Source organism: Procambarus clarkii, chromosome 9, assembly GCF_040958095.1.
Source record: "Procambarus clarkii isolate CNS0578487 chromosome 9, FALCON_Pclarkii_2.0, whole genome shotgun sequence".
NCBI classification, from domain to species: domain Eukaryota; kingdom Metazoa; phylum Arthropoda; class Malacostraca; order Decapoda; family Cambaridae; genus Procambarus; species Procambarus clarkii.
This window is the reverse complement of record NC_091158.1, coordinates 20632184-20697742: the sequence shown is the minus strand read 5'-3', so window position 1 is coordinate 20697742 and position 65559 is coordinate 20632184. Positions and strand designations below refer to the sequence as shown.

The 65559-nt window shown below is 46.6% G+C and overlaps 1 protein-coding gene across 1 annotated transcript; it reads left to right on the top strand.

Moving 5' to 3' along the window:
* Positions 1-4827: 4827 nt before the first annotated feature.
* On the top strand, positions 4828-45415 carry LOC123766284 (uncharacterized). Its single transcript, XM_069321272.1, has 4 exons — positions 4828-7323; positions 32330-32444; positions 36439-36563; positions 43451-45415. The coding sequence occupies exons 1-4, from the start codon at positions 7032-7034 to the stop codon at positions 44509-44511; spliced, it is 1593 nt and encodes a 530-aa protein (XP_069177373.1). The 5' UTR covers positions 4828-7031; the 3' UTR covers positions 44512-45415.
* The last annotated feature ends 20144 nt before the right edge of the window (positions 45416-65559 follow it).

The following is a 65559-nucleotide window of genomic DNA, read 5'->3' as shown; positions in this document are numbered from 1 at the left end:
ATGGACTCTGCATTATTTATTCACTGATTATTTCTTGTAATTACTATAATGTAAAACATTACACACTGATGTCCGCAAAATGTTAATTTGTTTAAGTATTATATGTTTGCAATAGCACGTAATGTGTTTTCATTACGGCATACTCCCCCCCCCCTCACCACTCACTCACCCACACATCTGCTGCCTCATGTCACTGACTCATCCACACACCTGCTGCCTCATGCCCTTCACTCATCCACACACCTGCTGCCTCATGCCCCTCACTCATCAACACACCTGCTGCCTCATGCCACACATTCATCCACACACCTGCTGCCTCATGCCACACATTCATCCACACACCTGCTGCCTCATGCCACTGACTCATCCACACACCTGCTGCCTCATACCCCTCACTCATCATCACACCTGCTGTATCATGCCCCTCACTCATCAACACACCTGCTGTATCATGCCCCTCACTCATCCACACACCTGCTGCCTCATACCCCTCACTCATCAACACACCTGCTGTATCATGCCCCTCACTCATCCACACACCTGCTGCCTCATGCCATTCGCTCATCAACACACCTGCTGTATCATGCCCTTCACTCATCCACACACCTGCTGCCTCATGCCCCTCACTCATCCACACACCTGCTGTATCATGCCCTTCACTCATCAACACACCTGCTGTATCATGCCCTTCACTCATCCACACACCTGCCACAATACCGGGAACATATCTACGTGTCAGACAGACTAGACACAGAGCGAGAAAAAAAGACCAAGAAAGAGAAAAACTGAGAAAGTTAAACAGATAAAGACACAGAAACTAACAGACTTAAGTCCACCTGGATCAAATCTTCCACCCCCTCTCCCCCCCAAGTATCCCCCCTCCCCCCCCCTCTCTCCCCCTCCCCCATCACCCTCCCTCAAGCAGGATATAACGACCCCCCCTGGTCGTAAACACCCCCCCCACCCCCCAGGAATATCATTGTCGCAGCATTACCATAACTGCACACAAAGTCTTAAAGTCTCACAAGTTCACCTTCCAAAATTCAGGAGGAAAGAAGGAAAAAAAATGGACAATTTCTTGAGACAGAAAACTGTCTATAAGCTGGATATAATACTAGGAGATATAATACTCGCGAATATAATACTCCCGAATATAATACTAGGAGATATAATAAGAGGAGATATAATACTCGCGAATATAATACTAGGAGATATATTAAGAGGAGATATAATAATAGAAGATATATTACTCGCGAATATAATGCTAGGAGATATAATAAGAGGAGATATAATACTCGCGAATATAATACTAGGAGATATAATAAGAGGAGACATAATAATAGGAGATATAATACTCGCGAATATAATACTATGAGATATAATACTCAGAAATATAATACTCGTGAATGGATATAATTTTACCAAACCCAGCCTAACCTGAGACAGTAAATCACGTTATTACATTAATAATGCTAGCCAAAAAAATATATTGCAACGAAATATTTGAAAACAAAACAAAACTCGCTCTGTTAAAAAAAGGGTAGTCATATATTTACGAGGCCAAGTAGTGCGCTTCTGGCTATTAGACACGACATATACTTGTACATAACATGTGCTCAATGGTATGCAACCAACACCAAGGTTCTGCAACAATATATTCAACGGGTAGAGATCATGCAATATGTTGTGTTTCATTTTGAAAGTCGTCACGTTCACACGTGTTTTAATAATCAGTAAGTTAAATGATAATAATAATGTTGATTGACAGGATGGACTGATAGTGAGGGTGTGTGTGTGTGTGTGTGTGTGTGTGTGTGTGTGTGTGTGTGTGTGTGTGTGTGTGTGTGTGTGTGTGTGTGTGTGTGTGTGTGCCCAACCGTATCAGGTGTTGTGAGCGTCGGGAAGCTGCTACCAGCACCGAGCTGCTAATCGGGTCCACTGCCATTTTCACACACACTATTTTCTCCAAAATTGATGGCATTGTGGATTTCTGAAGTCGGGGGTAATTTTGTCTCAATTCGAATTCATATGCTGCGGGGCAGCCTCACGCACATATACTCGTAACAACATAATTAAACTACAGAAAGCCCTTTGCACATACGTGGCATCTTCTATGCATAGCCACCTAAACTCATACATATATATACATGTCTAGCCTACGCTGGAAACAATCAAGTGATTTCACATCTACATAGGAGAAATAGGAGCTGCATCGTATGAGCTAATAGGCCTTCTGCAGTAAACTTCATTCTTATGTTCTTATCTACTGTTACCCAGTAATCTGTTCCAGTCTTACCCAATATAATTTGTTCAGCGCCCTCTCTCTCTCTCTCTCTCTCTCTCTCTCTCTCTCTCTCTCTCTCTCACGTTGTCTCCGCCACTCTGCCTCTCCACGGCACAGAGAGCACCAAGAGAATGCTATTTACCGCTCCACAAAACATGTGCCAGCATCGCCCTGTCTGTAAGATGCTTCAAGCCATCTCTCGTGGAGGTAATACACCATTATGACTAGAACTGAAACTCAGCGCAAGGGGAGGATATTACAGCGTATAACACTGGATGAATATCAGAGAGGCAGAGGCGTATCACTTATCAAAACATAATTCGTACATTCCAACCTAAGCCATACATGTTTTTTTTATATATAAAGGATCAATATCACACACCACACAAAAGAATAATTCTCACCATCAAGTCCTGAACAGTATGGTGATATGCAAATAAAATAATGTCACGGCAGAGGTTGAACATTGCCTCAGACTTCGAGGTCATGATAAGGATAATACTAGGAACACGTCGATGGGATAAAAAGAATAATATCATTTCTGTAAGCTACAGCATGCGTGGGACGCCGTTGTAGAGGGGACGCCGTTGTAGGGAGGGACGGAGTGTTTATTTGACCAAAGGAGATGACGCTTGTGGATAATGTCGGCACCTTAGGTGTGTGTGTGTGTGTGTGTGTGTGTGTGTGTGTGTGTGTGTGTGTGTGTGTGTGTGTGTGTGTGTGTGTGTGTGTGTGTGTATTCACCTACTTGCGCTTGCGGGGGTTGAGCTCTGTTCTTTCGACCCGCCTCTCAACTGTCAATCAATCAACTGTTACTACTAATTTTCTTCCACCCACTCACACCCCCAGGAAGCAGCCCGTAACAGCTGTCTAACTCCCAGGTACCTATTTACTCCTAGGTAACAGGGACATCAGGGGTAAAAGAACCTGTCCATTTATTTCCGCCATCGCCTGGGATCGATCCCCGGGCCCATAGGATTACGAGTCCCAAGCGCTGTCCACTCAGCTACCAGCCCCCCCCCCCCCTGGTAGTGTACTCACCTAGTTGTACTCACCTAGTTATGATCCCCGAGTGTGTGTGTGTGCGTGTGTAGGTCTGCATGAACGTGTACCCATTTCCCTATCACATGTGACGAGCCAATAAATCAGTAACGTTGTTCTGTTAGAGGTCAGTGACCAGTCACAGAGCAATTCCCTCTCGTTACCGGCGCCCCCTTGATGATGGACACAATGGGAGGGTTGCTCGCTGTGGCTGAGCAGCTTCCCAGAATAGCTGCAATTATATTGTTTGATATCAATTCACTAAGGAAGCTTCAGCTTGGCAATTATCTTATCACAGCTACACTAAAGCGCATTGAATATAAGTGCAATTGCCTAATGCATTCCATCCGGTAACTACTCTGACTGTGTGTGTGTGTGTGTGTGTGTGTGTGTGTGTGTGTGTGTGTATGTGTGTGTGTGTGTGTGTGTGTGTGTGTATGTGTGTGTGTGTGTGTGTGTGTGTGTGTGTGTGTGTGTGTGTGTGTGTGTGTGTATGTGTGTGTATGTGTGTGTGTGTATGTGTGTGTGTGTGTGTGTGTGTGTGTGTGTGTGTGTGTGTGTGTGTGTGTGTGTGTGTGTGTGTATGTGTGTGTGTGTGTGTGTGTGTGTGTGTGTGTGTGTGTGTGTGTGTGTGTGTCAAGACCTTTGCTTATTCAACTTTTTGACTTAGTTGACATACAAGTGAGGTCAGAGACCGGGCCTCGGGGAAGCTGATGCCCGGAACCAACAACAGGTACATAACAAAGATATAGTTAAACTCACACCCCCCCCCTCCCCCATCCCGCACAGTTAACTACTTAACTACACGACACTAACCACGCCATTCTCTTTATCTTCCTCCAGGTGCCCGTCACAGCTGACAGCCGTCACTCCCCCGTCACAGCTGACAGCCGTCACTCCCCCGTCACTACTGACAGCCGTCAATGCCCCATCACAGCTGACAGCCGTCAATGCCCCGTCACAGCTGACAGCCGTCAATGCCCCATCACAGCTAACAGCCGTCAATGCCCCGTCACTACTGACAGCCGTCAATGCCCCATCACAGCTGACAGCCGTCAATGCCCCATCACAGCTGACAGCCGTCAATGCCCCATCACAGCTGACAGCCGTCAATGCCCCATCACAGCTGACAGCCGTCAATGCCCCATCACAGCTGACAGCCGTCAATGCCCCATCACAGCTGACAGCCGTCAATGCCCCATCACAGCTGACAGCCGTCACTCCCCCGTCACCTGGACAGCCAAGCTGGTGATTTACAACCATTGGAAAAAAAATATATATATATAAATTTGATTACATTCAAAGAGAGGAAAAAAATTTAATCAATTGGGTTCGCAGAAATATAATTTAACCTATAAATATTAATCCGCTTAATTTACATGCCAGCCATTAGTCAAACTGGCCGTTTGAATGAGCTGGTAATTCGCTATTGAAAAGTGTACCGACAAAATCTCCAGTTCGTGACCAAAAAAAAAGGGGGGGAGGGGGGGGGGAGGAAAATTGAAAATCGCGATATTGGTCGAGCGGAAAAATCATCAGCATTTAGTGAGCTAATTGTGATTGTTTTTCAATATATATTTTTGTTCGAATAATTAAGTTATTGAATGTCATTTTTTTTACTGACAAGTTGACACCATCGTGAGAGTACATCAATGAGTTGACACCGTCGAGTACATCAGTGAGATGACACCGTAGAGTACATGAATGAGATGACACCGTAGAGTACATGAATGAGATGACACCGTAGAGTACATCAATTAGATGACACCCTCGAGTACATCAATGAGATGACACCCTCGAGTACATCAATGAGCTGACACCACCGTGAAAATGCATCAATGAGATACCCCATAGATGGAGAACATCAACAAGAACTGAACGGCATAGTTCAAGAACATCAACGGGAATAACATACTCCTTCACGAGAGCATCAATAGGCTCACTTAAATTTTGACGAGGCAAGATAATGCACAAAATATCAGTGGATAAATAGCCAGGGATAAATAGCCAGTATTGTCTCAATAGCTTCGACACGCTAGGAGGAACGGACAGTGCCGGTCCACGGGTTGTACATACTAAGGCGGTCTACAGTTCTAGGGATGCTTCCCAGACTTCCACAGCCTCAGAGAACCTGCGAGAGTGTGAGCTCCCTGAGGGAAGGTGGGGAAGATACCTGGAGATAGCGACCAGGAGCAGTAACTATGGAAGTGAACTGATGTGAACTTTGATAAATGACCTGAAAGTGACTTAGAGAAGCCACATGTAAAAATGACTGAGACAGGCGAACTGGAAAAGCAAATAGCTCGAACTCAGACACATCACCCGGAGAAGCTATCCGGATAACTCAGAAATATCACCCGGAGAAGCTATCCGGATAACTCACAAATATCACCCGGAGAAGCTATCCGGATAACTCAGACAATATCACCCGGATAAACTATCCGGATAACTCAGAAATATCACCCGGAGAACTATCCGGATAACTCAGACACATCACCCGGAGAAACTATCCGGATAACTCAGACACATCACCCGGAGAAGCTATCCGGATAACTCAGACACATCACCCGGAGAAGCTATCCGGATAACTCAGACACATCACCCGGAGAAGCTATCCGGATAACTCAGAAATATCACCCGGAGAAGCTATCCGGATAACTCAGAAATATCACCCGGAGAAACTATCCGGATAACTCAGACAATATCACCCGGATAAACTATCCGGATAACTCAGAAATATCACCCGGAGAACTATCCGGATAACTCAGACACATCACCCGGAGAAACTATCCGGATAACTCAGACACATCACCCGGAGAAGCTATCCGGATAACTCAGACACATCACCCGGAGAAGCTATCCGGATAACTCAGACACATCACCCGGAGAAGCTATCCGGATAACTCAGAAATATCACCCGGAGAAGCTATCCGGATAACTCAGAAATATCACCCGGAGAAACTATCCGGATAACTCAGAAATATCACCCGGAGAAACTATCCGGATAACTCAGACACATCACCCGGAGAAACTATCCGGATAACTCAGACACATCACCCGGAGAAACTATCCGGATAACCGCTTGAACCGACCTGCAGAAGCAGCTTGACGAAACAGCCTTAAGAAATGAACACGACATAAACTTGAAAACTTCCTACTTATTCCCTATAGACGAAGTCTTCCAGGTCAGGGACCTGATATTGTGGCGTGAAAAAACTTAATTTGTAAAATAAATCTTTAAGACGTCGCCAGGTGACCCTGAGATAAGTGGAGAGATGTGACGATGAAACTCCAGATATGACACGGAGACGCCCCAATTAAGTCTCTTAGAAAGACAGCTACCAACTAATAATTATAGACGAGGGAAACAGCAAACTGACCTGGACCTTCGGGCAAGATGGTAGAAGCATCACGGAGACGCTTTCTGGAGAGATGACAAGGTAAAGTGACCAGGAGAACTCACCCGAACAACCCGTTAACGGCCTTGTCAAGTGATCTGGGAAAACCACCCGGACCCGTAATCGAGAGGAACGACCCAGAAAGGTGAGCGCGGAAAGGAGGGAGGGAATTGTCAGGAGAAAACACCAAGCCATTAGCTTTGGCGGGAAAGGAGTTGTGGAAGACAATTGACGTGGAAGCCGTCGACCTGGAGAAGCGAGCCTATGGCAGCCCTGTTCTAACCCCGCCCATCCCACAGTGGTCCATCATGCAGGGGGAGACAGTGAGTGGGCGTGTGGCCACCTGGGTGGCGGGTGTTGTGGGCGTGTGGGCGGGGCTGGCAGCGCTAGGGGCCCTGGTGGCGGCCCTAATGTCCCCTCACTGGGCCCTGGTGAGGGAACCCATGGTCCTGGCGGAGAGTCCGAGCCGGGAGGTGCAGGAAGCTTGGCTCAGGGGTGCCGAGAGACAGGAGACCTTTCAGCCTGTCGTTACTACCGTCACTTTCCGTCTAGGCCTCTGGACGGCCTGTCCACACATCAACACCTCACACCTCCACTTCCGTAAGTACCTTCTCCATGGCTCCGTCGTCTCACCGCCCTTGGAATAGTTACAGCTTGTCTGCTTCTAGTTTTAAATTAGTTTTGAGTGCTTGAGAATCCTTTCATCTGTACTTCTTAGCTTTGTCTTGTCAACGTATATATAAAACTTATCTCCTTCCTCAGTGTCATTGAGGAAGGAGTCTTCCTCAGTCTTCCTCATGTCAAACTTATCTGCCTTCCTCAGAATGGCCCCTCAGAAGGGGCCATTCTAATTTGTTGTATTCTACCTAGTCACTGCATAAGAAAGCCTACATCTTTATTTTTATTTTGATCTTCAGTTGAAATAAATCAGTTAATGCAAAGCATTAATATTTATTTATTATTTTAAAACCTCAAACGACAATGCAAAAAAATTACTTGAGAGTTGCCAATTAATATTTTTTTCTAAACATAAATATATAATCAGACTAACTGAATCAGTGGAAAATATATACAGAGTTATTTATTTCAGAAGTAATACTCTTGATGATTTTTGTTGCGACATTTTAAGCAGGAAAATTGATATATATCAAAATATCCTTTAAGCACTTAAACTTAAACCATTATATTAATTTCCACTTAAACTTAAACCATTATATTAATTTCCACTTAAACTTAAACCATTATATTAATTTCCATTATATTTTAATCAAATCTTTACACAATACGCAGAGGATTTGTCTAGATTCAAATATATTTTTAGGCATTTCATATTATTTTTTTAATTTCTAATTTAAATCATTTGTTGACAAATTATTTAGAAAGATATTAAAATTCAATCTTCAACAATTAAAAAAGTGTGTTTATATTTTCAAATCATATCCAAAAAAATGACTTTGTAATAATATTCGTTAAAGTAATTACCTTTACAATTTAAAAAATCATATATATATATATATATATATATATATATATATATATATATATATATATATATATATATATATATATATATATATATATATATATATATATTGGTTCCAAGTAGTGTTGTTGGTGGCGTCGGCGTCTCGCTGGCGCCAGTGTTACATACAGTTGGTTGGGCTCTGCTATCATGACCTGCTATCACCAGAGATAATGGTCTTACAGCAGGACGACCGGATCGACCCTATGTTCAAAGTCCGTAGGGTCGATCCTGTATCGTAATGCTGTAGATCTATCACACTATTGTGAATTCAGCGTCTATTGGAGCCATTTGTTTAGTTTCACGCACCCTTCTCTACTGTTTATAATTAGATTCTCTCATGTTTACATGGAACCTATTAGCGTTGGGATGTATTAATCCTGCCTCATTGCTCCAGATTTTTTTCATCTTAAGTGCCACCACTTCAACACTTCTCTGACATATGTAATTCTCTCCTCACACTGATAATACCTGGAGAACACCACATCTGAAATTATTATGCCCAGGAGTTTTGTTTCTACCATTGCTATTATATCAGCGTTCGGTTGCACCACTTCTTTCTCTTAGTTACAATACTTTGCTGGTGAATCTACGTCTGTTTTTCCAGGTTCTTATCGTCTTTCTGTTTTCTTGTCTATTGTCTATTACTCTGTGTCTATCTTGTCTATTACTCTGTGTCTATCTTGTCTATTATTCTGTGTCTCTTTTTCTAGGCGGTGATTATTTCATCCATCTTTGACCCTGTTCCTTTTCCTTTCACCTGTTCCTGAACCATGTTTCCATTATGTTCATCCGTTCCCACATCCTGTGTCCCCTTACCTGTTATGATCCGTTTAATTATGCTAATTTAATGGGTTGTATTTCCATCCCCCCAAAATCAATGTCGCCTCCCCCCACCCCCACCACACACAAACCCGCACACACACACGCGCGCGCACACACACACACACACACACACACACACACACACACACACACACACACACACACACACACACACACACACACACACACACACCTGCTGCTAGGCAGGTAATAATTACCGAGCGACGGTGAGGTAGAATTTCAGGACGGTGGAGTCGGGGGGGTGGGGGGGGGTTGTGGACAGAGAGCTGATGTCACAGTTACGGTGAAGAGACGGAGAAAGGGAAGGGAGACGGAAATGGACTTTACACTTTAACACACATTAACCTCTCCCATACGCAATCGTAGGCCTAATTTAGACATATATATGTATTTGATTAGTGGATATTTTTCCCAGCCTCAGTCCACTCTATGTAAATATATCCGACCTTCGCTATATGTACAATCATGTGTGGATGACAGAGTGAGGCAGAGCCCGGCGCCAAGCTGGTGCCAGTAAACCTGGAATGACCCCCAGTATGGTTTATTGTTGTTCTTATAGATTCAGCTACTCGGAACGAGTTCCAAGCAGCACGGGCTATGGTGAGCCCGTAACTTACCTGGCACAGGAGCGGGGCAAGTAGCACGGGCTATGGTGAGCCCGTAGTGGACTTACCTTACACAGGAGTAGTGGTCTGGGGGGTCGTCTATATAGCGTCTGGGATAATCTCGGACGTAGGTTCGAATCCTCCTCACGGCCCTTGTGGATTTGTTCATTTGACCCCCCCAGTGTTAGGGGGAAATGTATTGACATTCAGGTTTCAGACGTATAGGTGTTACACTATATTTTACATCTGTACAGCTGTGTTCCTTCACCGCCAGGTGCAGTGAATGACGTCTGTGTTTCACAGACAAGGGGGGGGGGGGAAGGTCACCCCTTGGCTACTCCATGCTTTTAACAAATCTTTTTTATTTGTCTTTCCAATTCCTGCGATTAGTTCCGAAAACTAAGCAGCAGAGTTGACAAATTTCGAGAGGAGAATTAAATAAAGCTGTTCAGCTTTACTTAGCCTGCTCTATCCCACCACTCCCCCATTCTCCCCTGTTCCATTTCTCAACCTGGTCTCTCTCCCGCCTGTTCCAACCTCTCACTTATGCCATCTACTCTCCCTTCCCACCCTCCTCACCCTAATAAAAGCCCCCACAAGGGGTACGTGAGGAGGTAAACATAGCACATGTCCCAGAAATGTTAAGCTCTTCGGGGAATTGTTTTTCTCAAGGCTCCTTATCACCAAGAGATTTGGGTTGGTTTATGCACGCTACCGCCGTGTGCGTGCGTGTGTGCGTGTGTGTGTGTGTGTGTGTGTGTGTGTGTGTGTGTGTGTGTGTGTGTGTGTGTGTGTGTGTGTGTGTGTGTGTACTCACCTAGTTGTACTCACCTAGTTGTGTTTGCGGGGGTTGAGCTCTGGCTCTTTGGTCCCGCCTCTCAACCGTCAATCAACAGGTGTACAGGTTCCTGAGCCTATTGGGCTCTATCATATCTACACTTGAAACTGTGTATGGAGTCAGCCTCCACCACATTACTTCCTAATGTGTGTGTGTGTGTGTGTGTGTGTGTGTGTGTGTGTGTGTGTGTGTGTGTGTGTGTGTGTGTGTGTGTGTGTGTGTGGAGGCCGAGCTTTGTGTTAAGTGTGGATTAAGACCGATCGAAAAGGCAAGATGCTCATTCATTTCAATGTTACTCATGTTATTGCTACTGACACAGTAGTTACTCATGGTGTTACTGATACTGTAGTTACTTATGATCCAGTTACTAATACTTATATATTACTGCTACAAAAATAGAATGAATGTAAGCGAATCGGCTGTATTTCAGCGAGGCGTTGACTGGGATACAGCTGTATCTAAGCGATGAACCGGTTGAGATACAGATGCATTTCCTCGAGGGCTACAGCAACTCTGTATTCCGTGAAGGGTGGAGTTACAGCCTCATGATTGCCATCCGTATGAACTACAAAAACTGTTATTCTACCATGGCGACCATAAGCGTGTCCTCGGCTACCATGGGTGCTAGAGAGAACAATAGAGACAAGATGATAATCGAGAGAGAGAGAGAGAGAGAGAGAGAGAGAGAGAGAGAGAGAGAGAGAGAGAGAGAGAGAGAGAGAGAGAGAGAGAGAGACAGAGAGAGAGAGAGAGACAGAGAGACAGAGAGAGACAGAGAGAGACAGAGAGAGAGACAGAGAGAGACAGAGAGAGAGAGAGAGAGAGACAGAGAGAGAGAGAGAGAGAGAGAGAGAGAGAGAGAGAGAGAGAGAGAGAGAGAGAGAGAGAGAGAGAGAGAGAGAGAGACAGAGAGAGAGAGAGAGACAGAGAGAGACAGAGAGAGACAGAGAGAGAGACAGAGAGAGACAGAGAGAGACAGAGAGAGAGAGAGAGAGAGAGAGAGAGAGAGAGAGAGAGAGAGAGAGAGAGAGAGAGAGAGAGAGAGAGAGAGAGAGAGAGAGACAGACAGACAGAGAGAGAGAGAGAGAGAGACAGAGAGAGAGAGAGAGAGAGACAGAGAGAGAGAGAGAGAGAGACAGAGAGAGAGAGAGAGAGAGAGAGAGAGAGAGAGAGAGAGAGAGAGAGAGAGAGAGAGAGAGAGAGAGAGAGAGAGAGAGAGAGAGAGAGAGAGAGAGAGGATAACAGCAGAAACATAACAAAACTCATTACTAAGGCCAAAGGTCCAGAGCCTCATGCAGGTTCCAGAGTATGTAATTACGCAACTGAATACACAAACTCCTTTATGTCAATGTTTGAGGGTGATGGAAAGCCAATTAGAACAAAAATTTAGAACAAGCTATGAATGTAGAATGCTCCGGGAGAACACCGCCTCACAAGGTAATGTAATTATGAGGACGAACTGCTAAGCTACTACAAGGGAAGGAAATAATGAAAGTCAGTACACTGGCTTGTGTTGATTGTCACTAATGTTCGAGCTTTTCACGAGAAATAAGGAACTATAATATCTTGGATATAAGGACAGAGTAAAGGAACGCTGTCCGACCACCTGAACCACTGGGGGATCGAACCTGTCGGTGTAGACAGGTTCAATCTCTGCTTGAACCAGTCCAAGTCGAGGTGCCTTCGTGTTCGAGATGGGGAAAAAGACTTGGGAGCAATCATGACGGAAGACTTTACTTTTGAAGAAAACAATAAAGATGCTGTGATAACTACAAGAAAAATGAGAGGTTGACTAATAAGAACCTGTCAAATGAAAGATTCTATACAGATGATGGCATATTTTAAGACACTGGTGCTCTCTAGGATAGAACATTGTTGCACACTAACAGCACCATTCAAAGCTGGAGAAATTGCTGACCTAGAGAGCGTGCAAAGATCTTTTACCGTTAGAATCTACTCAATAAACCATGTAAATAATTGAGACCGCCTAAAATATTTAAATCTGTATTTCCCTAGAGAGTAGGCGGGAGAAATACAAAATAATTTAAGCTTGGAAAATACTAGGAGTGGTTCCAAACCTGCACACGGAAATAACACCAAATGAGACCAGGAGGCATGGCAGGATGTGCAGAATACCCCCGTTGAAAAGCAGAGGTGCATTAGGTACGCTGAGAGAGAACTCTATGAAGATCAGAGGCTGTCTGATGGTCAGACATTGAACACTCTCCCGCTACACATAAGGCCCGACCTCTCACACTGTTCAGAGGAGAAATTGATAAACACATACAAAGGATACCTGATCAACTAGGCTGTGATTCATACATCAGGCTGCGAACAGCCGCGTCACACAGCCTGGTCGGCCAGACCACCAACCAGGAGGCCAGGTCTGAGAGACCGGGCCGCGGGGACGTTGATCACTCGGAATCACCGACAGGTAAGATCACCGACAGGTAAGATCACCGACAGGTAAGATCACCGACAGGTAAGATCACCGACAGGTAAGATCACCAAAGACACACAGAATATAATCACACCATCAGTGCATATTACAACTAGTCTTCAAGAACCTGTCAAAATAGGGCTTTCAGGACACAGTACATCATCTCCAGGAGACAAGTGCTAGAGCAGCCGACGTCTACAAGGAGCCCTCCTCACTTTACATACCCGAAAGACAAACATCTGGTACATTGAGACTTCCCAAAAGACTTCAGTCGCACTTTAGAGGAGAATGAGAGATTCAAGGACAGTGAGGGAACGGACCCCCTCATAAACCTTGAATAAAGGAGAACCAGAGGATATGATCGAGACGTTCTTGAACAGAGCGAACACACACACACACACATACACACACACACACACACACACACACACACACACACACACACACACACACATACAGAGTAGTTGACAAATGGAATGCATTAGGAAGTAATGTGGTGGAGGCTGACTCCATACACAGTTTCAAGTGTAGATATGATAGAGCCCAATAGGCTCAGGAACCTGTACACCAGTTAATTGACAGTTGAGAGGCGGGACCAAAGAGCCAGAGCTCAACCCCCGCAAGCACAACTAGGTGAGTACACACACACACACACACACACATTTCCTCTGAGCTGGATGTGGCTTCCATCTCTTTAACCCGGTTAACTCCATCTAGGTCTCATCTCACTCCTCTCCCTCACTAGTTTCTCCTACCATCCTACATTTCTCCTCTCGTCTCACATTCTCGTTTACTCCCAACCCTATAACTGAATAATGTCGAAACCTTAATTACAAAATTCCCGTCATATTTACAAGGAGGAGGAGGAGGAGGAGGCTACGGGTTGGGAAGGAGGAAGAAGCGAGAGGGAGGAGGGAGCGGTAGGAGGAAGGAGTGAGGGAGGGGGGGGGGTGGAAGAAGGGAGGAGAGAGGGGAAAGGAGGGAAGAGCAATTCCTTCTTTGGTACTTTCATCAAGTTCTCTTCCCCTGTTCTCCTTTTGGGTGGACATCAATCTATCTTTCCCCGGCTCTTATTGTGTCTTTTTGTCCAATTTCTCTCTCTCTCTCTCTCTCTCTCTCTCTCTCTCTCTCTCTCTCTCTCTCTCTCTCTCTCTCTCTCTCTCTCTCTCTAACAAGAAGCGGCTGTTTGCATCTCATTATTGGGGAGTTGCCACGTGTTGTTTTTCTAACCACCTGTTTACCCTGTTGGAATATTTGATCAGTGTCTCTCCCTCATCCCGTGCTGTATTTCTCTGTCCTTGGCTTGTTATCGGGTCTTCTCTTCCTCCTGGCCATCATTCACCTCCAGTTCTAATTTCCTTATCTTCGTCAGCGCCGCCGCTGGCCGAAGTAAGTGCCTTGGAAATTCCAATTTAGAATCTCCTGTGATATTTTTTGTTGATGCCGAATTTCTTGAGGATTTTATTTGTTTAAAGTTTAGATGCTTATCGTTCGTTATAATAAGGGGAAAGGTGATGCTACTAATGCTCTTAGTGCAAATATTAGTACTACTACTATTAGTATTATTAATGATAATACCGATTGTAAAGATATTAATACTTAATAGTGTGAATACTCACAGAGAATTCACACTAAGGTGAATGAGAAAATGAGAATCAATATCAGTGATGTCAATGAGATATCAATGAGAAAATCCACTGGGACTGTAAGGCGGGTGCGAACCCTGGACGCCTAGGCACTACCAAGCCACACGCATACTCTACCACTGCGCCAGCGATGAGTTTGTTGAACTACGAGTCAATGTTGGTGGTACAGCGGTTGAGTGTGCGGCTTGGAAACGCCATGCTCGCGGGTTCGCATCCCCCTCACAGCCCCGGTGCATGTTCTCAAAACTATTAATAGTAATAACATTAATACAACTATTATTAGGCCAAGTGTTACTAGTGGGAGGGCAGGACACAGGTAACGTGACACAGGGACACAGGTAACGTGACACGAGGACACAGGTAACGTGACACGAGGACACAGGAAACATGACAGGAAACATGACAGGACACAGGTGACAGTCTGGACGGGGGGAGGGGGGGGAACACAAGTTGCCCAGTTCACCGCAGGAGAGAACATAGGGGCCCCCTGCCTGCAAGGCTGATTATACAAGCCATTCATATTCTAACGATCCATTGGTAAAGGAAACCAAACAAAGATACATTTTACGGTTGGCTGATCAAATATAATGGACTGACCCCCCCCCCCCCCGTCCCTCTCCCTCCCTCCCTCCCTCCCTCTCCTTCTCTCTCTCTCTCTCTCTCTCTCTCTCTCTCTCTCTCTCTCTCTCTCTCTCTCTCTCTCTCTCTCTCTCTCTCTCTCTCACATCACTGGATGGGAGGGAAATTGCATGGGGGTTGGGTCGCCTCTCAGCGCGTCAGAGCTATTGGGCCTATTGGCTTTGTCATATCCACATTTAAAGCAGTGAATGCACTTTGTCTTCACTGTGTGTATGCCAAAGTGTTTGTGTGTGTGTGTGTATGTATACTCGCCTATTTGTGCCTGCAGGGTTGAGCGTTAGCTCTTGGACCGCTTTTCCATCCGCCGATTTGTCTAATGCAGTGGTTTCCAAACTCTATGTGACCATTACGCCCTTTTTCATACATGTCCTTGTTAGTGGTCCCAACATTCAGTGAAAGGCCCCCTTTGCAATCCTCTGGTATCATCACACACACACACACACACACACACACACACACACACACACACACACACACACACACACACACACACACACACACACACACACACAAACACACACAGACTCCCCTCACTCACAGATACCAACAAGGGTACGAAATTGAACTGATGGCTTATCAGGGTAGTTTAGTAGCCAGTATGTTTATGTCACGACAGTGGGAGGGGCTGGCACTCGTGTGGACAGTTAGAAGCATAGAAAGCTATATATATATATATATATATATAGAGAGAGAGAGAGAGAGAGAGAGAGAGAGAGAGAGAGAGAGAGAGAGAGAGAGAGAGAGAGAGAGAGAGAGAGAGAGAGAGAGAGAGAGAGAGAAGGGAGTACCACCTCTGGCTGGAAGAAGGGGGACCCATAGCCTCGGAGGAAACCACACATAACGCATTGGAGGGAATGTAGGTCCCCTCCAATACAGTTTCTGTGTGCTTTTCTCCTACCACCCCCTTCCCTTATATATATATATATATATATATATATATATATATATATATATATATATATATATATATATATCTTTATCTTTACCCATGATAAACAGACCATTCCCAAACACAAAGACCTTACACCACTTACAATGCAAGACTTACATCATCTAAAATTCAACATTTGCAAGACCTACAATGCCAGACATATACCACCTTTAATGCCAGACATATACCACCTTTAATGCCAGACATATACCACCTTTAATGCCAGACATATACCACGTACAATGGCAAGCCTATAACCCCTCCCTGTGGCCGCCACAACTACAACAAGTGCCCTAGACCCCCGCAGGTAGAGTTACAACTCCCCAAGACCCACACGGCAACAAAGGTAGAGCCAGGAGGGACTAGGGAGGCAGACCAAGGCCTGGCCGTCAGCGGCTGAGGAAGAGAAGCAACTTTAAAATGGTTTGGGAGCGGTGGCGCTCAACTGGCCTAACTCGGACAAGGGAAATGCCTTTTGCCCGCCTTCCTGGATGCTTCCTTTCTCTGAGAGAGAGAGAGAGAGAGAGAGAGAGAGAGAGAGAGAGAGAGAGAGAGAGAGAGAGAGAGAGAGAGAGAGAGAGAGAGAGAGAGAGAGAGGGAGGGAGAGGGAGAGGGAGAGGGAAAGAGAAAGAGAAAGAGAAAGAGAAAGAGAAAGAGAAAGAGAGAGAGAGAGAGGGAGAGAGAGAGAGAGAGAGAGAGAGAGAGAGAGAGAGAGAGAGAGAGAGAGAGAGAGAGAGAGAGAGAGAGAGAGAGAGAGAGAGAGAGAGAGAGAGAGAGAATCTTTGATGAGTGAAAATCAGCAGCGTTTTCACTGGAGATTGCATGTGCGTTGGACCGGTAATTGTAATCAAACACTTATCTAAGATTTCATTCTACAGCTAATATGGTACTACTTTCAAGCTCGGACTCTAAGGGTAGTCCTTGATTGATATCCACTTAATTAGTGCCAGTATATGGACGAGTGGCATAACCTGAGTGATGAAGATATATGACATCCTGGGGATGGACTTGAGACTTCTGAGTGCCTCTCAAGAGCCACGAGCTGAGACTAGCGAAGAAGGGTAGCGAAGAACAGCACTTTAGGAGCATCTCGTTCCAACATACGGCTCCTAAACGTTATACGAAGCTGACATTCGCTTGCCAAGAGGCAAAATAATCAATAGATGCATCAGATGTAAGGAAACTATATCACCTGTAGGCCTCCTCTTTTCCACCTGATGGATCTACTCAACTCCGTTACTGGCACTTAAGACCCTGCCACCACCCAGGGCTTACAATGTAGTTAAATTATTAACTCCACTACTAATAACACCTAACTATCATCACCATCAACTAATAACAAGGCATTTGGACAACGCCATTAATAACTGTCATATTTATTAAGCATTAGCAACTTTACATTTACATATATAAAAAATATAAAAGAAATTATCACCATGCAGTTCTCATTACTACTATCCCCTACACCTGACTTCCCTCCTCAGCTCTCTCTTGCCTATTTATTGCCTGTCCCTACCTCCTCATCACAATCGACTTGAGAATGGTCCAGGACGGACCGAAACGTCGTCGTCCCTTCAAATTCTAGTGTGTGGTCTGGTCAACATAAAACAAATCAGATACCCAGGAACTCTAGTCGCTGAAAGGACCCAAACACTGCATGACTGACCTTGATCTCTTCACATTTTAAAACATCTCGCACACACAAACACTCGCGCCAGAACCTCACAAAGGTCTTTGGAGGGGCAGTCGCCATGTACACGCCGTCAGCCCGACCTCACACTGTGGAGCTGCAAGGCTGGTCTGGGTAGGACCAAGAGTTCTCAGTCCTCAACTCTGTCAATGTTTATGTTCTATCCCGAATGTCCCATATCCCAGACTAGTCCCCCCTCTCAGCGGACTAGTGGCTCCTATCAGGGGACTAGTGGCTCCTCTCAGGGGACTAGTGGCTCCTCTCAGGGGACTAGTGGCTCCTCTCAGGGAACTAGTGGCTCCTCTCAAGGGACTAGCGGCTCCTCTCAGGGGGCTAGTGGCTCCTCTCAGGGGACTAGTGGCTCCTCTCAAGGGACTAGTGGCTCCTCTCAGGGGGACTAGTGGCTCCTCTCAGGGGGCTAGTGGCTCCTCTCAAGGGACTAGCGGCTCCTCTCAGGGGACTAGTGGCTCCTCTCAGGGGGACTAGCGGCTCCTCTCAGGGGACTAGCGGCTCCTCTCAGGGGGCTAGTGGCTCCTCTCAGGGGACTAGTGGCTCCTCTCAGGGGAACTAGCGGCTCCTCTCAGGGGGCTAGTGGCTCCTCTCAGGGGACTAGTGACTCCTCTCAGGGGGACTAGCGGCTCCTCTCAGGGGACTAGCGGCTCCTCTCAGGGGGCTAGTGGCTCCTCTCAGGGGACTATAGTGGCTCCTCTCAAGGGACTAGTGGCTCCTCTCAGGGGGCTAGTGGCTCCTCTCAAGGGACTAGCGGCTCCTCTCAGGGGGCTAGTGGCTCCTCTCAAGGGACTAGCGGCTCCTCTCAGGGGGCTAGTGGCTCCTCTCAAGGGACTAGTGGCTCCTCTCAGGGGGCTAGTGGCTCCTCTCAAGGGACTAGCGGCTCCTCTCAGGGGGCTAGTGGCTCCTCTCAAGGGACTAGCGGCTCCTCTCAGGGGACTAGTGGCTCCTCTCAAGGGACTAGCGGCTCCTCTCAGGGGGCTAGTGGCTCCTCTCAGGGGGCTAGTGGCTCCTCTCAAGGGACTAGCGGCTCCTCTCAGGGGACTAGTGGCTCCTCTCAAGGGACTAGCGGCTCCTCTCAGGGGGCTAGCGGCTCCTCTCAGAGGACTAGTGGCTCCTCTCAGGGGGCTAGTGGCTCCTCTCAAGGGACTAGCGGCTCCTTTCAGGGGGCTAGTGGCTCCTCTCAAGGGACTAGCGGCTCCTCTCAGGGGGCTAGTGGCTCCTCTCAAGGGACTAGCGGCTCCTCTCAGGGGGCTAGTGGCTCCTCTCAGGGGGACTAGCGGCTCCTCTCAGGGGGACTAGCGGCTCCTCTCAGGGGGACTAGTGGCTCCTCTCAAGGGACTAGCGGCTCCTCTCAGGGGGCTAGTGGCTCCTCTCAAGGGACTAGCGGCTCCTCTCAGGGGACTAGTGGCTCCTCTCAAGGGACTAGCGGCTCCTCTCAAGGGACTAGCGGCTCCTCTCAGGGGGCTAGTGGCTCCTCTCAGGGGGCTAGTGGCTCCTCTCAAGGGACTAGCGGCTCCTCTCAGGGGACTAGCGGCTCCTCTCAGGGGGCTAGTGGCTCCTCTCAGGGGGACTAGCGGCTCCTCTCAGGGGGACTAGTGGCTCCTCTCAAGGGACTAGCGGCTCCTCTCAGGGGACTAGCGGCTCCTCTCAGGGGGACTAGCGGCTCCTCTCAGGGGGCTAGTGGCTTCTCTCAGGGGACTAGCGGCTCCTCTCAGGGGGACTAGTGGCTCCTCTATAAGGTGAGGGGACTCAGGGGACTACAGCGGTTCCTCCCACTCATAGCCCTGGGGCTACCACGTATTCAGGCCCAAATGGAGTGGTGGTAGTTTAGAGGATGAGAAAGCAAGGCCAATCACATGCCAGGACGAGGCTCACTGACCTCAGGGTCAGAGAGGTCTGACCTCAGGGTCACAGAGGCCTGACCTCAGGGTCAGAGAGGTCTGACCTCAGGGTCACAGAGGCCTGACCTCAGGGCCACAGAGGCCTGACCTCAGGGTCACAGAGGCCTGACCTCAGGGTCAGAGAGGTCTGACCTCAGGGTCACAGAGGCCTGACCTCAGGGTCAGAGAGGCCTGACCTGGCATGACCTCGTTAACTGTTAACGAGGGACATCGTGACGCCTGGCAGTGTCTCACCGAATCTCCTTAGATGTATATTTATACACGAACCACACATGGCGTTAAACACTCACGGCTCCAGGAAACACCTGAGAGTGTTGCAAACAGCTCAGAGAGCCGTAAACAGCTCAGAGTGTCATAATTACCTAGGGGGGGGGTGCTGTAAACAGCTCAGCTCGCTACCAACAAGTGGAAGTACCATTAACAACTCGAAACGCTGAAAATATCTGGCCGGGCCATAAACATAGAGCTGTAAACACCTCGGAGTGTAGCTGGCAAGGTCTGCCAGTCAGGTGAGCTGGCCAAGTCTGCCAGTCAGGTGAGCTGGCCAAGTCTGCCAGTCAGGTGAGAAACCCAAGGAACCCAAGCAACCCACTTAATCTATCGAGGCCAGTGCATAGAAAACGTTAATATTACTATACTCTAAGAATTACTTTAATACTTCATGTTGTTAACAGATTATAGTTGATTCAGTAAACAATTGTGACGCAAGGCCAAGAGCAGTGCACGTCCAACCGTCCAAGAGCTAAGTGTAGCCAAGGCCAGGAGCAATGCACGTCCAACCGTCCAAGAGTTGGGTGTAGCCAAGGCCAAGAGCAGTGCACGTCCAACCGTTCAAGACCTGGATGTAGCCAAGGCCAGGAGTAGTGCACGTCCAACCGTCCAAGAGCTGGGTGTAGCCAAGGCCAAGAGCAGAGCACGTCCAACCGTCCAAGAGCTAGACGGTTGGACGTGCCGCCACACGTGTGGACAAAGTATAGCCTCCCGGGTCCCATATACAAGACATGGGAGCGCCGTTCATGAATATGCAAACTTAACACGCATGAATAATGAAAAGATAAAAAAAAACTTTGAAATGGTGAAAGTGTATAGTTGACGGCGTGTTGGTGAGCCCAGAGGCTTAGTTACGTTGTTGTTAATATAGATACAGCAACTTGGAACAAGTTCCAAGTAGCACGGGCTATGGTGAGCCCGTAGTGGACTTACCTGGCGCAGGAGCGGGGCTTAGGTACGTGTGTTGGGTATAAGGACTATAATCTCAACTAGCGCGTCTCATTGTGTACGTTTCGGTCTCCAACGTACGAAATAAGGGGTACTGGGGAAAAAAAGAGAGGCTCACAAAGATCGACGTTTTTCGACGCAGCGGTTTGGTCAGGTTAGGTGATTAGCTGGGGTACATTTCTGTTAGGTCACGACGTCGTATTATGAACGTTGTGGCAGATGAGGAGAATGGGTTGGGAGGAAGTAGAAATGAGGAGCAGTTAAGAAGCTGTATGACCAAGCAGTAGAACCAACTCAATCTACCACTTTAAAAGCCGTGTTTGACAGTAGACACCACTGTCGGGAGCCCCTTAATGTATATAGACCCACAGAGGTAGAAAGGCGAGGCCCATGGGCTCGAGTTCAACCCTGCAGGCACAAACAGATAAGCACACAGAAACACTATTAATACCACCACACACAATTATAAAAAAAACACCACTTTCTGTTCAACAAATATTACTGGCAGAAAAACAGGGACCTACATGTAGGGGGGGGGAGGGGGGAGGGAGTGCCAGTGTATGATATGTTTGGCACTGCGAGAGGGGGGGGAGGGGGGAGGGAGTGCCAGTGTATATGTTTGGCACTGCGAGAGGAGGGGGAAGGGGGGAGGGAGTGCCAGTGTATGATATGTTTGGCACTGCGAGAGGGGGGGGAAGGGGGGAGGGGGGTGCCAGTGTATGATATGTTTGGCACTGCGAGAGGGGGGAAGGGGGGAGGGAGTGCCAGTGTATGATATGTTTGGCACTGCGTCGGTGACACTCTGAATAATAAAAATAATGTTGAAAGCTGTACAATGGCCCTGACTGACACTGTGTCATTATACTGACAAGATTTTTTAAATAAAATAATTACGGTGTTGCATGTTTTCTCTGGACATAGCTAAATATATCAGGATATTGCTACATAAGTTCCTCAATAAGGACCATATTGCCTCCTAAACATCTGCATACATCATCTACCAACCAGTCCCAGGAAGCAGTAACACACTTTAGCAAACACATAACAATTTCGTTAAGTAAAAGTTATTGTACGTAAACGAGTAAATGAAATGTAAATTATTGCATGTAAATCATGCTCAAGTCTTTAGTCGTCTTTGTTAACAGTATTAGTTCTCTACCCTAGACGCCCGCTCACACATGTGTGTTAACACACATGTGTGTTAACACTACCCTAGACGCCCGCTCACACATGTGTGTTAACACACATGTGTGTTAACACTACCCTAGACGCCCGCTCACACATGTGTGTTAACACACACCTGTTGCTGGGAGGACTGGGAGCCGCAGGTGTTTAATACCCCCCCCCCCACACACACACCCCTAGCTCCCCACCCCCGCCTCCCTGATTCACGCCCCATTATTTTGTTCTTATCTGCTCTCACATTCTGCCAGCTCAGGTGATATTGGTGAGGAGTGTCTCCCAACAGAACCACTTTGGTACATAGCTTCATCACCCCCCCCACACACACACACACACCCATCCCCTCCCCTCGCCCCCCATACCCCTCGACACCCCTCCCCCTCCCCCTCCCCCCTCTCGTCTACTTATTATTGCACATGCTGCGTGACCTACACCCCATGTAGTTAAGAACATAAGAACAAAGGCAACTGCAAAAGGCCTGTTGGCCCATACGAGGCAGCTCCTATTTATAACCACCCAATCCCACTCATATACATGTCCAACCCGCGCTTGAAACAATCGAGGGACCCCACCTCCACAATGTTACGCGGCAATTGGTTCCACAAATCAACAACCCTGTTACTGAACCAGTATTTACCCAAGTCTTTCCTAAATCTAAACTTATCCAATTTATACCCATTGGTTTGGAGTGGTTTGCTCCCAACCAACTGGTCCTGGGTTCGATTCCCGGATAGGGCAAGACATTTAGGCACTTTTCCCTTATCCCCCCGATGCCTTTGTTCGCCTAGCAGTAAATAGGACACCGGGATTAGTCTACTGTTGTGGGTCGCATCCTAGAGAAGGACAGTCGTGGGCTTAGCTTCCACAAAAGACGTAGAGGCCACATACAATTTTCAGGGGAAAGCACCAGGCCATTATGACTATCTTCTTATCTTGAGGTTATCTTGAGATGATTTCGGGGCTTTTAGTGTCCCCGCGGCCCGGTCTTCGACCAGGCCTCCACCCCCAGGAAGCAGCCCGTGACAGCTGACTAACACCCAGGTACCTATTTTACTGCTAGGTAACAGGGGCATAGGGTGAAAGAAACTCTGCCCATTGTTTCTCGCCGGCGCCTGGGATCGAACCCAGGACCACAGGATCACAAGTCCAGCGTGCTGTCCGCTCGGCCGACCGGCTCCAGTCTACTGTCGACTATATAGCATTTGTAAGGGATCGGGATAAGGACTTGGGATGGGACGGGAGGGAATGGTGCCCAAGCACTTCGACGGTTTGGGATTGAACGCCGACCTGGGCCGATATCGCCTGGCCTATGACACTCCCCAACCCAACCTCATTCATCTTTAAAAGTTGGGTGAGACTTGCCCCAAGCGGCTGGCTACCAACCTCGGACACTATTTAACAGAGATAACTGATGGCTTGGTCATGCATGGTTCTGCCTCTGAGAGCCGCAGGCCATATAGTTGTACACACGTCCTGAGGTTCCGGGTTCGATTCCCGGTGGAGGTGGAAACAAATGAGCAGAGTTTCTTTCACCCCGATGCCACTGTTACCTACCAGTAAATAGGTACCTGGGAGATAGACAGCTGCTATACGGGCTGCTTCCTGGGGATGTGTAACAAAAAGAAGGCCAGGTCGAGGACAGGGCCGCGAGGACGCTAAGCCCCGAAATCATCTCAAGATAAGGTACAAAACAGGAATAACAACAGGTGCTTCCTGGGCCCCTCATGCTTCCATTCACCCTTCACAACCTCCTGGAAACACAAACCGTAACTGTCTTTATTTCCCGCTCGTTACAACTTGTAATAAAGTTGTTACATCTTGGCTTAACGTGTTTATGACGTAATAGAACACCGTTATAACTTGCTATATTGGTTGTTATAACTGGTTAGGAGGTGTTAAAACTTGTTCGAACGTCGTACCAACGTCGTAGTTTCGGTGTGTGTTTGGCGGAAGCTCCACACCTTCCTCCCCCAACTCCTCCCCTGCCCTTCACTTTCCAATACCAACTCCCAGGTCGAGGACCCGGCGCGGGGAATATCCCGGAAAAACAAAAATTATGCTTATTATTATACTCCCCTCTTTCCCCTCCCCTTCTACACCTCCCCATTCCCCTCCCCCTCACTCCCCTCTTTCCCAACAGCGTCACTTGTCTCTGTTGAAAATACCGGAATATCCACCCATTACACCTTTAATGCCTGCTAGTGGAGCAGGTTCTTCACCACCCCCTACCCCCATTATCACCCTCTACCCCCCTTCATACCTGACTTCCGTACTCCTCACACCAGACTACACAACACTTGACTCTGCAATACCACCGGATATTGCCCCATCACTACACCTACACCATCCTTATCACACCCCCTCACTACACCTTCACTATCCCTGTCTTCCCCCTCACTACAGCCCTTGCCATTTCTCCACCTTTTGCAGCACCGAGAGAGAGAGAGAGAGAGAGAGAGAGAGAGAGAGAGAGAGAGAGAGAGAGAGAGAGAGAGAGAGAGAGAGAGAGAGAGAGAGAGAGAGAGAGAGACAGAGAGAGAGAGACAGACAGAGAGAGAGAATGACGAACGTATACACAGCTCAAATGACAAACAAACCCGACAGAAAGAAACAGGCTGAACAAAGACAAGTTCAACTAGACAATAAGGAAGAATAAAGACAAGCTAGAGACCACTAAGAGAGATATAAAACAAAACAAAACAAAAACAACAAAAAAACAGCAAAGAAAATCCAGAAGGAAATTTATAACTCCTGATATTGGCCTCAAGAGTCAATAGTGAATTACACAAGTTCAGCCGACAGTGTCGCTGTGGTGACTCTTAGAAAAAAGGCAGGTGTGTTACTGGTGTGTTGCAGGTGTGCTGCCGGTGTGTTGCAGATGTGCTGCCGCTTTCTGAGATAAAGGTAGCAGACGCGAGGGGAAGAGAGAGGTAAAGCTGGATTTAGGAAAGCGAAGTATGAAGGAGAGAGGAACAGAGGGAGAGAGGGGAGAAGATAGGAGGCGAGGCAAGAGAGGAGGAAAAGCAAGGAAACAGGAACAAAACAAGAGGTTAAGGTGTGTGTGTGTGTGTGTGCGTGTGTGTGTGTGTGTGTGTGTGTGTGTGTGTGTGTGTGTGTGTGTGTGTGTGTGTGTGTGTGTGTGTGTGTGTGTGTGTGTGTCTCCCCCAATGAGGTTATAGCCTTTCACAGCTCTCTCACACACCTGGAGTCTCCTTGTATTCCCAACATCTTAACTACTCTGTTTTCTTTCTTAAAACAAATCACATTTCCTGGAACTCCTATCCTTCACCTGGGTCAACAGTTCACACCCAAGCTCAAGAATGAATAAGTTAATTAGTTGCTATCTAACCTGGTTATTACTCTTCTGTTTAGTGATAAAGTTAGTTTAGGAGGGGGTCCATACCTTTCTTAATGGTGAGTGACAGGTGGGTGAGAGTATGACAGGTGGGTGAGAGAGTTTGACAAGAGGTGACACTAGTATGACAAGAGGTGACACGAGTATGACAAGAGGTGACACGAGTATGACAAGAGGTGACACTAGTATGACAAGAGGTGACACGAGTATGACAAGAGGTGACACGAGTATGACAAGAGGTGACACGAGTATGACAGGAGTAGACACAAGTATGACAGGAAGGGCGTGGGAGTAGTAGATGGTGGTGTCGAAACTACCTTGTCAACAATAAATCTTGACACCTAAAAAATTAACATTTGGAATCGCGAAAAATGACTTCCGACAGAGCTTAAAAAATATATGACTCGTCACCGCAAGAAGTGAGACAGCAGCCGTCATCCAATGGGTCGACAGTGACAAATGACGGTACGAGGGTGACAGATGGTGCGGAGCTGATGGGAGATCTCAGCCGCCCAAACCATGAATGAGAAATGTGGCCAGGGAGAATGTTCTGTACAAGCTAGCCTCGGAGATGAGGGGGAAGGTTGGGGATGGCTGGATGGTGTGGGTGGGGGTGGCTGGGGGGGTTGGAGGACAGGGATAGGGGGCGGGGTGGTGCTCAAGAGAGGATGGGTGGTGTGGGGGTCGATGACTACATTATCTAATCCATTACAGAGTATACCTAGGTCATAAAAGTATTTGTGTGTACGTCTGATACCATACTACTTGTGAAGGAGGAAATGTATATGTTTACCTCTCAGAATGTTTGGTAATGTGTTTATTTGTGATGTGTGTCTATGTATATATTAACACGTTGTACTGAACGGGGTGAGAATAGCTTGAGCTACCTCATCCCTTTGTGTGTATTTTACCTCAATAAACTTATTTCAATTTCAATTTCAATTTCAATCCATTACAGTTTACACTATTAAAGTTGGATAATCATCACAACACTAGCGATTTGGTCGCATCTGGAAGTGATAATCTCATTTTGTAAGTGGCTCGTTAATGGCTGAAATTAATTGCCGGTGAGGAAGAGGAGGCTGAAGGCGTCTAGCCATTTAGTCGTGCACAACAACTACTTCTTTCATCTCCTCTGGTTGTTATTGTTGTTGTTATAGATTCAGCTACTGGGAACAAAAAGTTCCAAGTAGCACGGGCTATGGTGAGCCCGTAGTGCACCTCTGGTATTGATGCCAGGGGACCAAACATATGGAAAGCCGAGTCATAATGTGTGTGTTATGGGGACAACTGGCAGAGCATGTTTGCCTCAACTCAATAGCACTTTAACAGCATGGTGAACTTAACGAAAGTATATTTAACTCTGCTAGAGAATTTGGAGGGTAAAGGGTCGATTATCGGGAAAAAAGCGCCAAGCCATTACAACTATATAGCACTTACAAGGGGTCAGGATAAAGATTTGGGATGGGACGGGAGAAAAAGGAATGGTGTCTATCCACTTGGACGTTCGGGGATTGATCACCGATCTATATGAAGCGAGACCGTCGCTCTACCGTCGAGCCCAAGTGACTGGGCCCCCATTCCTTTCCCTTCGTCCCATCTCCGAACACAGAATTTGGAGAATGTCTGAGAAATGGGAGAACATGTAACCAAGTGTTGTGTTCCTCCTGAGGCGGCCTCGTTGGTGCAGGAGTCTCTTGCCGGTCTTCTGGAAGCTTGTGGTCCAATGTAACGTTGATATACAAAATATTTGCACTCACGTGTGGTCGTGGTTGAGAGCGGGGGTAACAGTGTTAGCCTCGAGGGTAGTTGTACTGAAACGCTTCAACAATTTAGTCCAAACTGTGGGTGACGAATGAGTACAAATGTTAGTAGATATGTTGACCAGATTACACACTAGAAGGTGAAGGGACGAAGACGTTTCGGTCCGTCCTGGAACATTCTCAATTCGATTGAGAATGTAGTTATGGTGTCCCTTGGTCTTTCTTCTAAACGACCAGCCTGCCTCATCTTCCTAACACACACACACACACACACACACACACACACACACACACACACACACACACACACACACACACACACACACACACACACACACATTCCTGCCTCCTCCAACACCCTTCCCACCTCACCACCAAACCCGACATCGTCTCTCATCAACACTCTCCTCATCTCTCTCCAACACTCTCACCAACTTCCCAGAGTCTCTCCTTAACGCCTTCCCCATATCTGCCTGCCTTCCCCTTCCCTTTCCCCTCCCCCCATTCTCACCCCACCTCCACGTTTTTGTCTACCTCATCATTCCCGTTTATACGGATGAAGACCCCCTCATGTTTCTCATTATCTCTCGCTCTTACCCGGCCTTTACACACGCTCAGTTTTCCCTACACTCTTGGCTCACTTGTCTCACCTCTCTCTCTCTCTCTCTCTCTCTCTCTCTCTCTCTCTCTCTCTCTCTCTCTCTCTCTTCTACACTTCGCTGTTCCTCCCTCTCCCAGTTATCCCTTCATTTAACCCTTCAGTCCACATATTTATCCTATCTTTCTCCTTGTGAAAGAGAGAGAAAACTCTTAACCTGCTAACAGGAGTCGGAATTCCTCTACTCCAGCGGGCACCTTTGTAGAGATGTGAGAGCTCCGACGCCCGCCTCACCTACGCCATAATAACCAGAGAAACGCAGGCTACAAGGTAACAATTTTGGTTTGAGCCAAGAATGACCTCTTCTGCAGAACGTCAGGTCGAGGAAAGAATGCATCAGTGATAATTTGTGTCAACTACGTTGGTACCGAGAGCCTGTGTCGTCTGTGTCTGTCTGTACTGTCTGTCTGTCTGTCTGTCTGTCTGTCTGTCTGTCTGTCTGTCTGTCTGTCTGTCTGTCTGTACTGTCTGTCTGTACTGTCTGTCTATCTGTCTGTCTGTGTCTGTCGTCCCTCCCTGAACTAATAGCCGCCATCGCAGGAATGAGCGCTGCTGCACCAGTTACACCCCAACACCACACACACACACACACACACACACACACACACACACACACACACACACACACACACACACACACACACACACACACACACACACACGCACGCACACGCACACACAGTCCAGTTACCAACACATTATCTCTAATGAGCGAAATCATGTGTGTGTGTGTGTGTGTGTGTGTGTGTGTGTGTGTGTGTGTGTGTGTGTGTGTGTGTGTGTGTGTGTGTGTGTGTGTGTGTGTGTGTATGTGTGTGTGTGTACTCTGCATGTCTGTTTGTCGGTCTGAAGTTGGAGGCCAGAGGCTCGCGGTTAGCTCCACTCAACTTGCCAAGATGACATATTAGAGGTCAGTGAGTAGGCCAGTCGGAGTCGGAGCCCAGTAGCATACTTTAAAGAATTATTGGCATCTATATGGACCCCCCTGGGATTTTCATAAAGTCAGAAATTGGAGATATGTTTTCCATAGAGTTATGTAGCAGTTTTTCAGTGCTTTGTAATAATAAATAATATGAAATTTTCTGAGACCTTTAATGTGCTGAAGTGAAGTGGTCTGGCGAAGGAGTCAGGTGCATTTAGGTGCTTAAGACCATGAAAGGTGTACCGTAAAGATGCTTAAATGTGAAGTTCTCTGGAGGGTGGAAGAGAGGTCACGGAGAGGTGTGGAAGAGAAGCGGTCTGGAGGCTGGAGTACGAAGATGCTGAAGTAGAGAGATGATGAAGGAGCCATCGGGAGAGAGAGAGAGAGAGAGAGAGAGAGAGAGAGAGAGAGAGAGAGAGAGAGAGAGAGAGAGAGAGAGAGAGAGAGAGAGAGAGAGAGAGAGAGAGAGAGTTAGAGAGAGAGAGCACAGGAATACCTCCAGTGAACATGACACAGCCAGTACACAACGCTTGAAGGCCTATCTTTCACAACTAATACACCATAAATACAATTATGACATACAGTATGAAGTTTAAAATAAAAATGTCGCAAAGAAACATCTCAAAGAAGCTATAACACTAAGTGAAAAAAGCTCGAATCGAATGAGTCCGATTAGCACATGAAGACGGTCAACACCCCAATCATCCACGAACAAAAATAATCCAGGTAAACAATAGATTCTTTGCCACGCCAATCTCACAAAAAAAAAAACATTTACAAGCTTAAGTTCTAACCAAAAAAACAAACAATTTTTTTCCTTGTAGTATTCAATCCTCTAATGAACCTCCCCGCAAAAGAACTCCGGCTTTAAAAATGAACGCGGGATCCCCAGCGCTCTATACGAAGCATTGAGAATTTTATTTTTCTACAGACGAGGGCGGAGGCCGGTTTGGGGAAGCGTCCCTGTTGCTCAGAGACTGGCGGAGGGAAGACATGGTCAGGGGAGAAGGAGAAGAAGAAGCAGGAGAAGGTGGAAATAAGGTCAGGGGATGTATAGGAAGTGAAGGGTGAAAATGGTGACAGAGGAACAGGATGAGGGAGGGAATAAGGGTTGTGGAAGGGAAGGGTGAGTGAGGTAAATTTGTGACCATCTTAGAACAACCCAAATACACCCAGACAGACAGACACACAGACATACAGACAGACAGACACACAGACAGGAACCAGACACTCATTTACATAGGTAAATCTAATCTGAGTCTGAAAGTTGTGATAATTTACGTCTGAAGGTCTGACAGTTTACGTCTGAGCAACTAATACCCTAACTCTGAACGTATGATACTCTATGTATGAGGGACAGCCTACGTCTGAGCATATAATTGTGTGTATATATGCATAATAGTCTCTATATTATACATATATAGATAATTATATGCTCAGACGTAGGCTAAGAGTCCCTCATACATAATCACACGCTCAGATTTAAGCTATCGGATGGGTTACCTTACCTTGAGGTGCTTCCGGGGCTTAGCGTCCCCGCGGCCCGGTCGTCGACCAGGCCTCCTGGTTGCTGGACTGATCAACCAGGCTGTTGGACGCGGCTGCTCGCAGCCTGACGTATGAGTCACAGCCTGGCGATATGTTTTCCATATGTTACCTTCAACTTCGTTCAGACAGTTCCTGCGACGGCGCTGGAACCAATCGTACTGGCGTTTGCCTCTCCATTGGAGACTGTTAACACCGTGGAGGGGGGGGGGAGCTGCTGCTTGGGTAACAGCTTCTCTCCCGTATCAACCTACCCTGGCTTTGCGCCCTGGAGAGGCCACTCCAAACCGACAACCAGAGTGCAACTCCATAGTCTCCTGAGACTGATGGATGCCTACTAATCTATATAATAGACAACTGTTCCTCTCCTCTGTCTTATCGCAAATGCTCTACGGATTATGTTAAAAATTAAAACATTGGTTGTCTATGTTTGGAAAGTCACTCTGACGCTTGTAATACACAAGTCTTGTAAGGATTGTAATTAAGGTTGTAAAAAGAGAAGTCGGTGTAAATGCTGAGTTATTTTTTTTATATATAAGAAAGAGAACCAAATTAGGGCCAAGAAAGAAAGACTTTTTCAATCCCCTTTATGTTGGTGTCGTACAGATGGGACTGGGAGGTAATTAGCTGACGGGAAGTGGCCCAGTTTCTGAGAGGGAGGTAATTAGATGAAGAAATAGAGAGTGAGAGAGAGAGTGAGAGAGAGAGAGAGAGAGAGAGAGAGAGAGAGAGAGAGAGAGAGAGAGAGAGAGAGAGAGAGAGAGAGAGAGAGAGAGAGAGAGAGAGAGAGAGAGAGAGAGGACACAGACCGACACATACAGAGAAACAGCGACCAACAAACATACAACAGTCTTACAAGGCAACCCAATACTTCGCAGATCTCTGCAACAGTCTTGCAAGACAACCCAATAGTTCGCAGATCTCTGCAACAGTCTTGCAAGACAACCCAATACTTCGCAGATCTCTGCAACAGTCTTGCAAGACAACCCAATACTTCGCAGATCTCTGCAACAGTCTTGCAAGACAACCCAATACTTCGGAGATCTCTGCAAAAGCCTTGTCAGGCAACCCAACACTTCGCAGATCTCTGCAACAGTAACATCACCAGTCTAGGTTTTGCACAAATTTAGTTTTTAATGTTTGCAAAGACCGTGAGAACATTGCGGCTGCTGCTCGCCGTACAATTCCCAGGCAATTTCTCTTTGGAAATTCCAAAGTGGTATTTCGCGTGTTTTATTAGTGAGGATTTACTGTTTAGTTAAATAAACTCTATACGAGACAACCAAATCATTCTCAGTTATTGAACAGAGAAAACCCGCATACAGACACATAGCCTAATCGTTATACAGCCTCCTGTCTTCCTTCTAAGCGGTGGTTAAGATGTGGGAACGAGAACATCTTTACTGATGTTTCTATTCTGTGATCACCTTTGCCAGTCTATCTTCACCTTATCTTGTACCTTATTGTACCTTATCTTACCTTGTTATTTATTCTGCCATAATCTTATCTGGTAAATTATTCTGCTGTTACCCATATTTTAATATCACCCATACCCACACTGCCACTACCCACTTCCACCACTAATGTCACCCATACCCACACTGCCACTACCCACTTCCACCCCCATTGTCACCCATACCCACACTGCCACTACCCACTTCCACCACTAATGTCACCCATACCCACACTGCCACTACCCACTCCCACCACTAATGTCACCCATACCCACACTGCCACTACCCACTCCCACCACTAATATCACCCATACCCACACTGCCACTACCCACATCCACCACTAATATCACCCATACCCACACTGCCACTACCCACTTCCACCCCCATTATCACCCATACCCACACGTGCAGTAACTAGCCTCCCGCCTGTACCCACAGTGGTGGTGTCGCCTCCGTGCAGCAGCGTGAGTTACAGTTGGCACAGGATCAGTCACAGTGACCTGCACCTGCCCGCCCCAGCACCTCTACTGCAGACCGTCGTGACCAGAATGAGGTCAGTAGCCTAGTGTGACTCTCTCTCTCTCTCTCTCTCTCTCTCTCTCTCTCTCTCTCTCTCTCTCTCTCTCTCTCTCTCTCTCTCTCTCTCTCTGGGGAGTCAAACAGCAGGCGCAATTTTTTTTTTTATTTTTTTTATATACTTAAGTTATAATACTGCATGCATACAATGAAACAATATAATAATAGAACTAAAATGTAAGATGGCATAATAGTAAAGAGTAAGTAGGCCTATATTATAAAAAAGTGTAGTTTAACTATGCCACAAAGTATATAATGACAATATAATGACACAATAATGAATCAAAAGACAACGAAAATTTAAAAAACAAAAATATTTCAACATTTATAATACATCGCGACAGAGCGGTGAGCTATATAGCCTAATAGTGACATTATAGCCTAATAGTGGCAATTACTGCGAATTCTTACAACAATTACAATACAGTGACTATGCTATGCACCACAACGTAAATTCTGCATCATGACTTTGAACTGGTATGCCTAATGTCACCAAAATGCCCCACAAAAGACACTGATATGCATGTCAAACGCGGCATAAAGTCACCAAACATTGTATATTAACACTGAAATGCAGTAAAACTATTATGCAGAATAACAAGATAATTATGATTCATAACGCTAATTATGAATAAAATAAAGCTTAATAATGGAACTGTCCTCAACATCGTAAAAAAAACGTCTTACCGAAGCCTAGTAATATATATATATATATATATATATATATATATATATATATATATATATATATATATATATATATATATATATATATATATTAGTATATTTGGGTAGCAGTCTTTCCTGTAGACATATATTATTAAATATGACCGAAAAAGTAAGATTAATAATTCTAACACGAATTTTCTCAATCTTTCATACATTTCTTTTCACTGTTGGAGGTAAATCAAAAATCAATTCTCCAAATATATATATATATATATATATATATATATAAAGCGCACATGATCAATGATTCCCAATAAAAAAATTAAAGCAATTAAAACTAAAACTAATGAACTTGTAAAGGTTTTAAAAGACTTTACAAAAATAGAAGTGACAATAACTGAGGTATATTACTCACAGAGTGCGGGCGCTGCGATCCAGGTCCTCTTGATTAACTCACAAAATCATATTTATTCTTAAAATGCACTTAATTTCAGTTGAAGGGGGGGGGAGGGGGAATTAAGAGCGTGTAGTATTACAGTCAATACGCACTTTAAAAATTTCAACGAGAGTGTGATAGTAAATCATTAACGCAATAAGACTTCGAAGCCTTGTTTACATACTGTGTATCACAGAACACCGGTTTAATTCTCCATTTGTCTTCAGCCAGACCATTAAACACTCACTATATATATATCTTACACAAAAATAAACTAGCGTTTTGTGGTGGTTAGTAGTGCTTTTTTAAGGTGGTATAGAAGGGCGGGCTGCAACCACGTCCTTCACCCGAGACCGTCAGCTGGGGTGTGTTTACATGATGTCGTCTCATCACCCTCCTGTTATCGTTATTAACTCTATATTCCCGCTTACCCTTTCTTTAGCTTCTTATAGGTGTTTAGATATGAACAGGAGGCACCTATATATTATATACATCCACTGGTCTGCCATCTTTGCTATATTTTTAATCGCCGCGATCGAGTGAATATTTAGAAATGTGATTACGGAACCTAGGCTTGCTCTCTAGTTTTTTTTTTTGTTAGTTTTAGGCAAGATAATACCGGATTTGATTAATATTTGAATTTATTCGTTTTTTCGAAGGTACTTAGCTCTATGGCTTATTAATAAGTATATATATATTATATATATAATTATATAATTAAGTTTCACCGTCCCTTGCAAGCTCTCTCTAAACCTCTCTCTTTTCTAGTAAGACAATTTTTTTGGCCTTAGGTAACGCATACGAGCGAAAGGCGACGTGCTTTGTAAAATGACAAGTTGTCCTTGGGAGGAATAGGCAGGGGTTGACCTCACACACACACACACACACACACACACACACACACACACACACACACACACACTCACACACACACACACACTCACACTCACACACACGTATCAGAATGAAAATGCTCTCCCAGGCCTGTCAACCCCCAACCCCCTCCCCCCTTTCCTTCTCTTATCTCTAAATTAACTGCTTCATTTCTTTCTCTCTGGCTAAGTACTGCTCCCCCTCCCCCTCCCCTTACCCAGGTCTTTGTGACCTTTCAACGCTTCATATTATTTTTAACCTCTTCCCATGGCCAGTGTTGGTGGTGGTACTGACCTACAGGCACGTACCTACACGTGCTGACCAGGAAGTGAGGTCTAGCTCTTCTTCTACACCTCTTGCCTTAGAATTTAATGGTTCTGATGTTCGAATTCCTTGTCGAATCTGGTCTGTACACCAGTACTCGAATATTTTTATATTTCAATTACTTTCTTTTTTTTGTTATAAATGTTTAATGTATAAATTATGACTACATTGTGAATGATCTTTAGGTATAACACACAGAAATCACAATAGCGTGATGCATCAAATTAACAAATCCACAAGGGCCGTGTAGAGGATTCGAACCTACGTCTGGGACCATGTTTTGGCCATGGTCAAAACTACGTTTTGACCATGTCGTAGCTCAGTCGATTAAGGCAGCGTCTGGGATGCTCCCGGACGTAGGTTCGAATCCTCGTCACGGCCCCTTGTGGATTTGTTCATCTTTAGGAATATTTGATTACTGGAGCACAGGTGTGGGCCGTGTGGTAGCTGCCTAAGAGCACCAGACACAGCACAACACACACAGGCGCCTATCTTGAGATCTTGAGGTTATCTTGAGATGATTTCGGGGCTTCTCCACCCCCAGGAAGCAGCCCGTGACAGCTAACACCCAGGTACCTATTTTACTGCTAGGTAACAGGAGCATAGGGTGAAAGAAACTCTGCCCATTGTTTCTTGCCGGCGCCCGGGATCGAACCCAGGACCACAGGATCACAAGTCCAGTGTGCTGTCCGCTCGGCCGACCGGCTCCCGGCTCGCCTATTATAAAGCTTGAACAAAAGTTACAATTACCATTAAAGCTTCAGGAGTGAAATATGAGACGCTCTCATTAGCCATTGTCTGTGTAATTAACAGCGTCCATTACTTCCATCACTATCGCCGACTGCCCTTACTTGAACCCCTTATTACCATGCTCATTGGTAATCCTAGTCTAACTACCTGATTACTAAGCTTACCTCTTATATTACTATCTGCAATGTTAACTACCCTCGTCAACAATACGCATATGGTAATTACCTCTCTAACTATCCTCTCACCGACGCTACTAATCACGACAGCCTGCACCTTGACAACCAGTTAATATCGTTTAACAAGGTCCGAGTAGTTAAGACCCTTCTGCTTCAACCATCCCCCCCCCCCCCCTTGCAACAATGCAAATCTAATTAATAGCCCTTTAATTATCTCGTAGCTACTTTTAACAACTAATTGATCTTTAATTAGAAACTACCTGTTATTTCCACACTGAATGCTTGTAACGTATCTCTTAACAACTCACTAACAACACTGACAGTCTCTAACAACCTCTGTAACAACTCACTAACAACACTGGTAGTCTCTAACAACCTCTGTAATTCTCTAATAACTCAGTAATCGTATTCATGTATTCAACTCCAGTTATCACGCTTAACAACTACCTGCTTGTAATCACCAATAATTGCCTAATAACTTCCAATACTAACCTGTAATTAAATACTATTATCATTTATAAATAAACATTAACTACTAATATTAACCACCAACTGCATGATTTTCCAACTGATAGTAATTAATGCAAATAGACTAATAATCCCTATTATCTGTTCCCTGTTTGTACCATGCAATTGCAAACATAAATCCCCTCTAACAACCCACTAACTACCAATAACCAAGCTCTAACATCTCACCTAACTCCCTGCACCCTCTAACCACCTGTTTAACTACTGTGGTACAGGCTGTCGACGCCGTTCCTGTTGGTGGCCTGCGGACTGTTGGGCTTGGCCTGCCTCCTGGCTGTGGTCGGGCGCTGTTGCTACGCCCACGCCGCCCTGGTCGCCGCCCTTCTCTACTCTCTAGGAGGTGAGACCGCCCGTGTCTACCCTCCAGATCTACCTCTGAGTCCTTCCAGTCTCTACCCCCTTATAGCTTCTGTACCCACATATATCTATCTACCAGTCATTCCACAGTTACCTACCCTAGACCACATCTACTGCTGTCTGGTGGAGACGTCCCATCACTCACTATACCCGTCCATCTCACAATACCTAAAAATAGTTCATTAGAACTTGGATGAGAATCGATGTTACTGTCTTAATTAAACCCTATCAGTTTGTAGGTAAATTAATTGTAGATTTGAAAATGCTTTTGCATCAATAGCATTATAAAGGCGGCAGCATGCTGTGTTTATGTGTATTGCTGGTCTCTGAAGTAGATGATTGTGCGTGACTGTATGGTAATTATCTTACTCAACTATCTACGTATTCAAGACATTGTGCTTGTAAGGAAAGTTCCAGTTCCATAGCCACGTCATTCTGTTCCGTATTGTAATGGCCCCAAACCCTATTGCTTCTTAAACCTATTCTTGAAATGATATATATATAGTTTGCTTCAATTGCTTCTCCTTAGTCCTCCAAGCACTTGGCCTGGACGGTTGACCGACGGTTTCGCTTCATGCAGATCGTAGTTCAATCCCCGACCGTCCAAGTGGTTAGGCACTATTCCTTTCCCTCCGTTCCAAATCCTTATCCTCATCCTTTTCAAGTACTATATAGTCGTAATGTCTTGCCGGTTTTCCCATACAATTCCCTTCCCACCCTCCAGCTCACTTAACATATTTCATAAGAAAAACATATTTTCAACAATTTTCTCTTCACATTTCTTTACGTAAGAATGGCGATGAATATCCCATAACCCATTGCTCGATTCACACTCAACGACTCAATACTCATGACAATTTATCACAAATTCAACGGTTGCACTCTCAACAATGCACAGTTGCACTCTCAACAATGCACAGTTGCACTCTCAACAATGCACAGTTGCACTCTACACAAAAAATATAAAAATGGCATGGAAAGCCTACTCCCACGAACACAAAATACCGACTTCCTGCCAGTCCTATAGTCAATGGAGACGAGGAGTCACAATAACCATTGACCATTGACGTCCTATAGTCAATGGAGACGAGGAGTCACAATAACCATTGACCATTGACGTCCTATAGTCAATGGAGACGAGGAGTCACAATAACCATTGACCATTGACGTCCTATAGTCAATGGAGACGAGGAGTCACAATAACCATTGACCATTGACGTCCTATAGTCAATGGAGACGAGGAGTCACAATAACCATTGACCATTGACGTCCTATAGTCAATGGAGACGAGGAGTCACAATAACCATTGACCATTGACGTCCTATAGTCAATGGAGACGAAGAGTCACAATAACCATTGACCATTGACGTCCTATAGTCAATGGAGACGAGGAGTCACAATAACCATTGACCATTGACGTCCTATAGTCAATGGAGACGAGGAGTCACAATAACCATTGACCATTGACGTCCTATAGTCAATGGAGACGAGGAGTCACAATAACCATTGGCCATTGACGTCCTATAGTCAATGGAGACGAGGAGTCACAATAACCATTGACCATTGACGTCCTATAGTCAATGGAGACGAGGAGTCACAATAACCATTGACCATTGACGTCCTATAGTCAATGGAGACGAGGAGTCACAATAACCATTGGCCATTGACGTCCTATAGTCAATGGAGACGAGGAGTCACAATAACCATTGGCCATTGACGTCCTATAGTCAATGGAGACGAAGAGTCACAATAACCATTGACCATTGACGTCCTATAGTCAATGGAGACGAGGAGTCACAATAACCATTGACCATTGACGTCCTATAGTCAATGGAGACGAAGAGTCACAATAACCATTGACCATTGACGTCCTATAGTCAATGGAGACGAAGAGTCACAATAACCATTGACCATTGACGTCCTATAGTCAATGGAGACGAGGAGTCACAATAACCATTGACCATTGACGTCCTATAGTCAATGGTTTGCTCTCCCATTATCTGCATTATAGTTTCTTAAGATTGCTTGACCGTTATACTTTTGCACAGAAATTATGATAGTTCACTAAAAGCTGTTTTATATTTTAACGCTGGAGTTTGCAATATAATGGCTGTCACGTGGAATTTTGCTGATGAGATTCAAGATTCTGGTGATGTTGTTGTTGTTAAAGATTCGCTACCTGGAACAAGAAGTTCCAAGCAGCACGGGCTATGGTGAGCCCCGTAGTGATTCTGGTGAGATTTTGTTTAAGGGACATTGTTGACATAAGTGAGAGGACTGGCAACACACAGGGTAAGGTGTTGGGCAGCAACTAATGTGCTCCATACAATGGGGGACTTATGATAAAATTTGTGCAACAAATTAAAGCATTGAGAAGTCTATCCGGAAGTCACATGACCCCCCCCCCCCCCCATGGACATCACGTGACATCGTCATGAGGTCACGAGTCACACCAGGTTAAAGAGCCTAGAGTAACGTTCTGGTAACAGTTGGATACAGACGTGCTTCAACCCGTCCTCCTAATAGAACGTCGCATCTTGACGTATACACTCTTAAGGCCAAAAATCGTCGTACTAGAAAATATCAGCGGCTGGCGAAACTGACATACTGTCCCGTTTTCTGTTTTGGGTCCTCTGGTAGGTTAGGATAAGGCCATTTTAGTACGACAGTTTCTTGGCGTTTAGGGAAATCTTAGAAGGACGGGGTGCGTACATAACGTCTCTGCCTGTGATGTATTCTCAGTAACAGTGATCTACGCTTGTTGCTGGAAGTGGCACCACGACCAGGTGAGGACCGGGCCGCGGGGACACTAAGCCCCGAAATCATCTCAAGATAACCTCAAGATAGCTGACGACGTCTAGGGCCTGAGGGAGGAGGAGTCATGTAGGCATGAAGAGGATATCACCGCACAACTGTGTGAGATATCACAGACCTATAACACCCCACAGACCACAACCCACAACCCTGACAGTCCACAGATGACAACCCACAACCCTGACAGTCCACAGCTCACAACCCACAACCCTGACAGTCCACAGATGACAACCCACAACCCTGACAGTCCACAGCTCACAACCCACAACCCTGACAGTCCACAGATGACAACCCACAACCCACAACCCTGACAGTCCACAGATGACAACCCACAACCCTGACAGTCCACAGATGACAACCCACAACCCTGACAGTCCACAGCTCACAACCCACATCCCTGACAGTCCACAGCTCACAACCCACAACACTGTGACAACCCGCAGACCCATAACACTTCACTGACCGCCATAACTCACCGTAATTATCTCTTTGATCTCTCGCGGTTTCCTAATTCAATTAACTCATTGGGATAATTTATGGTGCGGCTTTAAGGTAAATTAATAATTAATATGCGCGAATTAGTAATTAATACGCACGATTTATGACCCGGTTATCAAATTACTGTTGGGAAAAATACACGAGGTTTACTGAGGGGTGAAGTGTCTCTCTCTCTCTTGCTTCCCCTCAAACTGTGTGTGTGTGTGTGTGTGTGTGTGTGTGTGTGTGTGTGTGTGTGTGTGTGTGTGTACTCACCTAGTTGTGCTTGCGGGGGTTGAGATCTGGCTCTTTGGTCCCGCCTCTCAACCGTCAATCAACAGGTGTACAGGTTCCTGAGCCTATTGGGCTCTATCATATCTACACTTGAAACTGTGTATGGAGTCAGCCTCCACCACATTGCTTCCTAATGCATTCCATTTGTCAACCACTCTGACACTAAAAAAGTTCTTTCTAATATCTCTGTGGCTCATTTGGGCACTCAGTTTCCACCTGTGTCCCCTAGTGCGTGTTCCCCTTGTGTTAAATAGCCTATCTTTATCAACCCTGTCGATTCCCTTGAGAATCTTGAATGTGGTGATCATGTCCCCCCTAACTCTTCTGTCTTCCAACGAAGTGAGGTTCAATTCCCGTAGTCTCTCCTCGTAGCTCATACCTCTCAGCTCGGGTACTAGTCTGGTGGCAAACCTTTGAACCTTTTCCAGTTTAGTCTTATGCTTGACTAGATATGGACTCCATGCTGGAGCCGCATGCTCCAGGATTGGTCTGACATATGTGGTATATAATGTTCTGAAAGATTCCTTACACAAGTTTCTAAAGGCCGTTCTTATGTTAGAACATAAGAACATAAGAACATAAGAACAAAGGTAACTGCAGAAGGCCTATTGGCCCATACGAGGCAGCTCCTATTTAATATCCTATTAACATCCCCCCTGTTATGTCCATTCATCCACCCGCAAACCTCTATCATGTCACCCCCAACTCCTCGCCCTTCCAGTGAATGCATTCAAGCCTTGTTAATCCATCCTCACATGAAAGATTTCCAATTTGGGGAACCAACCCGGTCATCCTACGCTGGAAACGTTCAAGTGAATTTACATCCATTCCACAGTACGGCGACCAAAACTGAACTACACAATCCTAATGGGGCCCAACCAGAGCAAGACATAGCTGAAGAACCACACCAGGTGCCCCGCTACCAACGCCTCGATTAACAAATCCCAGTGTCCCACCTGCCCCACCACGAACATTCACGCATTGAACCTTTTGTTTCAAACTCCCACCCATCATAACTCCCAGATCCCCCTCGCAACTCGACTTCGCAGTCTTATCACCATCTAGCTCGTATCTTGTAACTCTATCATCAATATATGTTTATGGAAAAACACATTGGCAAAATGATCAGAAAGAGAAGGGGCCTCAAAATAACAATTCACTTAGGGTATATTACACTAACAGTAGAAGTCTAAGAAACAAAATAAACGAGTTAAATGCTCTTATCTGTACAGAAGAAATATATATTATTGCTCTTACCGAAACGTGGTTGAATGTAGAAAATAGAGAACTATTAGCTGAATATCAAATAAATGGATTTAAACTATTTCACACAGATAGATATATTAGACGAGGAGGGGGAGTAGCCATATATGTTAGGGACAATTTGATATGTAGTCTCAAAGAGGGAATCAAATCTGAGCCACACACAGAAACTATTTGGATAGAATTAAACGAAAAAGCAAATATTATTATAATAGGAGTTATATATAGGCCACCAAATTTAGACAGAATGGAAGCAAAGCTTCTATGGATGAAATATCTAGAGTATCTATATCTAACAGTATTTATGTTAGCCAACCTGGCATATGCTGCTGATGTTATCCTCTTGATATGAGCTTCAGGGGACAGGTCTGGCGTGATATCAACCCCCAGGTCTTTCTCTCTCTCTCTGACTCTTGAAGTATTTCATCTCCCAAGTGATACCTTGTATCTGGTCTCCTGCTTCCTACTCCTATCTTCATTACATTACATTTGCTTGTGTGTGTGTGTGTGTGTGTGTGTGTGTGTGTGTGTGTGTGTGTGTGTGTGTGTGTGTGTGTGTGTGTGTGTGTGTGTGTGTTCACCTATTTGTGCTTGCGGGGGTTGAGCTCTGGCTCTTTGGTCCCGCCTCTCAACTGTCAATCAACTGGTGTACAGATTCCTGAGCCTACTGGGCTCTATCATATCTACATTTGAAACTGTGTATGGAGTCAGCCTCCACCACATCACTGCCTAATGCATTCCATCTGTTAACTACTCTGACACTGAAAAAGTTCCGTCTAACGTCTCTGTGGCTCATGTGGGTACTCAGTTTCCACCTGTGTCCCCTTGTTCGCGTACCACCAGTGTTGAATAGTTTATCATTATCTACCCCTGTCAATTTCTGAGAATTTTGTAAGTAGTGATCATGTCTTCCCTTACGCTTCTGTCTTCTAGTGTCGTGAGGTGCATGTGTGTGTGTGTGTAGGAAAATGAGAGGCGCTTCTGTCACTTTCCTGTGTTAGCACACTACCATCCAAGCCCCTCACTTTCCTCACCCCGCAGCCTACTGTGCTACGTGACGGGTCCTGTATTTAACGTGTATATAAACTCCCATCCCCCAAAATTATTGCACTTAATAGCAACTATTGTTCAAAAACGTACAAAAATGAACCGTTGTACCCAAATCAGCCCACGCTTGATACAATTCATTTTATAGGAGTCAGGAGAACAAGCGTCAACCAAAGCTCAACTTTCCCAGGCCTAGTCTAGCTAATATATGTGTACAAAATTAGACCTAAGATGGCGAATATTGGGCCTAGAATTGGACAGGTTAAGTGGTATAGTTACAGTGCCACTTGGAGTATGCCATATATATATATATATATATATATATATATATATGTTTCATTGAATATGACCGCATATTCTGTATTTATTATTTTCTGGTTTAGGGCTTCTATCCCTCTAACTATTTTCTTAGCATCAGGGCTTAGTTGAAACCAGAAAACCACCTAAACCAGAAATAATAAATACAGAATATGCGGTCATATTCAATGAAACATATATATAAATATATATATATATATATATATATATATAACACGTGCGGCTCACGTGACGCCTAACCAATGACTGACATTTTTCAAGGATGCAACACACAATAATTGCCTAACTACCGGATACCTATTTACTGCTAGGTGAACAGGGCCATGAGGTACAAGGGAGTGTGCCCAAACGTCTCAACCCCCCTAGGTGAATCGAACCCTGAATCAATTGACTGTGAGGCGATCGCGCTAGGGTCATTGAGCACGCATATTGCCTGACTGTTTAACGTAATGACCCAATATATTTCAGACTTAAATTCATACTGAGAAAGTTGATTTAAAATTAAACTTGAGAAAATATTTTGAGTGAATTGTGGAAATAATTCATTCCGGAGACATGATTATAGTTTGCTAGCACTGTAATAATGTTTTCTCCCAGCACAGGTGTAGAGATGGGTGGTGTAATGATGTTAACTCTCTCTCTCTCTCCCGCCCGCAGGTCTGAGCGTGGGCGTGGGTGTGGTGTGGTTCGTGTCTGTGATCTCTGAGGAGTACGGCCTGGCCTCTGGTCGCCGGACCAGCTGGGCGGCCATGTACGCCTACCGTTACGGCTGGTCATTAATGGCAGCCACTAGTGCTGGCGTGGCTGCCCTCCTGGCTGCCCTCCTCACCGGCCACGCCCACCTGGCCCGCCACGCTCCCATGGTGGCCGGGATGCGAACCCGGTCCAGCAGCAGCACGGAGGAGAGTCTGGCCCGTCCGCTGCTGAGGTGCCGGAGTGAGGGGTGTCTGGGGCAGCGGTCCTTCACCTCAGACACCATCAGGACCTACCTCACCTGTGACTCCCGCCGCCACCACCCGCCGCGGGGCTGCCTGCCCCCGCCGCCCCCGCCCCTCCACCACTCCCCCTCCATCGTCGACCTCACTCGACCCTCCGAGGACCACCTGCCGTCCGAACCCCCGCCCTCACGACGCTCCTCCCGAGCCACTATCCTTGCTGACGATGTTACTCGTGACTGTCACATCCACCTGCCGCAGCAGCAGCAGCAGCAACAGCAGCAGCAGCAGCAGCAGCAGCAGCAACAACAACAGCAGCAGCAGCATAAGCAACAGCAGCATAAACAGCAGCATAAGCAACAACAACAGTCAAAGCAGTCACAAACGCAGCAGCAGCAGCAAGGGCGGGGCTGGCCTGTAGAAACTTCTCGAGTGATCATAGAGGCGCCACGTGGAGCTCTCACTCCAGCTGTGCCGCCTCCACCCCTCAGCTCCTCCTCATCCTCCACCTCACCAATAGAGCCGCCTCCACCTGCCCTGCCACCCGCCACCCGCGCGGCGGCGGCGGCGGGTGGCGGCCCCCGGCGGGTGACGGCAGAGTTCGCCGCCAACAGATCAGTATGCGAGCCACTGCGGCTGCCCGAGTACAACTCCTTCACTACGAGTGACTACAGCCGCACTCTGCCGACGGAGGCCCGCCAGATGGCAGTGTTTGAGAGGCGCTCAGGCCAGCGGTCATCCACCCTCACCCGCTCCTCCACCAAGATATCCTCGGAGGTATGAGACCAAGACGCCGGCAGGAAATGTTCGCGGCGATATTCTTATGATCCCGGTGGTGAGACCTGGGTCTAGGGGGCTGGCACCTGCTGGCACCTGCTGGCACTACGCGGGGCCCCTCACCTGCTGGCACTACGTGAGGCAGCTGACCTACTGGCACTACGTGAGGCAGCTGACCTACTGGCACTACGTGAGGCAGCTGACCTACTGGCACTACGTGAGGCAGCTGACCTACTGGCACTACGTGAAGCAGGCACCTGCTGGCATTACGTGGGGCAGCTGACCTGCTGGCACTACGTGGGACACTTCACCTGCTGGCACTACGTGGGACCCCCCTCACCTGCTGGCACTACGTGGGACTTCCTCACCCGCTGGCACTACGTGGGACCCCCTCACCCGCTGGCACTACGTGGGACCCCCCTCACCTGCTGGCACTACGTGGGACCCCCCTCACCTGCTGGCACTACGTGGGACCCCTCACCTGCTAGCACTACGTGGGACCTCCTCACTCGCTGGCACTACGTGGGACCCCCCTCACCTGCTGGCACTACGTGGGACCCCCCTCACCTGCTGGCACTACGTGGGACCCCTCACCTGCTAGCACTACGTGGGACCTCCTCACCTGCTGGCACTACGTGGGACCCCTCACCTGCTAGCACTACGTGGGACCTCCTCACCCGCTGGCACTACGTGGGACCCCCTCACCCGCTGGCACTACGTGGGACCCCCCTCACCTGCTGGCACTACGTGGGACCCCCCTCACCCGCTGGCACTACGTGGGACCCCCCCTCACCTGCTGGCACTACGTGGGACCCCCTCACCCGCTGGCACTACGTGGGACCCCCTCACCCGCTGGCACTACGTGGGACCCCCCTCACCTGCTAGCACTACGTGGGACCCCCTCACCCGCTGGCACTACGTGGGACCCCCCCTCACCTGCTGGCACTACGTTGGACCCCCTCACCCGCTGGCACTACGTGGGACCCCCCCTCACCTGCTAGCACTACGTGGGACCCCCTCACCCGCTGGCACTACGTGGGACCCCCTCACCCGCTGGCACTACGTGGGACCCCCTCACCTGCTGACACTAAGTAAACAGTCTCAGGATCTCCCTGCGTCTCAAGACCCTTGTATCCCCAACAGAACTGTGCCCAACCCCCGCTACCTCCAGAACACAAACACCTCCACGTCCAGATGACGCGTCGTACACCGACGCCCCTGAACCCCGAGACGTTCAGAGTGAACAATGTGGCTGAGGGTTCAGTTAGCCCGCGAGGTGAACACTGAATCCCTCGAATACTTTCAGAAAACGATTCATGTGAGGTTTCAAAACAGGGGGGAAGGAAGGAGGTGGGGAATATGAAATATTTGTTGCACGTAGGTCTATATAGAGCCTACACGTGCATCAGACGTCAAAGTGACTTTGTGGTGGTGAGTTGAGTGAAGTCTCAAAGCAAGTGAACACTCCATCCTGGCCATCCTAGGCTACCGTGCAGCATGTGTATGTGTGAATGTTTATATATATATATATATATATATATATATATATATATATATATATATATATATATATATATATATATATATAAGGCTTGAAGTTACCTCTTGGTATTCCTGTACTCATTATTCGTCTTGTAAAGAAGCTTGGTGTCTACTGGCTCTCTGGGTGCTCCACTTCCCCCCACACAGAAATAAGTGGTTGGAGAAAATCCTGAACTTCGAAACGTGTGTGTGTGTGTATGTGTGTGTTTGTCTCGTGTATATGTGTGCGCGTGTCGGTGTATGAATGCCTGTGTATTTATTTGCTATTTGTGTCTGCAGAATCGAGCTTTTTTTTTAGCTCTTGGATCCCTGCCTTTCTAACCAATCTATTTTCCTCTATTATGTCTATTACATATATTTCTCTCTGACACACACACACATCCCCAGGAAGCAGTCCGTAGCAGCTGTCTAACTCCCAGGTACTTATTTACTGTTTGGTGAATATGGACATCAGGGTTAAAGAAACTTTGTCTATTTGTTTCTGCCTCGGCCGGGAATCGAACCCGGGTACTTAAGACTACGACCCCCGAGCGATATCCACTCAGGCGCGAGGCCCTTGCGTGTGTGTGTGTGTGTATGTGTATGTGTGTATGTGTGTGTGTGTGTGTGTATGTGTGTGTGTGTGTGAGTACTCACCTATTTGTGCTTGCGGGGATGAGCTTTGGCTCTTTGGTCCCGCCTCTCTACTGTCAATCGTGTGTGTATGTGTATGTGTGTGTGTGAGTGTGTGTGTTGTATACGTAACTATACATACAAGGTGCCAATGGTACTATGTATCATTACTCATCATATTCGCCTACCAAACCCCCCCTTTCATATGCATACCAATGTATGGTGTCGAGTTAAGCTGTATTTTATACGCTAAATACACACACATATCAACAACCATAATTAATACTTTTGTAGATAAAAAAAGAGCTTTTGCCACGATTGATGGATGTTTGGTGAAGCAAATAAAAGATTAACAACGGGGAGCAGCTTTCATTCTCCACTCACCACCTCCCCCTCAAGCGTCACCCTCACAAGGAACATCAACCTCCCCCTCAAGCGTCACCCTCACAAGGAACATCAACCTCCCCCTCAAGCGTCACCCTCACAAGGAACATCAACCTCCCCCTCAAGCGTCACCCTCACAAGGAACATCAACCTCCCCCTCAAGCGTCACCCTCACAAGGAACATCCACCTCCCCCTCAAGCGTCACCCTCACAAGGAACATCCACCTCCCCCTCAAGCGTCACCCTCACAAGGAACATCCACCTCCCCCTCAAGCGTCACCCTCACAAGGAACATCCACCTCCCCCTCAAGCGTCACCCTCACAAGGAACATCAACCTCCCCCTCAAGCGTCACCCTCACAAGGAACATCAACCTCCCCCTCAAGCGTCACCCTCACAAGGAACATCAACCTCCCCCTCAAGCGTCACCCTCACAAGGAACATCCACCTCCCCCTCAAGCGTCACCCTCACAAGGAACATCCACCTCCCCCTCAAGCGTCACCCTCACAAGGAACATCAACCTCCCCCTCAAGCGTCACCCTCACAAGGAACATCAACCTCCCCCTCAAGCGTCACCCTCACAAGGAACATCAACCTCCCCCTCAAGCGTCACCCTCACAAGGAACATCCACCTCCCCCTCAAGCGTCACCCTCACAAGGAACATCCACCTCCCCCTCAAGCGTCACCCTCACAAGGAACATCAACCTCCCCCTCAAGCGTCACCCTCACAAGGAACATCCACCTCCCCCTCAAGCGTCACCCTCACAAGGAACATCCACCTCCCCCTCAAGCGTCACCCTCACAAGGAACATCCACCTCCCCCTCAAGCGTCACCCTCACAAGGAACATCCACCTCCCCCTCAAGCGTCACCCTCACAAGGAACATCAACCTCCCCCTCAAGCGTCACCCTCACAAGGAACATCCACCTCCCCCTCAAGCGTCACCCTCACAAGGAACATCAACCTCCCCCTCAAGCGTCACCCTCACAAGGAACATCCACCTCCCCCTCAAGCGTCACCCTCACAAGGAACATCAACCTCCCCCTCAAGCGTCACCCTCACAAGGAACATCAACCTCCCCCTCAAGCGTCACCCTCACAAGGAACATCCACCTCCCCCTCAAGCGTCACCCTCACAAGGAACATCAACCTCCCCCTCAAGCGTCACCCTCACAAGGTACATCAAGTAATAAGACTAATAATAAGAAAAAACAAGGTAGGTAGAGCGGCAAAATAAGCAGACAAGTAGAAAGACGAAACAAAAGGAGAAACAAAGTCGCTTTAACCAGGTAAAAACAGGTAAAAACAAAATAGGAAAAATAAAGAAAAGTATGATCTTCAATTTTTCCTAATGCTCAAAATATTCAGATAATTCCCCTTCTTTCTTCCCCCCAGAATAAGGAGCACATGCTAGAGAAAGCAAAATAAAGTAAGGGAGAAAACACGAGTTAAATATTCAGTCAAAATATATAGTCAAAGTTTGTAGTAGAGTTTCTCAACATTTTAAAAGAGTCAGCAAGTTCTTGTGCCTTCAGTGGGCGAGTGAGTCGGGGGTGTTCCCCCCCCCCTGGCTTTATGACCCCTGGTCTGACCCAGTGCCACCCCCTGGCACCAGCTGGCACTCTCAGTGCCACACACGCTGCAGGGGTTATGGTCTCTCAGGGCACACAAGGTGTAGAGACACTATGACATTAACCAGGGCATCATATGTCATCTCAGAATGCTGTTTGAGTCGGCCACGAGAGCCATAGTTGGGATCCCAATATGCCATGCGAGTGGTGCATGGAGTCATAATGAGGTCATATCGCTCCTCGCTCGGAGGTCATATCAACATGACCTCCGAGCAGCCCAGCTTGCCAGAGTGACATTTAAAGTCAGGACCAAGCAAGAGAGGAAATAAACTTGTGATAATTGTAAGTCGCACAATTACTCACCTACTCGGGAAAAATATACACTCGTCCCGAATATTAATGTCTCTCTCTCTCTCTCTCGTTCTCTCTCTTTGTCTCTCACTTAATTTCCATTTGCCATGAATCGCGCGGGATGAGGTGAGAACGGTGCAGGCGTCCACACCCTGAGATGTGTTGGAGGGTGAGAGATTAGGGAGAGTCCTTGAGGTGATACTGCCAGCCCTCTGTGTCACTTTCCGTGGACTATTCACCATCGAATGTGTTTAAGGCTGTCCAGTCCATACACATCTGGTCCTTCCTCTACCTCTCATAATTAGGGTGGCGAAAATCGGGTGACAGAGGCTTCTCAAAGACAACTTAGCCATGTTGTTTCGAGAGGTGTGTGTGGTGTGTCAATAACCTGGTCCACACACATCACCAAATATCATCACTCTCTCTTGACTCGCTTCCTATTCTGATGTTGTGTTTCTCTGTGCTCTGCCATTTGCTTTATCTTAGGAATTTCCATGCCTGACTTTCTAATTCACTGTTTAATAAAGCAAGCTTCAATTAAACAAATTGTTCTACCTCAGCATTTCCTGTTCTAATTGTCTAGTTAATTTTATTAACATTTCAGTCACCTGCAGCGTAAACATTTGTTTAAAGATATATATATATCATAGATTTTCTGATCAGATGTTTGACCTTTAACATCTGCCCAGATGTGATGCCGGATGTATAACAATTAACATTCAGTTCAGTCTCAAGTGTGTCTGGTGACAGAGTTCAATACCCTAGTGTTGGTCTGGGGAAGATAGTCCAATATGCAACCCGTCCTCCTAATAGACCGTCGCATTTTAACGTACGCTCTAAAGGCCAAAAATCGTCGTACTAGAAAATGGTAGCGGCTCGCGAAATTGACATTACTGCCCCATTTTCTGTTGTGGGTCCTCTGGCAGGTTGAGATAAGTCCAACTATTCTTACTACGCGATAATCAAGACCAGCAATATTGACCAAGTTATCACCTACGCTGACGTCACTTGAAGACTTAACCAATAATAATCAAGAAATATAGTCCCTACCTGGCAACTTGTACAGTTAATTACCGAGATAACACCTGGTGCGATTGTCTTTTGTTCTGTTTTGCGATAGTGTGGAAGATTTGTTCAACACTTAAGTTTATGTTCGTTTTACATATCTTCGTAAACAACGAGGGAAGGAGAGAGAGAGAGAGAGAGAGAGAGAGAGAGAGAGAGAGAGAGAGAGAGAGAGAGAGAGAGAGAGAGAGAGAGAGAGAGAGAGAGAGAGAGAGAGACAGACAGAGAGAGACAGAGAGAGAGAGAGAGAGAGAGACAGAGAGAGACAGAGAGAGAGAGAGAGAGAGAGAGAGAGAGAGAGAGAGAGAGAGAGAGAGAGAGAGAGAGAGAGAGAGAGAGAGAGAGAGAGAGAGAGAGAGAGAGAGAGAGTGACTCAGAAAGAAACAGAAAGGAGTGGGAAAGAAGAAACTTGCCAGGGGTCTGGGAGAAGCAGGGCAAATAAACACATTTACAACTTGGCTGGCGGAAGGAAGAGTGTAATGAGGCGGAACAGGCAGCCAAGAAGAGTGAGAGAGAGTGAGAGAGAGAGAGAGAGAGAGAGAGAGAGAGAGAGAGAGAGAGAGAGAGAGAGAGAGAGAGAGAGAGAGAGAGAGAGAGACAGAGAGAGAGACAGAGAGAGAGAGAGAGACAGAGAGAGAGACAGACAGAGACAGAGAGAGAGAGACAGACAGACAGAGACAGAGAGAGAGAGAGAGACAGACAGAGAGAGAGAGAGAGAGAGAGAAAGAGATAAATGATTGTTAAACTAAAATATTCGCAATAGAACAAAGAGGGTGCAGAAATGATAGCAAAGCTCCCCTCGGCCGCCATTTTTCTTGTCGCTCTCTTAACCCGTACCTCCCCCCCCCCCCTCTCACACAACACACAAACCACGACCATTTCAGGAAGTGGCGACAAAGACAAATTTTAAGCAGGAAACAAGACAAGTCACCTGCTAGGAAGGAAAAAAAGAACAATAGTGGTAAACTAATGGAGCGGGAAGAGTACTAGTAGGCATCCATCAGCCTCAGGAGACTATGGAGTTGTGCTCGGGTTGTCGGTCTGGAGTGGCCTCTCCAGGGCGCAAAGCCAGGGTAGGTTGATACGGAGAAGCTGTTACCCATGCAGCAGGTCCCTCCTCTTCACGGTGCCAAAAGTCTCCAATGGAGAGGCAAACGCTAGTATGATTGGTTCCAGCGCCGTCGCAGGAACTGTGAGCTCTAGAGTTGACCTTGAAGACGGCAAACAAGAAGAGCAGAGAGAGATAATAACAGAGCTTTAGTGACAAGACTCTGATAGGAAAGTAAGTGGAAGGGGGTAAGAAACAATGCCAAGAACATTCTCAGGCTAGGCCAATACAGAAGGAAATCGAATCGGCCAGTAAAGGTATTCTTCACGAACATACGAATAAGGGGACTGCAGAATACCTGTTGGCTTCTATATAAGGCAGCTCCTTTTTATATCATTTGTATATATTTCTAACCTACACATAAAACAGTCCAATGCCTATTATGTTATCCAGTAATTTAACCAGTAGTTATCCAGTAATCAGTGTTAATTCAGGTCTTTACTGAATCTAAATATATCTAATTTATATCCATTGTTTCATGTTCTGTTTTGAGTTGATATACAATATTTAAAACCTTACGTATTTTCCTCAATGATGCCCTTTTGTCCATTTGCATATTTCCAAATGACAGATACTCAAACATGTAGAAAGTTTCAGAGAAGTTTATAGCCAGAGACCTAACTGGATGACAGAACTCCTGAGAACTTTGTTAAGATTATCGGTTATTCCTCATGGGAATAGCCGAGACAGGCAGGGGTCAAGGTAGGGGTCAAGGTAGAGGTCAAGGTAGGGGTCAAGGTAGGGGAGTTGTTGTGGCAACCAACAGATTGTTGTGGTATCCCTGTTCATCTTCAAATAATATTTTTCAAAATGTGCATAAATCACAGAGTTCCAATAGTTTTATGTGCAATGTACAGACGTCAACGGTAGGGTGCTTCTCCAGTCCACTTCCTGATGGACAACCTGGACTCCCCTACTAATGGAACATAAGTGTCAGCACATAACAACTGTGGGTGACCTCAATCAGCACCTCATACAGAAGGATTTTTATGAATTCTTAGTAGTTTTCAACCTCAAAAATTGTGAGTTTTTTCCAACCAATATATGAGGCTCGTCCCTCGTTCCTGTCGTAATTGACCTTCCTGCTGGAATAGATCACTAGCATATGACAACGTTTCTTTATCATATGCTAGTGATCTTTATCACTAGCATCTTTCTTTTATCTTTATCACTAGTTTCTTTATCCCCAACAATATCATCCTCCACACAGTGCAATCTTCTCTACCAGAGGAAGGAGGAAAAAGAGCTTCAATGTAATTACAAAGTGAACTTTAAAATAATGAACAGGAATATAGATTCGATAACATAAGCATTGAACGAGCTCTGAAAATGAACACGAGAGGAGAATTCAGAAGTAACTGCACTCACATAAACGAAACTGTTAGGTCTCATAACAACAGCAGTGTTCTCTCAAGATTACCATCTTCTTATCTTGAGGTTATCTTGAGATGATTTCGGGGCTTAGTGTCCCCGCGGCCCGGTCCTCGACCAGGCCTTCACCCCCAGGAAGCAGCCCGTGACAGCTGACTAACTCCCAGGTAATTATTTACTGCTAGGTAACAGGGGCATCAGGGGGAAAGAACCCCTGCCCATTGTTTCTCGCCGGCACCCGGGATCGAATCCAGGACCACAGGATCACGCGTCCAGCGTTCTGTCCGCTCAGCCACAGGCTCCCCCATGGAGTAACATGGGGAGATAGAAGGAAGGGAACCCGAACCAGTGACCCTCCTCTTCCCCCCCTCCCACCCACCCCAACCTCTATTCCTTCATCCCTACATCATATTTTCTGAATGTTACTCTTTCTTCTCTCCCATTCATCTTTCTCTTCACAAAACAATTCCTTTCTTGCACCCCCCCCCCCCCCACTCTTGACATATTTAATTTACTTCCTACTATATCTGTCGCCTCTTCAGGGGTCTCTCCCCAGCTTACTCCCTACCTCTCACCTCGCCACCTCACTTCCTCACCACTACAACACTAAATCCCCTCCCCCTCACCCCTTACGGGCTCACCATAGCCCGTGCTACATGGACACTTCGTCCTGAGTAGCTAAATCTTTAACAACAACAAGCCTTCACCCCCCGACGACTCCCACTTTGTCTTGGGGAGGGAGACGGTGCAACCCGTTCTCGCAAATTTAATAAGTCAATATTGACTTATTAAATATGTGCATAGGTGACATACTTAACATAATAGATACCCTTAAAAAGATTCATAGAAAACACCGACCTTACCTAACCTTGTTAGTATCTTAAGATAAGCATCTTATAGCTTCGTAATTACAATTATTACCTAACCTATAATAGGTATAGGTTAAGTAATAATTGTAATTACGAAGCAATAAGATGCTTATCTTAAGATACTAACAAGGTTAGGTAAGGTCGGTGTTTTCTATGAATCTTTTTAAGGGTATCTATTATGTTTAGTATATCACCTATGCACGTAGTTAATAAGTCAATATTGACTTTACGAATTTCCGAGAACGGGTTGGACGGTGAGGAGGTGAGTTCTGCTCTGTAATTCATCTTGGGATTGTGTTTGTTTGGTTTCCATCCGGTAGATGGAAACCAGACCTTACAATACGTAATGCCAAAAGGAAACACAGACCTGCTCCCTACTTCCCTCTCGCCTCCCTTCCACCTACGATCTCTCCCAAACTACTTTCAAAACCTCCTTCCTCACTGACACTTTCCCTTCCTCCCTCCCACCACCATCCATCCCACTCCCTCCCTGCCTGCCTGCCTGCCTGCCACGGTGACTTATTCTCTCAAACTTTAACCCAAAATGTAAGAATTTATTCGCGTGTCAAGTGTTACGTTCTGCATAATATTTACAAGAGGCCAAGGTGTGACTGGGAACAGGTGTGACTGGGAACAGGGGTGACTGGGAACAGGGGTGACTGGGAACAGGGGTGACTGGGAACAGGGGTGACTGGGAACAGGTGTGACTGGGAACAGGGGTGACTGGGAACAGGGGTGACTGGGAACAGGGGTGACTGGGAACAGGGGTGACTGGGAACAGGGGTGACTGGGAACAGGGGTGACTGGGAACAGGGGTGACTGGGAACAGGGGTGACTGGGAACAGGGGTGACTGGGAACAGGGGTGACTGGGAACAGGTGTGACTGGGAACAGGGGTGACTGGGAACAGGGGTGACTGGGAACAGGGGTGACTGGGAAAAGGGGGTGGCTGGGAAAAGGGGTGACTGGGGAGTAGTGGTGCCCAACTGGGGCCCATGTGAAGAAGCTGTCAGATGTTGTGGGAGTCAACAGCAGCATCGTTCATTTAGCTGTGACCAAGTTGACGAGATATGAAGGTGCAGATCATAAGGGATGAGACGAAAGAACTTGAACATTGTGAGAACGAAGAACATTCATTCTTTGAGTTATCGAGCACTGAGCCACAGACGCCGATTAAAGTGTTTTTACGCTACTAACCAACGTACATTTCTCTGTGTCCTACCTGGACAGGGTTAGAGATAGGGGCCGGATATAGCCACTTAGAGGCAACAAGCTATGGAGGAAGTGGCAGAAGCTTTATCTATCAATTATTAACAGAGAACTCTGTGTAACAACTGGACTTCACAAGACCGTCTCCAAGATGCACGGAAGCTGCGACAGGTTCCCACACCAGTATTATAAGATGAGGATCCCCCTGGAAACACAAACCGAAACTGTCTCTATTTTCCGCTTGTTACAACTTGTAATAAAGTTGTTACATCTTGGCTTAACAAGTTTATGACGTATTTGAACGTTGTTACAACTTGCTATATTGGTTGTTATAACTGGTTAGGAGGTGTTAAAACTTGTTGGAACGTTGTACCAACGTCGTAGTTTCGGTGTGTGTTTGGCGGGTTCAGGCCTTAGTCAAGAGGACACCATATTCACCTTGATATAAAGGCCAACAGCAAGAGAAACTATACAAGAACCAAGTGATCGAGTGGAAGCCGGTCGGCCGAGCGGATAGCACGCTGGACTTGTGATCCTGTGGTCCCGGGTTCGATCCCGGACGCCGGCGAGAAACAATGGGCAGAGTTTCTTTCACCCTATGCCCCTGTTACCTAGCAGTAAAATAGGTACCTGGGTGTTAGTCAGCTGTAACGGGTTGCTTCCTGGGGGTGGAGGCCTGGTCGAGGACCGGGCCGCGGGGACACTAAAAAGCTCCGAAATCATCTCAAGATAATCTCAAGATAATCGCTTGAAGCCCCGTCTAGGAGGCTGCAGCACGGCACAAATGGTTCTGGTGCCCGGTTGATGGCAACTGTGCACGTAAATTCATGTGTTGCCAACATGTGTGTGTTGACAACCATCTCCGTGAGAATTTTTGTCTACTTCCCAATTCCTGACATCCTGACATTTTTTGTTTAATAAACTGAACAGAGTTTTGCTTGAGCGAGCAAACAGCAGACATGGTGGTGTCTGCTTCACTCATCACCCCAGACGCAGAGTGTTGTTGTTGTTGTTTCAGATTTAACTACTCAGAACGAAGTGTCCATGTAGCACGGGCTATGGTGATCCCGTAAGACGGAGAAGTGGTGGAGCGGTGTGTATATAGCTTGATATTCCCGCATGGTGAGGGGGGGGGAGCTTCTTGAGGTTATCTTGAGATGATTTCGGGGCTTTAGTGTCCCCGCGGCCCGGTCCTCGACCAGGCCTCCACCCCCAGGAAGCAGCCCGTGACAGCTGACTAACACCCAGGTACCTATTTTACTGCTAGGTAACAAGGGCATAGGGTGAAAGAAACTCTGCCCATTGTTTCTCTCCGGCGTCCGGGATCGAACCCGGGACCACTGGATCACAAGTCCAGTGTGGTGTCCGCTCGGCCGACCGGGCAGGTGATAAACATGCCAGGAGAGTTGTACCAACTCAGAGGCCTAAGCCAAGCTTATCTGCCAGAGATAGTACACACTTACAGTAGTTACTAAGGACATTTGGCCCCGACGTCCACTGATAACCTTATTCTGATGAGTTACTTTAGAGCCCACGAAAACCAGGAGCCATCAAACACTTCAAAATACATATTTACGAAACATGTACATCTTTCCTCAATCGTGGCGGCTTAAATTTCCATATATATTAAACAGTTTATGACCTCCGAAGTGCTAAGAGTTCGTGTATAACCACAATATCCTCTGATAACCACCTTGCAGCGATGCGAAGTCCGTATACAAACTCTTCAATGCAGCCTAAGTCACCGTGATGGAAGAATGATGTACAGGTTTCGCAAAGGGAAACATAAATGATGACTCATGGCCGCTAAAGCTCAGAGGCTCCAGACGAACAGTTGCGCAGTCTTGTCATAATTTATTTATATCACTTTTATTTTCTTTAAGAGTTTTCCCCGCGGGAAGTCAATCATTCAGGATCGAGACGCTCGTTTAATAATCCTTTATCAAAATAATTCCAATTGGGAGCGGAGGAAAAGTTCATCCTTACGTTCTAAGTGATGAATGAGTGAACCAAGTTCCGATTCTTGGCCGACAACAGCAGTAACTCATTCGCTAGCCAAATGACAGGACCCCAGTTCCACTCACTCACTCACTCACTCTAACTCACTCACTCACTCACTTCACTCTCACTCACTTCACTTTCGTTTTCTCTTAATGCCTTCCTGAGTTACGACTGAAAAATAAGTCTGAAATTCGAGGACGAGATATTTTAACATGACCATGGAGCCTGACCTTCGAAGGTCAGGCTTTCAGTTACAGTATCTTTCTGTCCAGAACATAAAAAGGACTCGACTGAGTTTTGGTCCACAGCTGGCAGCGGTCCATCTGGCGGCCAGACGCACACAGGAGGAGGAGAAGCACACAGGCGATCCTGGAATCCGTCGCTACCGGCGAACACATTCTTACTCGGAACACTCTGGCCCTCAACCTGGACCCTACAAGTAAGATTATCTGATGGCATTAATGTAAACACACATCGCCATGGAAGGTGACTGATGCCTCCAACACACACACTAGTCTCGTATGACTTCCTGTTTAGCAAAGAGACACCAACAAGATCGGGAATCTTATAACAAGGTCTCAGAGAGTACCAAACTGATACTGAGTGTACGATGTAAACTCACCGTGAACCACCACACCGGTGCCTGGTCTTAACCCCTGCTTCAAGTACATCAAGGAACATGAAAAGACGGATCAAGAAAGCAATGTTACTCTGGTCATCAGAAGGACCAGAGGACAGGACCTCAAACGAGAACACAAAACCTGCAGGAGGAAAGTGAGAGAGTACTGCATCATAAATACAGAAGCTCTTGGACCCCTGACACCCACTGCAGGAAGACTTGGAATGTGCAAAAAAAAGGCATTGCAAGCGCTTGAGCTCTATCGTATACAACCACACACACACACACAGAGACTTGTTGACCAGACCACACACTAGAAGATGAAAGGACGACGACGTTTCGGTCCGTCCTGGACCATTCTCAAGTCGATTGGGATTCTCAAGTCCCAATCGACTTGAGAATGGTCCAGGACGGACCGAAACGTCGTCGTCCCTTCACCTTCTAGTGTGTGGTCTGGTCAACATACTTCAGCCACGTTATTGTGACTCATCGCCTGCACACACACACTTTCATTCATAATTACCTGAAATGCTCAACAATATCGTGTTAGATAGCGACTATAGGACGAAGCGTAAGCCAGGTACGCACCACAAACTACACAGTTGTGTATGTTTTCGCAGAACTTGCTGAATAAGGTCAATTTTCCTCCTGGTGTGTAAAGTCGTGTATGGAATATAGATTCTCTGGTCCTGTCGGGGCCGCAATATACCTCTGACAGTTGCACACATTGCAGCGTGAGCGAAAAAGGGGTATGAATACTGACAAATGACTGCAGTAATTGAATACCGTTTATCCAGTACGTCAGTTACTGCCCTCCAGTGCCTGTCTGTTTGACGGACCTACCAGCCTTCCTCTCTACCTATCCATATAACAGCCCGTCTACCTATCCATATAGCAACCTGTCTCCATGTATATCCACCAGCCTGCATGCCTGTCTATATCATCTTACAACCTGCCATCTTTCTTAATTACCTGCCTGCCACCTAGCTTACCTTCCTTAGCTACCTACCTAAGGAAGCCTTACCCTACCTAGCTACCTACCTTAGAGATATTTGTCTCAGGAGTTAGATTAGGTGTTACGTCCACTCCCAGGTCTCTTTCTCGAATCGTCACAGATAGGTACTTTTCCCTTCATTATGTACTGTCCCTTTGGTCCCCTATCACCTAATACCATTTCCATAACTTTACATTTGCTCGTGTTGAACTTCAGTAGCCATTTCTCTGACCATCTCTGCAACTTGTTCAAATCCTCTTTTAGGATCCTACAATCCTCATCAACACAACTCTTCTCATTAACTTTGCGTCATCAGCAAACATCGACATGTAGAACTCTACTCCTGTAAACATGTCAATAACGTATATTAGAAATAGAACTGGTCCCAGCACCGATCCTTGAGGTACTCCTCTGCTACTCACCTAGCAGTAATTGTGCGTGTGTGTGTGTGTGTGTGTGTGTGTGTGTGTGTGTGTGTGTGTGTGTGTGTGTGTGTGTGTGTGTGTGTGTGTTACTCATACTGTCGAGCTGTGGCTGGATGTTCGAACAGATGCACTCATTACCACGTTCGAAAATTTAAGCGCCAACAAATTAGTAAATACTGTACTCAGTCTATGCACTGTGAGTGAATATTACTTGTTTTGAGTGCACATTCTGAGCTTTGAGTGAACATTCTGAGCTTTGAGTGAACATTCTGAGCTTTGAGTGAACATTCTGAGCTTTGAGTGAACATTCTGAGCTTTGAGTGGACATTCTGAGCTTTGAGTGCACATTCAGAGCTTTGAGTGCACATTCAGAGCTTTGAGTGCACATTCAGAGCTTTGAGTGAACATTCAGAGCTTTAAGTGCACATTCAGAGCTTTGAGTGCACATTCAGAGCTTTGAGTGAACATTCAGAGCTTTGAGAGCACATTCAGAGCTTTGAGTGCACATTACAAGACAAATGGTCGAGACTCAAAAGATTATGTTTCCAGGGATCAATTCTTAAATTCCTGGTAAGATATCTATTATCCACACAGATATACATATATAATACATACAGATAACACATATCAATGACACTAACACAAAGTGACAATAACGTGGCTGAAATGTTAAATTACTCCTAACCATCTTAACAACATGATCTGAGATTTCAGCCTCTAAATAGGCTCTCTCTTGTTCTTCCCCTTATCTTCCCTTCCCCTTATGATGTTTTATGAACATCATTCAGGAACGTAAAGAAGGAGGCTACGTGAGACCAGTCTTAGAGTATGTAGCCCCACCCTGTAGCTGCCATACTAAAAAATATCATAAGGAAACTTGAAAAGTTCAAAAGTTTGCAACGATGCTCGACGCAGAACATCGAGAGATGGGAGAGAGAGAGAGAGAGAGAGAGAGAGAGAGAGAGAGAGAGAGAGAGAGAGAGAGAGAGAGAGAGAGAGAGAGAGAATGCATAATAGAACAAGTGGTTCTGGATGGTAGTTTAAAAAAAGATACTAGATTTAATGATTATCTTTTTGGCGTTAAAATTGAAGGGAAATTGAATGAACTACACCAGTATGTCAGAGAAGCGAACTCTATTCATAATTTCAAACATGAATATGATTGGAATATTGGCGGGTAGACGCTGTATTAGCCAACTGGCGACGGGAAAGGCGGGATCCAAGAGTCGAAGCTCGAACATGAGGGGCACAATATATTCGCACAAAAAGGTGAGTATACATTCAGTTTTACTGGGAAGAGTTCGAGATAAGTTTTGAAGTCTCTAAAATAAAAGACTTCTTCTGGGGAAACAGTGGAAGAGGGGCCAAGCTTGTGGTGAGTCTTGGGGCGTGGTGGTTGTGTGGTAGTGTGTGAGGTGGTTGTGAGGTGTTTGTGTGGTGGTTGTGTGGTGGTTGTGAGGTAGTGTGTGAGGTGGTTGTGTGGTAGTGTGTGAGGTGGTTGTGTGGTGGTGTGTGAGGTGGTTGTGTGGTGGTTGTGTGGTGGTTGTGTGGTAGTGTGTGAGGTGTTTGTGTGGTGGTTGTGTGGTGGTTGTGTGGTGGTTGTGTGGTAGTGTGTGAGGTGTTTGTGTGGTGGTTGTGTGGTGGTTGTGTGGTGGTTGTGTGGTGGTTGTGAGGTGGTTGTGTGGTGGTTGTGTGGTGGTTGTGTGGTGGTTGTGAGGTGGTTGTGTGGTGGTTGTGTGGTGGTTGTGTGGTGGTTGTGTGGTGGTTGTGTGGTGGTTGTGAGGTGGTTGTGTGGTGGTTGTGTGGTGGTTGTGAGGTGGTTGTGTGGTGGTTGTGCGGTGGTTGTGAGGTGGTTGTGTGGTGGTTGTGAGGTGGTTGTGCGGTGGTTGTGTGGTGGTTGTGAGGTGGTTGTTTGGTGGTTGTGTGGTGGTTGTGCGGTGGTTGTGTTTATTTCTTGTGTGTGGTCTTGAGTATGCATTCTCCCCCTCCCTCCCCCCTCTCCCTCTCCATCTGTATCCCTCCATTTCTCTCTCCCTTCCTCCTTCTCTCTCCCTCCCTACCTATCTCCCTCTCTGAAATTAACCGTCAAGGCTCAAAAAAAATCCTCGCGATATAATAAATATTCCAATTATATTTTTTAAGGCCTGGGATGAGAGAAGTGTGAAGAGACTATGTAGATGAGGTTTTAGTACGAAGAGAAGAGCAAGAAAGTGAGAGGCTGCTTATGAAACATTGGGGAGGGAGGGAGGGTGATGGGGAGGGTGGTAGGGAGGAGTTGTGGGAAGGTTTGGAGAGGAGGGAGAAGTGTTGGAGGGATGTACAGAGAAGGAGGAGAGTCAGGAAGGAATAAAGAAGGAAGACTAGAACAAAATGTTGGAGATAAAAGGCTGGAAGGAGGACTAGAGGGGGAAGAACTGCAAGACAGGATAGGAAGAAAGGCAGGAAAGAATACAATATTTGAAACTGTGTATGGGGTCAGCCTCCACCACATCACTGCCTAATGCATTCCATCTGTTAACTACTCTGACACTGAAAAAGTTTTTTCTAACGTCCCTGTGAGTCATGTGGGCACTCAGTTTCCACCTGTGTCCCCTTGTTGTGTGTGTGTACGAAATGCTAACAGAAGACGACAGTTGCATGGCGTATCCTGCCACACTTGTAGCCATCTGTGAAACGTTGCAGATGCAAGAGAATGTAAGAGATATGACACGCTGGCTCCGCCCTGGAAACACAAACCGAAACTGTAACTATTTTCGGCTTGTTACAACTTGTAATAAAGTTGTTACACCTTGGATTAACGTGTTTATGACGTATTAGAACGCTGTTACAACTTGCTATATTGGTTGTTATAACTGGTTAGGAGGTTGATTGATGAAGATTAAGCCACCCAAGAGGTGGCACGGGCATGAATAGCCCGTAAGTGGTGGCCCTTTCGAGCCATTACCAGTATCAAAAGATGATACTGGAGATCTGTGGAGGCGCAACTGCACCCTGCGTGACGGGAGATGTCTCCCGGACCAAGTGGTGACCAAATGGTCGGTTAGGAGGTGTTACAACTTGTTCGAACGTTGTACCAACGTCGTAGTTTCGGTGTGTGTTTGGCGGGCGGTGAGAAGGATGTCAACACTCCGATTCAGCCTTCTGGTGGGCGGTCTCAATACATACTGGTGTGAACGGTGAGGATTCCCACAGGTGTTGCTGATGCAACATCTCCCATCTTCAGACGTCTAGAACCAACATACAGCTTTCTGACTTTGCAGAACCAACAAAAGAGAATTTTGTGAGTGGCGGTAGAGAGGGGGAAAAAAATAAGGGGTTTCGGATTCAAATTAGGAGAGACGTGCGACATTGTTAAATCACATTATTTCTTAACAAATGTATTTAGTTTCCAAAAACAAAGTTGTCCACTCAATAATGCATAACCAATACAAAAGAAAGATAAAAGTACTCTTTAAGTACCTTTACGCCTCACCACCATGATACCGAGCGATCTTATAATCGCATGGACGAGCGTTCGAGGCGACAGCACCGCTCCTGTGCCAGGTAAGTCCTCTACGGGTTCACCATAGCCCGTGCTACTTGGAACGTGTTCCGAGTAGCTGAATCTCTAACAACACCAACAGTGTTCCAGGCCCATAACGGGTTATTCATGCCCGTGCCACCTCTTGGCTGGCTTAATCCATATCAATCAATCATTCGAGGCCTCGAGAGCATCGAATGTTAATAAGCATAAGCAGGCGATGAGTCACAATAACGTGGCTGAAGTATGTTGACCAGACCACACACTAGAAATTGAAGGGACGACGACGTTTCGGTCCGTCCTGGACCATTCTCAAGTCGATTGTGCTTAATAAGCATAATATCCAGGATTTCACTGTATCAATATAAACCCTTAATGACCATATTTATCGATTCAACAGCCATTAAAGCCATCGTTTATACGACACAATTTAAGCGCACGAAAATCCGGATAATGGGGCGATGAAGCGCCAAGCGAAAGAGAAGACGTTATGTGAACAAAAATATAAAAAATTCTCAAATTTGCTTTCAATTTCGAGTCGAAAAGAAGGGAATAACGAGGGAGCGCTGAGAGAGGAAGGCACAGGCACCACACAATGACAACGGCAGGCAATTAGGGCAGGAGAAGTCTGAATAAACACAGCTCACCAGGGAGAGGGAGAGAAAGAGGGAGGAGGGAGAGAAGGAGAGATGAGTGGAGTCAGAAAAGTGACAAGGGGTAATGAGGCAGGGAGAGAGGGGAGGGAGGGGCCAGAAAAAGTGGGAAAGGGTAATAAGAAAAGGCTATGAGAGGGATTATAAGCTATGTGAGAAAATTATATGAAAAAGGGTCAGTATTTTTTTATAGTTTGGGGGGGGGAGGGAGGGGTTGGAAGTGAGAGGAGGAGACGCGATTGATAACAGTGATAATGAGGAGGTGAGAAGAGAAAGGTGAAAAACGAGAGAAGGGGAAAGACATGGTAGAGAGAGAGGGAGAGATATGGTAGAGAGGGGAAGAGGCATGGAAGAGAGTGAGGAGAGAAATGGTAGAGAGGGGGAAGAGACATAGCACAGAGAGGAGGGAGAGCCATGGTAGATATATACGAGAGAGAGAGAGAGAGAGAGAGAGAGAGAGAGAGAGAGAGAGAGAGAGAGAGAGAGAGAGAGAGAGAGAGAGAGAGAGAGAGAGAGAGAGAGAGAGAGACTCATAAAACAACATTGACATAACCGGGAAGAGCAATAAGATGCATCCTCTGTACCTCAAGTTATGAGTGTGAGTGTGTGTGTGTTTATGTGTGAGTTTGTGTGTGTGTGTTTATGTGTGAGTTTGTGTGTGTGTGTACGTTCATGTGTATGTACGAATATACTAACCAAACCACACACCAGAAGATGAAGCGACGACGACGTTTCGATCCCTCGTGGACCATTACCAAGTCGATTTATCACATCCGCATACACCGGTATATATATGTGTATATAAGCGTGTATGTGTATATATGAAAGCGTGTATATCCGGCCTCAGGAGATGAAGAATGACGGAGGGCCTAGAGATAAACTGGTAGGAAGGAAAACGATGATAAAGGAGAAGCAACAGGAAGCAAAAAGTTTCGCCTGAGCACCATCTCTGACTCAGCGCTCCGCCAAGACACTTTAATATAACTGTCTCAAGAAAACTTGATGTTTACCTACGTGAATGCGTCGAGAACTGCATATACGTATATGAATATATTCATGTATACATACGTATACATGCCCTGTGAGTCTTGAGAATGCATTATGTATGACTGAACTAAGGACGTTGGTCGAAAACACCGGTCTGGGCCAACCCGCGGCTTTCCTGATACGTATATGAATATATTCATGTATACATACGTATACATGCCCTGTGAGTCTTGAGAATGCATTATGTATGACTGAACTTAAGACTGGTCGAAAACACCGGTCTGGGACAACCCCCCGGCTTTCCTGACCCCTCTAGGTGACCCCGAGTGTGGCCGGGAGTCGCACAGCCGCACCTACACCTCTTATACCGATCTGAGTAATACATATCACTATGTATATACGTCCCTTAAGCATGTATATCAGCAGCTTCTGTCATGGTCTTGTTATTTCCCAGGAGTACGCCGCCTCCCTGCCCACAAGACGGGGCAGGGAGATGAATGCCTTAAGTGAAATTATTGTAAACTGTCTGAGAAGAGATACCGCGTATGTCATCACTCTCTGTGACGCCCAGATGTCAAGCCAGCCAGGCGGTGTTGACAACGGAGGTAGCAAGCCAGCCAGGCGGTGTTGACAACGGAGGTACCAAGCCAGCCAGGCGGTGTTGACAACGGAGGTACCAAGCCAGCCAGGCGGTGTTGACAACGGAGGTACCAAGCCAGCCAGGCGGTGTTGACAACGGAGGTACCAAGCCAGCCAGGCGGTGTTGACAACGGAGGTACCAAGCCAGCCAGGCGGTGTTGACAACGGAGGTACCAAGCCAGCCAGGCGGTGTTGACAACGGAGGTACCAAGCCAGCCAGGCGGTGTTGACAACGGAGGTACCAAGCCAGCCAGGCGGTGTTGACAACGGAGGTACCAAGCCAGCCAGGCGGTGTTGACAACGGAGGTACCAAGCCAGCCAGGCGGTGTTGACAACGGAGGTACCAAGCCAGCCAGGTTATCTTGAGGTTGTCTTGAGATGATTTCGGGGCTTTTAGTGTCCCCGCGGCCCGGTCCTCGACCAGGCCTCCACCCCCAGGAAGCAGCCCGTGACAGCTGACTAACACCCAGGTACCTATTTTACTGCTAGGTAACAGGGGCATAGGGTGAAAGAAACTCTGCCCATTGTTTCTCGCCGGCACCTGGGGTCGAACCCAGGACCACAGGATCACAAGTCCAGCGTGCTGTCCGCTCGGCCGACCGACCAACACAGGCAGGTGTTGACAACGAAGCAGAGACGCGCCGAGAATGGTGCAGACAGTGATCTTGCAGACAGTTATCCTGCAGACAGTGATCACGCAGACAGTGATCACGCAGCCTGTTCATTTGATTATCCACAACGTCCACAATACCAAGTGCTAACCTTACCGGAAACGTACTAACCCAAGCCACCCACCTAACCTATCCTACCGGTACATAGAAAACCTGGATATCTGTGAAGCGTAAATCTGTGACAGCACAAAGCAACAACAGTGTTTTGAAGCAACACAGTTGGAATTATTCCTGTCCTGGAGGCTGGCCTGGCCTCTCTCTAGGGCTGACTGAGCTCTTCACCGTGTCTCATTACCACCTTCACACCGAGATGGAAAGTTGGCAAGAATTCTAATATCCAGGTGGGCATGTCGGCCGCGTGTGCGTGCGGGCGTGCACACGTGTGTACGTGTGTGTGTGTGTGTGTGTGTGTGTGTGTGTGTGTGTGTGTGTGTGTGTGTGTGTGTGTGTGTGTGTGACGCCAG

What these genes read in the sequence shown, in the direction of transcription:
- LOC123766284 (XM_069321272.1), top strand. Translation starts at nt 7,032, where the DNA reads ATGCAGGGGGAGACAGTGAGTGGGCGTGTGGCCACCTGGGTGGCGGGT. An exon ending in CACCTCACACCTCCACTTCC is followed by an intron (nt 7,324 to 32,329) that starts GTAAGTACCTTC and finishes CTGTACCCACAG; the next exon opens with TGGTGGTGTCGCCTCCGTGC. An exon ending in CCTTCTCTACTCTCTAGGAG is followed by an intron (nt 36,564 to 43,450) that starts GTGAGACCGCCC and finishes TCCCGCCCGCAG; the next exon opens with GTCTGAGCGTGGGCGTGGGT.